At 35.8% G+C, this 72,089-nt stretch overlaps 5 protein-coding genes across 6 annotated transcripts; 3 read left to right on the top strand and 2 right to left on the bottom strand.

Annotated features, from left to right (window-relative positions):
• Nucleotides 1-6,938: 6,938 nt before the first annotated feature.
• On the top strand, nucleotides 6,939-9,082 carry LOC107825781 (universal stress protein A-like protein). Its single transcript, XM_016652692.2, has 3 exons — nucleotides 6,939-7,198; nucleotides 7,962-8,178; nucleotides 8,917-9,082. Exons 1-3 carry the CDS (start codon nucleotides 7,021-7,023, stop codon nucleotides 9,005-9,007), a joined length of 486 nt encoding a protein of 161 aa, XP_016508178.1. The 5' UTR covers nucleotides 6,939-7,020; the 3' UTR covers nucleotides 9,008-9,082.
• A 2,961-nt stretch (nucleotides 9,083-12,043) lies between these two features.
• Nucleotides 12,044-19,142, top strand: LOC107825772 (condensin-2 complex subunit CAP-D3-like). Of its 2 annotated transcripts, none has more exons than XM_016652682.2 (9): nucleotides 12,044-13,628; nucleotides 14,303-15,019; nucleotides 15,709-16,206; nucleotides 16,762-16,853; nucleotides 16,946-17,033; nucleotides 17,130-17,244; nucleotides 17,328-17,454; nucleotides 17,526-17,700; nucleotides 18,251-18,387. In XM_016652682.2, the coding sequence occupies exons 1-9, from the start codon at nucleotides 12,138-12,140 to the stop codon at nucleotides 18,266-18,268; spliced, it is 3,321 nt and encodes a 1,106-aa protein (XP_016508168.1). In that variant the 5' UTR covers nucleotides 12,044-12,137; the 3' UTR covers nucleotides 18,269-18,387. The 2 variants fall into 2 exon arrangements, with proteins under 2 accessions (XP_016508168.1, XP_016508167.1); XM_016652681.2 differs by having other exon boundaries at nucleotides 12,046-13,628; nucleotides 18,273-19,142.
• Nucleotides 19,143-31,067: 11,925 nt separating this feature from the next.
• On the top strand, nucleotides 31,068-35,399 carry LOC107825773 (chaperone protein dnaJ 49-like). Its single transcript, XM_016652683.2, has 3 exons — nucleotides 31,068-31,213; nucleotides 32,501-33,686; nucleotides 34,907-35,399. The coding sequence occupies exon 2, from the start codon at nucleotides 32,636-32,638 to the stop codon at nucleotides 33,683-33,685; it is 1,050 nt and encodes a 349-aa protein (XP_016508169.1). The 5' UTR covers nucleotides 31,068-31,213; nucleotides 32,501-32,635; the 3' UTR covers nucleotide 33,686; nucleotides 34,907-35,399.
• Nucleotides 35,400-52,333: 16,934 nt separating this feature from the next.
• On the bottom strand, nucleotides 52,334-56,947 carry LOC107825775 (uncharacterized). Its single transcript, XM_016652687.2, has 3 exons — nucleotides 56,790-56,947; nucleotides 53,566-53,718; nucleotides 52,334-53,042 (listed from the first exon to the last, which is right to left on the bottom strand). The coding sequence occupies exons 2-3, from the start codon at nucleotides 53,714-53,716 to the stop codon at nucleotides 52,780-52,782; spliced, it is 414 nt and encodes a 137-aa protein (XP_016508173.1). The 5' UTR covers nucleotides 53,717-53,718; nucleotides 56,790-56,947; the 3' UTR covers nucleotides 52,334-52,779.
• Nucleotides 56,948-58,240: 1,293 nt separating this feature from the next.
• LOC107825774 (UDP-glucuronic acid decarboxylase 4-like) lies at nucleotides 58,241-65,387 on the bottom strand. Its single transcript, XM_016652685.2, has 8 exons — nucleotides 64,973-65,387; nucleotides 63,357-63,655; nucleotides 61,795-61,942; nucleotides 61,543-61,622; nucleotides 60,444-60,527; nucleotides 60,263-60,337; nucleotides 59,632-59,724; nucleotides 58,241-58,731 (listed from the first exon to the last, which is right to left on the bottom strand). The coding sequence occupies exons 1-8, from the start codon at nucleotides 65,262-65,264 to the stop codon at nucleotides 58,510-58,512; spliced, it is 1,293 nt and encodes a 430-aa protein (XP_016508171.1). The 5' UTR covers nucleotides 65,265-65,387; the 3' UTR covers nucleotides 58,241-58,509.
• Between the last annotated feature and the right edge of the window lie 6,702 nt (nucleotides 65,388-72,089).

Raw genomic sequence — 72,089 nt, 5'->3', positions numbered from 1 at the left:
AGTAAACAAGAATATGAGTAATGTTTTCTTGAATCATGTGAGTGAAAAAGGAAGAATAATCGATAAATTCAATCACTATGGAAAGGTAAACTTTGTATTTTCTCTCAATAGTCAACTTCTTATAATAGTTTTCTCCGATTCAATCTCACGTGCCCCCTTTTCTTCTCCATATTTTTCTATTTATATGGAATATTCTCCAAAAAACCTAAAAAGTACAACAAGGGGAATATCCCTGTCACTAGTTCCAAGATTACACTAGCCGTTATTCCTACTCTTTGTTGCTCGACCTTGACCTCTACGACTCACTCAGCGATTGCTCGTTATTGGGATTTGGTCGACCTCGGCATGTCCGTCCAAATCGGAACACAGTCTTTTCACCTTACAATCTTCTCACGCACAATTTTCTCAGCAAGATTTTGACCCATACAATATTGTCGGGTAAGCTTAGACCCGCACGAAAGTCGTAATGATCGGTCTCGAAGAGATCAGATTTGGTGAAATAGATATGTCTGTGAAGATGTAAATTACCTGCACCTGAATAGAAAGTAGGGTTATACATTTGGATCAGATATCCGAAAATCCGAACCGATCTACTATATTTGGATTTTCGGGTTTTGGATTTCGAATTTCAGATTTTTGGATCGGATATGGGTTAGTTTTTTTAGAAGTTTGGATATTCGGATCAGATTCAGATTGGTATAATTTTAAACCAATTCAATCCGAAATCCGAAATGGACATATATAAATTTTAGACTTGCATTTTAGGTTAAGTCTTCTCATTTCATTCGCCTCTCTATAGACTCTTTTCTTAATTTATATCGAAGTCTCTCTCTAACCTCTTTTCAGATTGCTCTGTTTGCTTCTCTTATATAAGTCTTATACCTTTGTATCTCTCATTCTCAGTCTCTCTTTCCTATCGGTGGTCAACGACACCTCTCCCTTATTAGACATTTATTTGAAATTTCAGTTTATTTTACTTTGCTATGAAACTTTTATTTTGTCTATTGCTATAAAAGACATTTGTTGCCTTTTGATTTAATAGAATGGTGCATAACAATAGCCTTAAAAGTGCAGTAGCCAATTAGATTGTTAGTAGCCTTAATAAGGCGTACAATCCGATCCGAAAGCCCGAAATATTGATTCGATCCAAATTTTATATTCGATGCAATCCAATTTAATTGGATTCGGATTGTATTTTATAAAATCCGAAATCTGAATTTACAATCTGAAATATGCTAAATTCGATCGGATTCGACCGATGCGCAACCCTAATAGAAAGACCTTATGAAAGCTTTATTATTTTCTGGGATTGGCTTTGAGCCTTTCGAATGAAGCTTAGATAGAAGGCGAAGTAGACCTCTCCAGCTTAAAGAATGCCACGTGCAATCTCAACATGACTTTTTGTTTTATACCTTAGGTAGGTTATTTTATCATTTGTATAACTATGCTCTCTTCATCAATATTTACCTCTTCATCTTGAATCATTCCAAAGTAATAACCTTTTAGTATTTTAAGGTAAAAAAGGAAAATACATAAATTTACCTCCTAAACTTGTCTCGAAAAATAACTTATACACCTAAATTTGTCCTCCAAAAATATTGAATATTTACTGCACAAACTCAAATAATAGAGTTTCTCTTTAGGGATCGTTTGTAGGATACATTAGAGAAAATAATGTATGTATTAGTTTTTAGTATTACTAATTTCTTGTTTGGTACACCTTTTCAACCTATGTATTACTAATATAAGTATTAGTTATACAACTCATTTGATATTATCCTATGTATAACTCGTACATAGCAAACCATGGTATTAACAATACCAAGCCTATTAATGCATACATTATGTCATGGGCTGCTTTCCAGACATGCCCCATGACCCCTTGGCCGCGCCCCATGGCGGCCTAGCAAGCCTCACAATGCCTAGCGCCATGGTCGGCCCCGTGGTCTTGGCTGCGCCAAGTGACAAGCGCGCATGTGCCTCTGTCGCCCCACCGATGCCTCTCGCCAGCGCCCAAGGGCTGGCCAATGACAACAGCGCCGCGCGCCCTGACAATGCCGCGCGCGCAGATCCTGATGCCTCGCCAGCGCCCAGCTGCAGGCCCATTCCAGCAGCGCCTCGCGCACAGACCCTGATGCCAAGCACCAGTGCCCAGCCTCAGGCCAGCACATCAAGTGTCACGCGCGCCCACAGCAACGCGCGCGCAGACCCGCAAGACAAAGATGCTGCCATCGGACTTAGTTTTTCCTTGTAATAATCTAAGTCCTTTTCATTGTAATCATAGACTAGTTTTCATCATTTTCATTTCAGTGTGCTTCTACAGCTTTATTAGGACTAGTCTTGTCATGTTGGTTTATTTTTTTTAAGCATTATTAAGGGGGACCAAACAATCAAACATTTCAATCAGCATTTTCTGGTGTCTCTCCCCCTCGACACCACATCATTGTAATCATCATTTTCAGTCATCAATAAAATCATCATCAGCATTCAAAACCCAATTCTCTCTCAAGCTTCCGCAATTGCCCACGACATTGGTTTTCCCGCACGGCACTGACAATCTAGTCTAGCGTGCGGCGAGGACCTCATTGGCGGACAGCAACCGCACTGACATCGGTTGCTTAGCCTTACGTTGCCCTTCCAAAGATCATCAGGAAGGCGTTGCGTAACAGTTGGTATCAGAGCCTAGGCTCGACATCGGACGAGGGAACATTTGCCATCATCACCATTTCTGACCATGGTGAATCATGGGGAGCGTCTAGCATCCCTAGAAGAGACGGTTGACCGATTACGACCCATCGTAGAAACGGTGCCTAATCAAAGCAACAACCTAGTGCAAAGGTTGGACGACCTGGACCGCCGAATGCGGCAGGCCGAAAATGACATTGCAAACATCAGTCGTGACTCCGACGAGGACCGACAAACGGCAGCCATTGAAACTGCCAATATTCATGGCAAATTTGAGGACCTCCAACAGGAGCGTGCCGACGATTTAGCCCATCAGCAACATGAGGCAGACAGACTAACTGCCATGCAGCAAACCATAAACGACTTGACTGACAAGCTCAACGTTGTCAAGGCTGCCTTACAGAGCCTACTTCGAGAAGGCGACCATCACATCAGGGGTGCAGCAAACCTCACCCCCATTCCACAAAAGCTTAAGATACCGGAGCCAAAGCCATACGACGGATCCCGGGATGCTAAAGAAGTGGAAAACTTCATCTTCGACATCGAACAATACTTCGATGCCGTGGGCCATTTGGAGGAATCCAAAAAGGTAGCGACTGTTGCCATGTATCTTCAGGGCGATGCCAAACTTTGGTGGCGGGTCAAATACGAAGCCATCAAGGCCGGTGAAGATACTCTTCAGACATGGGACGAATTGAAGGTAGCCATACGCCTGCAGTTCTTTCCCGAAAACGTGGAATACAATGCAAGGAGAAAGCTACGGGACCTCCGCCACACCAGATCAGTGAGGGAGTACGTGCGCGAATTCTCCGCACTCATGCTAAACATACGCGACATGGGGGATAAAGACAAACTCTTCGCATTCATAGAAGGTTTGAAACCTCATGCCCGTATGGAACTACAGCGACAACGGGTAGACACCCTGCCCAAGGCCATTCAAGCTGCAGAATGCCTTGGCGACTATCATTTGGGAACTCAGAATGACAGGCCCCAGCCGTCTGTCCGAGGGGGATCCAACGGGCACCATCCCAGCAATGGTGGCCCAAGCAAAAGTGGGGGAGATCGGAGTGCATCAAAAACTAAGACTCCTCCCTCCAACAGCAACAGTGCTGCATCCATCAACAACAATCAGGGGAGAAAGCCTCCCTCAGAATGCCGTCATTGCGGCGGGGCACATTGGAACAATGAATGCCCAAACATCAAGGTCAATGCTCATCAGACGGTCGAGGATGAGTTAGACACATCAGACTCATCAGACGACGACCAGGTAGGCGCCTTCAATGCAATTGTTGGCTCTATCCCTCATGCCTTAGCCGGGACCAGTGCATCTCCTCCTAAGAAAACATCAGTCCCGATCACCAGGAAAGGGAAAGAAAAGATGGACGAAGGACCTCCTAAACAAGCGAGGACCCTAATGTTCGTCGAATTGAAAGTGAACGGCAAGCCCCTTCACGCCTTGATAGACACGGGTGCCACCCACAACTACTTGTCATCAACACAAGTAGAGCACCTAGGTCTTGTTGTACAAAAGAGCAAAGGCCGTATCAAGGCTATAAACTCACCACCTCAGGCATTGGGTGGAACAGCTACAAATGTCCCAGTGAAACTTGGCCCATACAAAGGAAGCATCGACCTGCGCATCGCAATCATAGATGACTTCGACATCATAGTGGGTTTGGATTTCATGAGGCAAACCAACACCATTCCAGTACCATTTGCCAACATGCTCCTGATGATGGGAGAAAACGGGGCCAAGCCCTGCACCATACCATGCTTTCCCATAAAGATGGCCGCTGAAAACATCTCGGCCATGCAGTTGGAGAAGGTAGTCAACAAACATGAACCCCAGGTTCAGGCTACTCTTCGCAGCAACAATCAGCCATCATGTCATCGGCCTCAAAAGACTGGTGACGCTCATCATCGTGTGAAGACTTGTCAGCCATGCCACAAGGACAAGTCGGATCACTCATCACAGCCGGGACCCTCGCAGCCATTACATGTCCCTCAGAGACCATGGGAAAGTGTTTCCCTCAGATTCATTACGGGATTGCCCCAAGTCGGCAATCTTGCATCCATCATGGTTGTCATAGATCAGTTCTCAGACTATGCAACTTTCATAGCAGCCCCGCAAAACATCTCAGCAGAAGATACAGCTCGACTCTTCTTCTCGCACATTGTCAAACATTGGGGCCTGCCCAAAAACATTGTTAGTAGGCGCGACTCACGCTTCACTAGCAACTTCTGGACCCATCTCTTCAGGTGCTTTGGGTCAACATTGAGTCACAACACAGACATCCATCCACCATCGGATGGCCAGACAGACCGGTTCGATGATATGCTGGAGGAATATCTCCGCAACTTTGCAACCGGATCCCAGAAGCATTGGGTGAAGCTCCTGGATGCTGCTCAACTGTGTTTCAATTCTCAAAAGAGACATCATACAAACAAGAGCCCTTTTGAAATTGTTACCGGACAGCAACCGCTTCTCCCGCAAACGGTGAATGCATCAACCATGCCGAAATCTCCTCGAGCTGCCAACTTCTCGAGCGAATGGGAGCGCAACATGGAGATAGTGCGGAGCTATCTCATCAGGGCCCAAGAGCGGGCAAAAAGGTTCACCGAACAAAAGCGTTGCTTTTCCCAACATCAACCAGGGGATAAAGTAATGCTACGCATCCCAAAGCAGTACTTGTTTGCAGAAAGGACCCATGACCCTCGCCTGCAACAAAAATACATCGGGCCCCTGTCCATTGAAAAACGCATTGGGAAGTCCACATACCAGGTCAAAACTCCATCCTGGTGGAAGATCCATCCAGTCTTCCATGTCAGCCGCATGAAATCATTGCTTCGCTACAACAGCAAGCTCAAACAACAGAGGGGCGCAGACCTCCCATCCAACAACCATCAGAAACATCATCATCATCATCATCATCATCATAAGGCTCCGAGGACGGCGCCAACTCAGGTGGGGGAGAATGTCATGGGCTGCTTTCCAGACATGCCCCATGACCCCTTGGCCGCGCCCCATGGCGGCCTAGCAAGCCTCACAATGCCTAGCGCCATGGTCGGCCCCGTGGTCTTGGCTGCGCCAAGTGACAAGCGCGCATGTGCCTCTGTCGCCCCACCGATGCCTCTCGCCAGCGCCCAAGGGCTGGCCAATGACAACAGCGCCGCGCGCCCTGACAATGCCGCGCGCGCAGATCCTGATGCCTCGCCAGCGCCCAGCTGCAGGCCCATTCCAGCAGCGCCTCGCGCACAGACCCTGATGCCAAGCACCAGTGCCCAGCCTCAGGCCAGCACATCAAGTGTCGCGCGCGCCCACAGCAACGCGCGCGCAGACCCGCAAGACAAAGATGCTGCCATCGGACTTAGTTTTTCCTTGTAATAATCTAAGTCCTTTTCATTGTAATCATAGACTAGTTTTCATCATTTTCATTTCAGTGTGCTTCTACAGCTTTATTAGGACTAGTCTTGTCATGTTGGTTTATTTTTTTTAAGCATTATTAAGGGGGACCAAACAATCAAACATTTCAATCAGCATTTTCTGGTGTCTCTCCCCCTCGACACCACATCATTGTAATCATCATTTTCAGTCATCAATAAAATCATCATCAGCATTCAAAACCCAATTCTCTCTCAAGCTTCCGCAATTGCCCACGACATTGGTTTTCCCGCACGGCACTGACAATCTAGTCTAGCGTGCGGCGAGGACCTCATTGGCGGACAGCAACCGCACTGACATCGGTTGCTTAGCCTTACGTTGCCCTTCCAAAGATCATCAGGAAGGCGTTGCGTAACAATTAGCATGTTTAAAGATAAATTATTCTTAAAGTCCTTTAATGCTAAAAAATATGGAGGACATTTTTGTAAATAACTAATTTTATTAAAATTATGTAATGCATTTTAATTTTTAATACACTACACTAAACAATGAATAAACAATAATCTTTGCATTACTAACTCATGCATTACTAATTTTTAAATTATTAATACACTTTATTCAATACTATTTTTATACACCATACCAAACGACCCCTATGTAATATAATCATGCCTAACAAAACTGTACTCCCAATGAGGCCACAAATCTACAAATAAGACCAAGTCCTTTGCCTTAACTACCTCATTTGAATATTTTTTTTGTTGTCCACAAAATTTAGTGAGATCCATTCTTAACGGGTCATAGTAGAAAAATAACCATAAACTCCATTAATTCCCATTTGAATAATTACATTAACTTTTTATAGATCAAACAAACACAAATAAAGCTTTTCTTGCATGTTTAGCAAAATAAAATAAAGAGAAGGTAAAAGGAAAAAAAAGTATAAAATTAAAATGAGTGGAAAACCAGTGTTGATATTTGCAGTTGATGATAGTGAGCATAGTTTCTATGCCCTTGAATGGACACTTGATCATTACTTTGCTTCTCTTTCAACTTCCCCTTTTAAGCTTGTGATTATTCATGCAAAATCTAATGCATATGCTGCTTGTGCCGTAGGAATGGCCGGACCAGGTATAATTTTAGAGTCAGTGAGTTCAGAATAAGTACGTTCTTACGTTACATATATAAATCGAGTAAAAAAGTGTATATGGGTTCAAAAGTATATATGGGTTCAATGAACCGACAAAGTCTGCCCTAGATCCGCCTCTATGTTGAACCTCATGTTGCTATTAAAAATATATCTATTATTCCTTTTTTATTTATCGTTTAAGGTTTTGACATACTTATTCAAAACAACATCAACAATATACCATGTAAAATTTTACAAGTGGGTATGAGGAGGGTAGTGTGTACACATACCTTACTTCTATCTTTCTGAAAGTATATTTTCGATAGATTCTCGACGCAAAGTATGGCAGCTTGGTGCACAAAGAATCTTGCGCTCACACAGAGCCCGAGGAATGGTCATACCCCAAGAGGTGTAATATACACAATCTAACCTAATGCAAGCATTATAATTAGTGGTTGCATATATTTATTTAATAAAAGGGTTATTTGACTAAATTACTCCTTATCTTTCCTCGTACTTTTTCAAAAATTATATAGATCATTTTTTGAATGAAGGGTAAATTTGAAGAAAAAAAATTAATCCCTTCTTGGTTTCTTCAAACGACACTTATTTTGGACCAAATTAATTTGATTAAAACGACAATTATTTTGGACCTGATAGAGTATTAACTCCTAATATTGAACCTAATAGACTGCATTATTGTACATAGAGGATTGTTATTGCAAATCCTTTAGATATTTGATATATGTTTATTTATTGTGGCAGGAAGAATTGATGTGCTTACACTCTTAGAAACAGATATTAAAAGAGGAGCATATAAAGTTATTGAAAAAGCAAAAGAATTATGCAAGAGTAAAGGACTAAAAGATGTATCATGTGAAGTAAATGAAGGTGATGCTAGAAATGTTATTTGTGATGCTGTTGACAAATACCATGCTTCTCTCTTGGTCATGGGTAGCCATGGTTATGGTGCTTTCAAAAGGTACCTATAATTTACTATTTTGTTTTATTAAGTTTAAGTTATATACAATGATGATATAATTTAAGTAGTTTTTAGTTTTTACACTATCAGTGTAATTTAATCGGTTGAAAGGGAGTTTTAGAATGATGGTAAAGTTGTTTTCGTGCGACATAGGCCACGAGTAGTTGGGTTTAAGCTTATAATAAAATAGAGTAAATGAGAAATGGAGAGAAAAATGAAAATTTTGAATTTCCCTCTTTGACAAAAGGACATTGTCCTATATTGGAGGAGGAAAAGAGTTTTGATGAGTACATATACAATTGCACTTCTTTTTGCTCTTAAAGATTTAAGAAGAAGGCAAGCCTCGCGCTGTCGTCATCGCCCGGTTCGGCTTCGGTTAAATGATCTGATTAATGTAATCAAGCATTTGGTTTGCGTAAATGGTCGTTTTATAAACAACCACTTTGAGTTCGTTGGTCATTAGGGTTTGAAGTACCGCTACACCAGTGACAGTAATCCGTTCTATCTTGGAAGGAAATAATCCTAAAGCTCGGGTACTAATTAAGAGGAGATTAAGTTTCTTAAGAAATCACTGTGAATTCAGTATGCTCAAATTAATTTTCTGTTGTCTGTTGTTATAGGTCAACTTAACTAATATGGTAGTATAAAAATTCTTTATAATGATTGTGCATATAACATATGCTTTTGTTTGCTAATTTTTTGAGAATATTGATTTGAAATTCATTTTAAATTTTGCAGGGCTGTATTGGGCAGTGTAAGTGACTACTGCTCACACCATGCAAATTGCTCTGTGATGATTGTGAAGAATGATACAAAGCCAAAGCAATAAACAACTTTAAATCACTCTGTCTTATTCAGTTAGTTGATTTTTCTGGTCTATATATAATTGGTTCCAGTTTTAGTACATTAGCGAGTTATTTTAAAAAAATAAAGAAGTTTCGTTATAGGGTGTAATTACTGTATTTATTTTGTATTCTTTGTACAACAACAACAACAACAACAACAACAACAACAACAACAACAACAACGACCCAGTATAATTCCACAAGTGGGGTCTGGGGTCTGGGGAGGCTATTTCCAGGAGACCCTCGGCTCAAAAAAGCAATAGGAGATGATATATTAGTACCATAAAAATGCGTAATAAAAATAACAACAATATATAAGAGATATGAAATATGAAATACAGAATACGAAATACGAAATATGAAATAGATGGCTGGTATAGTACAACTAGAAGGTAAAGCCCTGCATCAATAGACGACCAATGACATTCCTAGTCTAACTCATAACTGGATAGTCTCACTCTATTGTGCTGTAGAAATATTCACACTCTCCCCTAACCTACAACCTTAATGCTCGACCTCCATAATTCCCTATCAAGGGCCATGTCCTCAGTAATCCTAAGTCGCGCCATGTCCTGTCTGATAACTTCTCCCCAATACTTCTTAGGTCTTCCTCTACCTCTCCGCGTGCCCACTACAGCCAGTCGCTCACACTTCCTCACCGGTGCATCAGTGCTCCTCCTCTGAATGTGCCCGAACCATCTGAGTCTTACTTCCCGCATCTTGTTCTCCATGGGGGCCACACCCACCTTCTTTGTACTTGTGAATTAAATGACATTAATTAAAATCCTCCATTCAGGCGGCCAGTTTAATTTGCAAATTCTCTACCCTGTGTAAGTCAATTTTTTTTTAATTATTATTTTTTTAATTTTTTTTTGGTTTTTGGTTTTTGGTTTTTGGGTGAAGTTTCATTGATAAAATTGGAGTACGTGAATCTGATATTCTAAATACAGGTGGTTGACCGTATGTTGATTATTGTCTTTTGAATTACAAAAAAATTATGTTCTTTGTCCAACCATATAATTACATTACAACTCATACTCAATGCAATCGTTCAAATCAAATAACAGAAGTTAAAAGAAAAGGTAAAATAATTAACTACAAAGGTTGCTAATATAATGTACTAAATTAGCAGAAATGTTTAAACTATCTACAGAGCTTTCGTGATAAAAATGTACATTAATACACATACATATCTGTCTTACTATTATTATAAATCCAAATAAGTATATAGATAGAAATGTTATGCGTGACCAATATATTTAAACTTTTAAATTAGTCGATACATATAGTTCAATCCAATATTAGAGTATGAAAAGGTCACCTCGACTTCATGCCTTAGCACTCTTGTCATTACATGATAAGAGTGGTGTATACGATAAAATCGGAGGGTCCAATTTTCCGTCGTTACGACGCCTTATAAGCACATCTCGAAGGCTCGAGACTACGATCGAGTTTCATCCCTCGAGGGCCATCGGCGCTCGACCTCGAGGTAGTATAGATTGGCGGCTGTGATGAAAAGTGGGGAGTTCCCAAGGCGCGTAGCTAGAGCCGACAAGGTCTGTCAGGCTAGCCTGAGCCCGTATCATAGCATTGATTAGTTGTACCAACTCCATATCTTTGTAATAAATATATTTGTACTATATTTAAATTTTCTCTCTCTTATATAAAGGGGATCCTTGTCATTTTGTAAACATTTGTTGCTCAATGCTCAATACACAAGAACATTCTCTCTGCCCTCTAACATATTCTCTTGATCTCATTACTTCCATTTATTGCTTATTATTGGCCATAAAGAGCCGTCATTGATTTTATTATAGTTGTTAGTCGTCCATCGACCACCCTCGGCGTGACATCAGACTCGATCCCGAGGCCCCAATCTCCAGCTGTTCGGTTCGATCATCATATCGCCTATAAACTATAATCTTGTTTTATCTTGCTTTCTAATCTCTTACTTTAGCTTCCATTGCCTAACAACTAGCGTAAAAATAGATCACGTATTTTTAGAACCACAAAATTAAATTTAATGTAATTACCATTTTCACGGTAAACAAGTGGGTTGCTCTAGTGGTGAGCATCCTCTACTTCTAACCAAGAGGTTGTGAGTTCGAGTCACCCTAAGAGTAAGGTGGGGAGTTCTTGGAGGGAGGGATGCTGAGGGTCTATCGAAAATAGTCTTTCTACCCTAGGATAGAGCTCTACCCCAAGTAGGGGTAAGGTTTGCGTACACACTACACTCCTCAGACACCACTGACCATTCATATTGTAAGACTCTCGCTAATAGGATTATACTATAAGCCTTAAAACTGCAAATCATATTACAACGTTTACTAATAAAACTCCCCTAAAGAACAGTACTATTGATAATTGGATCCAGGATGCCCTCCAAAAAATCAATAGAGCAAGAAAGTTATATGAAAATATTGCGGATGTAGAAGATATGTTTAGATAGTTATATGCTTTTTAATTTTTTTCTTAAAAAATTGTGAATAGAAGTTGAATATTTGAATAGTTTTCACTTCAAATACACGAGTTCGGAATCAAAGCAAGGCAAAATACAACTTGAAGAATCAAAGTAACGTGAAAAGAAATGTAGAACCAAACTACATATAGTACAAGCTTAGAATGCGCTATACCCTCCTGGCCGGGACGTTCCGCGAGGAGGATATAGCGCATGCTAGGCATACATTATATGTAATTTAATTTGGTTCTACATTTTTTTCCATATTACTTTAGTTCTTCAAGTTGCAATTTGCCTTACTTTGATTCCGAACTCTGAAATACACATACAAACTACAATTTCAAACTTAAAAAATATTCGTCATGTTCAAGTTAAATTTTATTCTCAATTTCAAAAAATTAACACCAACTCTGTAAGCTGAAAGACTGTATTTACAAGTCTCAAAAAAGTTGGTGAAAAAAAAAATAGAAAAAGGTTTCATATTCTCAATATCTTTCCACTCATTTTTGTAATTTAAAAATAAAAAAATTTGGATACCCCTTTGAAACATTACGACAGATTCAATTGAGCGGGAAAACCAAAAATTCAAAGACGACAAGCTCTTAACAGATTAGAACACAGTTGAAGAAAAGTCAAAGCTTCAGAAGGCCACAACAATGGCTTCCAAATTCTCCATGGAAGACACCATACAAAGAATAGTAAACGACCTCGAAATGACTCAAACTTCGATTTCAGAATCAACCCTAATTGACCTACAAACCCTATTAGATCACACTCTCAAAACCAAAGACCCATTAGATATTGAAGATTTTTACGATGAATTATCTTCAAGAAAAATCTCACCCACTTCATTAATCAACTCAATTTCTTCAACCATGGACTCAGCACCTCTAAATACTTCACTTTTAGCTTCAAAAGTTTACTTATCTCTACTTCTCACCCCTAATTCCCCCGTTTTCACACTCTTCACTCCCATGGCTTTTCTCTCGCTGCTTCGTTCAATTCGTAAGGGTTTTAAGCCACCCTCTTCGATTTCCTCAAATGGGTCGGGCTCGAATAGTCAAGGGAAGAAGAAGAAAGGGAGGTCCCGGTCCGGTCCGGGTCGAAAAGGAGGAGGGAGAAATGGTGAGGATAGTGAATATGAGAGTGAGTTTGATGTTAGGGTTTTGTTCATTGTGCTTGAGAGGTTGATATTGGTGTTAGGTTTGGTGCATTTGGGTAGGTTTCCGGATTGTTTGAGGAGTTTGGTACAAACTATGGCTGAAATTGCAGTTACAGCAGTTGACTTATGTGGGGGTTATTATGGGAGATTTTGTGATATATGCAATCAGATTATGAGTGAAGTGCTAAAAAATGAACATGGGGATCAAAAGAATTCAGCTGTTGAGGTATTAAAGTCAGTAACACCTTTGATTTTATTGGTTAAATCACCAGCAAAGACTTTAGCTTTGGAATTTGTGGTGAATAGAATGATCATGGGGTTGGCGAAAGAATCCGATGATATAAAAGAAGCAGTTCTGAATTTGCCAAGGTACATTGTGCAAAAGGCACCCGAAAAGGCTGAGGCAAGGGCTGCAGCTGTTGAAGCCATTGTGGAAATGGTTAAAGTTATAGACTTTGAGGATCAAGACAGGTTTGCTAGTTATGTAGTGAAGATGAGCCAAGGGAAACCACAGCTGAGGTTATTAGCTGTGGACCTTATTCCAGCTTTAATGATGTCGTTAAATGATCCGTTCGGGTGGGATTTGGATGTTGAGGTTGAGAATCCTTGGGGTTTGAGTTGTTTGGAGGCGTTGATTCAGCGTTGCTCTGATGTAACTGCTGGAACAAGGGCTCGGGCTTTGACGAATTTGGCTCAACTGGTTGGGTTCTTTTCGGGGAATGATAAGGGAAGAGCATTGTTGAAGAAGTTTCTGGGGTTTGACTCAGTTGGAAACGAAATGCCCGAAAGTTTAATGAATGGTATTTTGAAGAAACGGTGTATGGACGAGAAGGCTGCAGTCAGAAAGGCTGCTCTTCTTGTAATATCTAAGTTGACATCCTTTTCGGACAGTGCTCCAGATGAAGATTTTCTTAAGACATTGGGCATGTCATGTTCTGATCCACTTGTTAGCATAAGGAAAGCTGCAATTTCAGCTCTTTCAGAGGTTAAGTGATTTATGTGCAATTTATATTGTTACTATACTGACTTATTCTGATTAAGCAATCTAGCTAAATAGGTGATGGGCAATATTTCTATAATGGAGAGATTTGACTTCAGAATTTAGTGCCAGAGAAGTTGAAACTGTTCTACTTTGGCAAGACACATTGGTTCATAGCAAGTTATACATGTTAAAAATTTCCAGTCGTATTAATAACGATTAGTTTGAAATTCAGGCTCAGTTAATTTATTGGTGTTGACGTTGATAACAGTTAAAATACCTCCATTTAGTTTCTTGTGTTCCCTGGATCATCGCTCAGATATGTTGAGTACAAATTAGGGGTGATATTATTATGCAGCTTGTGATTAGTTCTGGTTACACTTCCCTAGACATGCTTAATTCTAATTTCTAACTTCCACTTCTTTAACTGGGAGTGGAGATGCCGTTGATCCAGAGAAAGAAAAAAATACATTACACTACCATTATCTCTACATGGTCATGTAGCAAACTGCTGAGTGATATGAACTTCTCCGCTTATTTGAGGAAAGAAATACCAGTGTCAATTAATGTATTTGTTCTTCTGCATTTATCAGATTATTCACTATGCTCTGCATTCATTTTTGTGGTATAGCATCTATTACTTAGTTTGATCTCAATTGACGTCTACATTTGCTTTACAGGCATTTAGGATATTCACAGAAAGAAATGTAGTTAAGGAGTGGCTACATTCCATTCCTCGTCTAATAGCTGATAATGAATCTAGCATACAAGAAGAGTGCGAGAATCTGTTCCTAGAATTGGTTCTTGATCGGATTTCTAGAGTTGGATCCAGCAATTCCGTGAAGCATGCATCTGACAGTAGTTCAAATGGCAAGGCAGCAACTATAGAGATGGAAAAGGAGTTGTTGTATCCTCAAGGAGTCCTAGGTATATTGAGAGAGATATGCGATGGAGAGGTGACACCATGGGTGAAGAAGATCTGCACAAGTTTAGGAAAGAAGAAAAAACTCAAACCTAAGATTGTAATTACACTTCAAAAGATCATAAGGTCATCTGAATCTCTGTGGTTGAGCAATTCCATGCCAATAGATAAGTGGACAGCTCCTCCAGGTGCTTGGTTTCTACTCTCAGAGGTGTCAGCATACCTTTCCCGAGCTACGGATTGGGAATTCCTCCATCATCATTGGCAGATCCTTGACAAGTATAAAGCCACTGGTGATCATGATAGCGAGGAAGGGCTAAATACAACATCAAACACTTTTTCATGGGCTGCAGATCGTGTATATCTTTTGCAAACAATCGCTAATGTTTCGTTGGATCTGCCTCCTGAGCCTGCGGCAGATCTGGCTCATAACCTTCTTCAACGTCTAGAGGAGTTTAACATGCATCCGACAGAGGTATCTGCTATCAGTAGTATCTCACATTATACTTTCATGTGCCCTGCCCTCCTTGCCATTGATAAGGGATTATATGTAATTTGCATGTGAGTTCCTTCAGCGGACTTCAAACAAGGTTGACAAATGTCTTAATAATCTAAGTGCTTCATTTAGCTTAATTGGTTGCCTGCACTTTGATTTCAGTTAGCTTTTTTCTTGAAAGGAAGCATTGATACGAAAGTGCTTGAATATGTTTCTGTTTTCTGCTTTCCTGAACTTTCAACTTTTAAATGCCTTACCTCTAGCAATCGATATGTTGCTCAGTATTTTGGAAATTCCACTTGCTACTATGGTATACTAGCGAGGGAAATGCCTAGAAACTTTTGATTTACAGAGGACAATTGATGTGCATATGAATTTGTTTTATTACTTGGTGTAGAAACTTTGCAAAATAAGATATGTTGTTTACTACACTCTGAAACTTCAAAGGAGTAGAACCGAGCTTTTATTATTAGTAAGCCTACTTCAACTGTGAAACAATAGGACATCAAATGCAGTTCACAAATGGGAGAGAACTTGGTTGATTGTGTGCATTATATCAACTTCCAACAATGATTATTGTAGTTTGACAGCACAATTAGCAGTTTTGGTGGATAGAAAACAATCAAATTGCAAATGCAAACATGTGAATGTTGGCTTGACTGTGGCAGGTTAGTGCTCACCTGAACGCACTCAAAACTTTGTGCAAGAGGAAGGCTCTTAACCCTCAAGAGGCTGATTGCCTTGTTATGAAATGGGTAAATCAGCTATTATCCAAAGCTTCTAGAATTCTTGATGCGTACATGTCAAAGAGTATGGAAGAACAGGGAAATGATATCTTTCTCACACCATTTGGGGGTACGACTGGCAAGGGAAAAAGAACAGTGGCATCACACTCTAAAACACTACAACAAACAATGACTGCAGTTCATACTATTGGATCTTTAGTTATTATTTGTCCTTCAGCTAATGTATCAACCGTTGTTCCCATTTTACACACGATCATTACTTCCGGTACCAGTAGCACTAGACCTAAGAAACCAGCAGAGCCTTCCATTTCCATAAAGCAGACTGCTCCTTCCTTATATGTTCAAGCTTGGCTAACCATGGCCAAGATCTGCCTCGCTGATGGAAAACTTGCAAAGCGCTATATTCCTCTGTTTGTCCAGGTATGGCTTGTTCTGACAGTGCTCTATATTCAAGGTCTCTAAATGACTCAAAAAAGAAAAAAACTACTATTGCAGATTGTTGACCATTTGCACGTGAATGGAAATGAAAATATGTCACTGTGATTGATTTTCTAGGTATTTATTGAAGGTGAATATACAATTACATTTACATGTGATCACTGTTACTAAGTTCTTTTAGCTACAAAGAGGGAGAAATGTGTTCGATGAAACTGGGATCTTTGGTTCATACGGATTAGGATTCTGCCCATGCAAAAAAGTTGCTTTAGGGCTCGGTTGGTACGAGAGATAAGGGATAGTTAATCCCGGGATTAATTTTGAGATGAGTTTGTCCCACGTTTGGTTGGGATAAAATCGTGTTATAACTAATCCTGGGATTAGTTATCCCGGGATTGGAGTATTTTTTTTATCCCTATGGGAGGGTGGGATAACTAATCCTGGGATAATTAATCATGGGATAGCTTGTTTCCCAACCAAACGACCTCTTACAGTATAATTTCTGCTACTGACATTTTCCCCTATTATTGTGTTTTCCAGGAGCTTGAAAAGGGTGATTGTGCTGCCCTCCGCAACAACATAGTTGTAGTCATGGCAGATTTCTGGGTACGGTACACTGCTCTAGTTGACTGGTGAGTCCATTGGCATTCATAAGCATGTCTATATCAGCTTAGCGAATATAGCTTCCCCTGACATAATTTGTGTACAATTGTTAATCAAAAAGTTACCTACCAAAGATCACCAAAAGTCTACGTGATTCATCTGAAGTTGTTAGAAGGCAGACATTTATACTTCTATCCAGACTTTGCCAGGTACGTCCTTATCTTCTCAAGTCATTCTCTTTCTAAGTTTTAGGCAAGCTCTGGATTATCTTTTGCTAACTGTGATCTGTCGTCTCTTGTACTCAGAGAGACTATGTCAAGGTGAAAGGAGTACTTTTCTTTCGGTTCCTGTTATCTCTTGTTGATGAATCAGAGAAGATAAGACAATTGGCTGATTATCTATTTGGAAATATATTAAAAGGTTGAATCTCTGTAAAGTTTTGCAATTAAAAATATATCTGACTGCTAAACTAATTATTCCCCTTTTTTGCAATTTCGCTGCAGGTAAAGAACCACTTTTAGCCTATAATAGTTTTGTAGAAGCCATGTTTGTGCTGAATGACTGCAACCCTCATACCGGATGTAGCAATCCTCAGAATTCACGAAATGAAACACGGCTTTTTTCTATACGGTAAGCATGTTGTCTTTTGTTATAATCTGGTCATTAACAAGAAACTCCTCTAACTTTTACTTTTGTGCCAGAGGAAATGATGAGAAGTCGAGGTCTTCAAGAATGCACATTTATGTGACATTGTTAAAACAAATGGCTCCAGCACACGTACTAGCCACATTTGCCAAAATATGTGCCGAGATCCTTGCTGCTGCATCTGATGGTTTGCTTAGTATTGACGATGTGACTGGACAGTCTGTTTTGCAGGTATCAATTCCTAACCAATGACCTCAGCCCCCATAAATAGAAAAAATGAAAAGGACTTCTGGCCTTTAGATATAGTGCATATCACCTTAGGTGCGGGTATATAGAAAAAAAGAGAATGCAAATAGAATATCATTACTATATTCTTGCTGTTGCTACTATATATATATATATATATATATATATACACACACACACACACACATACATACATATAAAACTTATTTTCACTACTACTTTACTATTATCTTATTTTGGCATTGATGATGATATGAGTTGAGCTCAAAGAAATAAATGAGGATTCATATCACTGACCCCAGCTTTGTTTGGGATTGAGGCATAGTAGTAGTAGTAGTAGTTGCTGCTGTTGTATATCACCTAAAACCATAGTCCATGGTCTTTCCTTAATTTTGGAGTTTGACTACAATAGAAGATTTTATCTTGTGCTCCGTACTACTGAGCTTAAATCTCATGTTGTTTGTGAGAGGATTATGAGGATTCCTTCACCAATTGGAGAAATTTTGTTGGTAAATAAACTTGTTTTGATACTCAGGTGCAAATTTTGTTGTGATCAGGACGCTTTCCAAGTTCTTTCTAGTAAGGAGATACGAATTTCCTCTAGCCGCGGGTCAACCTCAGAATCAGCGGACGTGGAAGAAGAAGGGGCAGATGGAGGAGCATCCTCAGCAGCAAACGGAAAAGCAATAACACAAGCAGTCAAGAAAAGCTTAATCCAGAATACAATCCCCATCTTTATAGAGTTAAAACGTCTACTCGAGAGCAAAAACAGTCCTCTTACTGGTTCTCTCATGGAATGCCTTAGGAACCTTCTCAAGGATTACAAGAATGAGATTGATGACATGTTGGTTGCTGATAAACAACTCCAGAAAGAGCTCATTTACGACATGCAAAGATATGAAACAATGAAGGCAAAATCAGCTGCTGCCGAAGCAGTTGCAACCATGCAAAGATCAGAGCTTTATCGCTCGCCAAGTAATCCTAAAGCAAATTCAAGCTTCAGAAACAAGAAATCTGATGAGGGAAATACAAAAATAGCTTCAGCCGTGGCAGATGCAGTGGCGGCTGTCGCAGCTCGGTCAGTGCTCAGGGAAGTGAATAAAGGAACATTAACTCCTCCACTTAGTGCAATGAAGACACCTAGGCTCAAGTCTAACTCAGGTGGAACATTTAGTAGAAGAGACATGCCTGCTGAAGTGATTGAGTCTTTAAGGAGAAGGCCAACTTTTGATTCTGATGAAGAAAACTGATTTCTCATTCCATATACATTAATGGAAATTAGTAGCTCAAATCCTTTTGCAATGTAACTGTAGCTAACTTTTTGCCTTTCTTTTCCAAGAGGAAGAAGGCATTGTAAATAGTTTTGTAGCTCAGTATATGATGCTGAAACAGTCCTTATTAACAAAAAAACATCTCCACGGCTAAAATGGTCATATGGTATTTCTTTTCTTGATTTAAATTATTCAAATACTCTTAATAACAAGGTGAAGAGCACTTGAAATAAGGTTAAAAATTAGAAATAAAATCTTAAGGCTTCATAAAGAATTTATCAACTACACAACTTAGAGGTTGTTTGGTTGGGAAATAAATTATCTTAGGATAATTAATCCTGGGTTTGTCATCCTACCTCCCAATCTCCCACAGGGATAAGAAAAACAGTACAATCCTGGGATAAGGAATCCTCAGATTAGTAATACTGCAATTTTATTCCCACCAAATGGGATAAACTCATTTCAAATTTAATCCTGGAGTTAATTATCCCTTATCACTTGTACCAAATAAGCCTTTACTTTAAAATAAACACTAGTCAGTTGGAATTATTTAATTATAAATGTAATTAACCATGTGTAAGCTATTCTATTAGGAAAAAAAGTTAAAATAATGTTTATTTATATAAATCTTTTGTTGTACTTCTATATTCTGGAATGCAAGGTAAGACTTCATATAATAGATTCGATGTGATCACACTTTTTTCAAAATTATGCATAACAGAAGCTTAGTGCAACAAGTTATTTTTTAAAATAAAATCTTCAAATATAGTACACATACAAATATCTATCTATATTATTTATTTAAAAAGATAAACAAAAATAAATATCATCAAATGTATATATTATTAACAAGAGAGAAAAAAGCCCTCTCCTTAAGCCAAGTGACATCCTTAAAATTAGTCACATGTAACATATTAAGAGCCCGTTTGACTTAGCTGATAAGCATTAAGTGCTGAAAAACACTTTTAAGTGTTAAAACTGATTTAAAAAATAAGCAGTTATGTGTTTGGATAAAAGTGCTGAAATTAATAATATGCACTTGAAGAACTGGGTATACGAAGAGTTTTGTTTTAAAAGGAAATATTTTAGGGATAGAATAGTAATTATTTTGGTCAAACTTAAAGTGCTTATAAGCTGAAATTTGATATGTTGGTGGAGACCAACTTACGGCTTTTGACTTATTTTTGGCTTATAAGCACTTAACTTATAAGCACTTTTGATTTTACCAAACGCGTTGATAAGCCAAAAAGTGCTTATAAGCCAGTTTGACCAGCTTATAAGCTTTTAGCCAAACACCCTCTAACTAATTAACTATTACTCCCTCCGGTCCAAAATAAGTGATTTTTTTGGTTGTTTTCACACATATTAAGAAATTCACCTTTTAACATTAATTAGCAATGAAATTACCATATTAACCTTGATTGTCTCTTCACATAAACACTCCTAACACATACTCCAACATTAATTACTCCAAGGGCAATGTAGGAAAAAAATAATTAATTCATTCTTGAAATCTGGAAAAATCACTTATTTTGGACCACAAGAAAAAAGCCAAAAAATCACTTATTTTGGACGAGAGGGAGTAACTAATAACTAATTCAACCATGTGGCATAACCAGAAAAAACCACATATAAATTATTTCTTAATTAATTAATACTAAATAACTAAATCCAAATATTGGAAATTTTACTATATAATGGATAAAAATATTATTGATAAATTTAAACAATTTAATAAATTCGAATATTAATTTCAAATAATATAAATATTTATTTCAAGATTAAAAAATCACACATTGAGCTATATTACATTAAAGGATATAAATGGATAACGGTATTAAATAAAGAGGAAAGTTAATGAAGGTCACATAAAAGCATGACATACTATATATTAGGTAATGTAATAGCAATAATCTATATCTATATATAATAAAAGGAGAAGTAAAGCTACCATATTAAGCCACGTCTATATATGATAAAAGGAGAAACAAAGTTACCATATTAAGCTAAATGGCATAACCATAAGATGACAAATGTAAATTTTTGGGACAAAGCTCCAAAAAAAAGTTGAGGTATTAAAATTATTTTATAATAAAAAACGAAAAAAAACTACCCATTCAAATTGGGGAGTAGTTTCAAATTGGAGTTTTAAAATTATTTTAAATTAAACAAAAACGAAAATAAGAGAAAATAAAAAATTACCAATTCAAATTGGAGAATAGTTTCAAGTTGGAATTTTAATATTATTTTAAAATAAAAAAAACGAAAATAAGAGCAAATAAAAAACTACCAATTTAAATTGGGGAATAGTTTCTTCTAATAGTAGTGTGTGTGTATTCATAAAAAGATAAATAAAATAATTATATGATACCAAGTGACATATCCATAAGATGACAATGTAGAGTTTTAGGACAAAACTAAAAAAAAGTTGAAGCTTTAAAAATATTTAATTATAAAAACGAAAATATTAAATAAAAAAATACTATTTATTCAAATTGGAGAGTAGTTTCAAGTTGGGGTTTAAAATTATTTTTAAATATATATATATATATATATATATATATATATATATATATATATATATATTATAAAACTACCAATTTAAATTAGGGAATAGTTTCTTCCTAATATAGTACCCACTCCCCCCCCCCCTCTCTCTATATATATGTGTGTGTGTGATTCCAAGTGGCATAACCATAAAATGGCAAGTATAGATTTTTAGGACAAAAATAAAGTTGAAGTTTTAAAATTATTTTAAAAAAAAAAACAATTTAATTTGTGTTCTAGATCGCTTTGATGGAACTAAAAGGAAAGTTTTTACCGAGACACCGGTCATGTTAAGCGAATAGTCCTGTCAAGCAAACCCAAAACCCGAATACTCGGCTACAACTTCTTTCAACGGGACGTCCGATTATGAAATCATAACCCGGGCTTTTTGTCTGGACTACTGTATTGCCTGGATTCTGTAGTCTCAAACTTAGAATCGTTGGGTGATACAATTGTTAACGATAACAAAATATGTTCACAGTAGCGTATTGTGCTTTAAGTTCAACACAAAATTATTTAGCCTATCATTTAGGCTAAATGAATCCTAATATAAGAGGAATTAACAAAAATTAGCAATACCTGGATAAGTCGAGGTTGTGGATAGATCTTTTTTGAATTTTATTCAAAAATTTTATAAATAAAAACTGTGTACGTTGTTTCCAAAAGAGAAAACTTATGAAATTAAATTTCTAAAAAGAAAAGCCCGTTCCTAACTGAATCCGATAGGATCCTTATATAATGGATCCTTATTCTAACAACTTTAAATAATGTGCCCGAACGTTATAAGGCGGGCCTCTGTCTCGCGACCCATTTTCTGAACAACCCGTGACCGTCACCTGATCACTAAACTTGACTGAGAGAAGCATGTACGCTTATCAAATATATTATAACTTTAAACTTTATATGCAACAAGACAATACTTTAATCAAATAGTTTCAATTAATTTAAATATCTACAATAAACTAACTCCAAAACTTTATCATAGTAACCACTAAATATTGCTAAGTTATTATAAAAACATCTGAATCTTAACTCATCTACTGTCTATGAAGCCTCTATTTGATAAACTGATACACTGTTCAGGACATGAGATTGTCTAGCTAGTTTTCCAAGTAAACAAAGAAATAACTAAATAAATATGACTCAAAGGAATACTCTACGAACAAAAGCAGAGCTCACCAATAGCACTGGAAGAGAACGAAGTTCCCAAAAGAGAACGTCAGTACCATCCATTGTACTTAGTGAGTCTCAACGATAGGGGAGGAAACTTTAATAAAATATACATTACGAGTAAGGATTCTAAATGCATGAAAAACATAAAGCTTCTAAGAACAATTCTAAAATAATTTCATAATAGTAGTTTATGAATATTCTAAAAGAAATTCTTTTAGTTTTCTTTCTTATGAAAAAAATACTTCACTCTATACTTCGGGTGTTCCAACTATCTTGACTTAATTTTATCTCGGTCACCGTATGATCGGCACGGGTTCGATCCCAACATGATCGAATAGTCCCAATCCACGAGGTGCCACTCGCTTCATGGTTCTCAGCGCTCATGTGTCATACCTTAGATGGCTAGGTAAATTCTCAGCAACGAGACCCTCGGTTCGTGTGCTCCCTACTTTGGCACAAGTAGTTTCAGGAAGTCAACGCCTTGATCAGGACTATCGGCCTGGACGATGACCCCTTCTCAAAATAGATGATACTCCTAAAATCTTCTCTTTCTAAAACTTATTCTTGTGACTTTTCAAGTCTAAATCTTTTCTGGAACATCCTATACATACTCATACTGGTATCCTTAAATGTAAAGCATGAAATAAACATTCAAAAGTATTTCTAAAGATTCTTGCTTCTTCACGAATTTTCAATATGAAAATGGCATGTAAGAATAACAAAAAAAACTTAAAATTTATGCACATATATCATAATAAATTATCTAAACTTTAGCTAGAACAATTCTAAGTTGATACGTACTCACTCATTCCAATTAAGTACATATTAACTCTTTTAAGAAATTTATCAAATACTGTGTATGCGTGCTTTTGTGAGTTAAACTACTTTAGTAAAGAGTTATATTAACTCACCTCAAAACTCCTCGAGCCAATACATAGGCCCAGTCCAATTTATACCCGTCAAATAATCGATTCTACAATAACCAGCGCATTTTAATCAATTTTAAAGTTTCACACCTAGATATGAAATTTAATATTGATACAGAGAAAGAAGGGAATTAACTACTCAATTTTTACCTACTACTACTTTAGGATAATTGATAATAGAGAATTTTATATACCTGAGTTCAAGAATTAGTTATTCGTAAAGAACCATAGAATTTTTGTTGCCTGCGTGAATAGTCTACTGCCTCTGTTTTTTTAGCAAACAGAATGTTAATTCTGTTTTGTTCTTATAAGGCTATTACGCCTCTTGACTTCCAACAACCCTTAATGGGCTTAGGCTTGGCACGTACTTCTATTATTGTGTTTCTCTTTTCTATTTTTTTGACTTAACTATTATTTAGTTATACCTACTTTTTTAAAATTATTAATATTTCCCTAATTGTATATTCAATTATTTATAAATATAGAAGTAACTCAAAAATCAATCACAAGAGTTTAAATCCGTAATAGAAGTATAATTTAAAATTAAAAAAATTAAATTCTATATTTCGCGTGTGTTGAAACTTCTATATATTTGAGGAGTGTTACAATCTTCCCTCCTTAAAAACATTCGTCCTCGGATGTTGCTAGGACCTTATTCATAAGCTAACAATCATTCCATAGGTCCTTGAACTTCTTAAGTTTTCTTAGCATTACTCACTTTCCCAAAGGACTCAAAATTTTGGCTAACTCCCTAAATTTTCAAAAATTTCGGCAGAGTTTTCCTTGTAAATTGGACTATCCAAAAAACTATCCCTGTCACAAATACCAAAACTACACCAACCACAACCAAATATACCATAACAAGCCATTTATAGGCACCATACATAGATCATAAACTAATTACTCACACTCCGGCAAGGAGGTACCACAATAACCAACCAAAATCTATAGCACAACACTTCAACAAAAAGTAAATAACTTTAATAATTAAAAATACTCTGGCACGGTGCTAAATTATTTAATAACTAAATATACTCTGACAGAAACTAAATTTATTCAATAACTATGTATAATCTAGCAAGGACATAAACACATGCTAATTTTTATTTAATAAATGAAATATAAATGTCAAGCCAAACCTAGGTTCACATACCTTGTTCCTCAAATAAATAAGAATACTTCTTCTTCATATCCTCCTCGAGCTCCCACATAGCCTCTTTTAAATCATGATTACTCCACCAAACTTTTACTGATGCTATATATTTTGTTCTCAACTTTCTTACTTGCCTATCGAGAATTTCTATAGGTACCTCTTCATAAGTCAAGCCTTCTTTTCGGCATGCATTATATGTGACTTATCATGAATGTACTTTCTAAGCATAGACACATGAAAGACAGGATGAACAAAGGACAATTCAACGGGCATCGCTGGTTCATAAGCCATTTTCTTCTTCTTTTCTATAATCTCATAAAGTCCGATAAACCTAGGACTAAGTTTTCCTTTCTTACGGAACCTCGTAACTCCTTTCATTGGTGAAACTTTCAAAATGCCCTGTCACCAACCATGAACTCCAAGTCACGATGCCTCTTGTCAGAATAGGACTTTTGACGACTCTGAGCCGCTTTCAGCCTTTCTCTGATTAGCTGTACTTTCTCTAAGGCCTCACAAACAAATTCTGGACCAATCAATGGCACCTCTGCTGGTTCAAACCAACCCACTAGAGATCTACATCTTCGCCCATACAACACTTCATAAGGAGCCATATCAATGATGGCTTGATAGTTGTTACTGTAAGCAAATTCTATAAGTGGCAAGTGATCATCCCAATAACCTCCAAAATCTATAACACATACTCGCAACATATCTTCGAGAGCCTGAATGGTCCTTTTTGCCCGACCATCGGTATTTGGATGGAAAGCGGTGCTCAAATTGACCTTGGTACCTAATCTTTTCTGAAATGCCTGCCAAAAATGCGCCGTGAACTGAGGGTCTTTGTTAGATATGATTGAAACTGGAGTACCATATAATCAAACTATTTCTTTGATGTACAATTATGCATACTGCTCTGCGGAATCTGTCGTCTTTACTGGTAGGAAATGCGCGTAATTTGTCAGTCGGTCCGCAATAACCCAAATTGAATCATGCTTACGGTATGTGCGAGGCAGACCTACTACGAAATCCATATTAATCATCTTCCATTTCCATTGTGATATCTCTATATATTGTGCTAGACCACCAGGCCTCTGATGCTCGGTTTTGATTTGCTGGCAATTCAAACATTTGGCCACATGATCTACTACCTACTTCTTTATGCCTTTCCACCAATACAACTCTTTCAAGTCCAGATACATTTGATAGTACCTGGGTGGATAGAGTACCTCGAACTGTGAGATTCTTCCATTATGGCCTTCCTAAGACCATCTACATTAGGCACACATAACCGATCATTCAACTTCAAAAATTCATCACTTCCTAGAGTGAAAGCAGTGGTTTCTTTCAATTAATTTAAATATCTAAACTAAACCAACTCCAAAACTTTATCGTAGTAACCATTAAAATACTGCTAATTTATTATCAAAAACATCTCAATCTTAACCCATCTATTGTGTCTATGAAACCTCTATTGATAAACTGACGTACTGCTTAGGACATGAGATTGCCTGGCTAGTTCTCCAAGTAAAAAAAGAAATAACTAAATAAAGGTGACTCAAAGGAATACTCCACGAACAAAAGCGGAGCTCACCAATAGCACTGGAAGAGAGGGAAGTCCTAACCAGTAGCCTGCTCGCCTGCAAAACCAGTTCCTACATTGTACCGTAAACCAACGTAGGTACCAAAAAAAAAACGTCAGTACCATCCATTGTACTCAGTGAGTCTCAACGACAAGAGACGAAACTTTAATAAAATATAAATTATGAGCAAAGATTCTAAATGCATGGAAAACATAAAGCTTTTAAGAACAATTCTGAAATAATTTCATAATAGCAGTTTATGAATATTCTAAAAAAAATTCTTTTCTTTTTCTTTCTTATGAAAAAAAATATTTCACTTTATACTTCGGGAGTTCCAACTATCCTGACTTAATTCTGTCTCAGTCACCGTGTGATCGACATGGGTTCGATCCCAACCTGATCGAATAGGCTCAATCCACGAGGTGCCACTCGCTTCATGGTTCTCAGCGTTCATGTGTCATACCTTAGATGGCTAGGTAAATTCTCAGCAACGAAACCCTAGACTCATGTGCTCCCTACTTTGGCACAAGTAGTTTCAGGAAGTCAATGTCTTGATCAGGACCCTCAGCTTGGACGATGACCCCTTATCAAAATAGAGGATACTCCCAAAAATCTTTTCTTTCTAAAACTTCTTCTTGTGATTTTTCAAGTCTAAATCTTTTCTAGAATATCCTATACATACTCATACTGGTATAAATATATAAAGTAAGACGGAACAAAAATATCACAGTAATGTATAGACTGAATTTAAACAGAAGAAAATCACAGAAAGGATAACAGTACATTACACAAAGATAACAACAGGGGATCTCCCGAGATACCGTCTCGTAGTCCCAAATGTACATGTACTTGGGGATCTCCCGGAATACCATTCCGTAGTGCCAAAATAAATACGTAGGGGGGTCTACTGGGATACCGTCCCATAGTCCTAAAGTAAATGTGCAGGGGATCTCCCAGAATGCCGTTCTGTAGTCCCAAAGTAAATATGCAGCTCAAACAATGGAAATAACGACTACAATACGAAATCCTACAATTTAGACCAATTACAAGTCAAGGAAGAAGCATGGAATTCACTAAGCATGTTGTACAAAGTTCAGATAAGCAATTAAGGCACATAGACATGCTATTCTAAACTAAACAGGAAAACTACATATGCTAGTATAACTCAATTAAAGCGAAACAGATTATTACTCAGTGAAAAACGGAGTTTTACAATAAATAGCCCGAGTACGCACTCGTCACTTCACGTACATGATGCTCACATATCAAAACAGTACCAAATCTTAAGGGGAGTTCCCCCATACAAGGTTAGGCAAACCACTTACCTCGAACCAAGCTTAAATCAATCCGGTAACAATACTTTTTCCACTAATATCTGACTCCAAATGGCCCAAATCTAGCCAAAATCAATTACATACCATAAATATAACTATAAGAAACTAATCTAATTAATGAAATCAAAGCTATGGCAAGAAATTAGAAAATCACCCCAAAAAGTCTCTTCGGGACCACGTCTCGAAATCGGGTAAAATTTATAAAGTACGAACACCCATTTACTCATGAGTCTAACCATACAAGATTTACTCGAATCCAACCTCAAATTACCTTCCAAAACTCAAAATTTTAGTCTATGAAGTTTCTACCATTTCCCCCCCAAATTTCCAACTCAAATCCCTAATTAGATGATTAAAATAGCAATAGATTGATGAAATATAGCCCAATTCGAGTTAGAATCACTTAACCCAACAATCTTCTCGAAGAAACCTCGAAAAATCGCCTCACACCGAGCTCTCAAAGTCCCAAAATTAAAATGGGAATCAAACCCTCGAATTTTTTTTTTCTGCCTAGTTATTCCGCATCTGCGGCTGCGGACCTACCACCACATTTGCGTCACTGCACCTGCAAAATTCCCGTTGCAGGTGCGGATTCCACTTAAAAACTCAACGTCCGCTTCTGTGATCAAAGGATCGCACCTGCGTGTGCGCACCTGCGGAGGCTTGTCTACTTCTGCGGTCCTTCACCGCTTCTGCGATCACTCTAACACATCTGCGGGCATCGCAGATGCGGAATCCACCTCGCACCTGCGACCCCTGGCCACTCCTCCATTTTTCACTTCTGCACTTGACTCTCCGCACGTGCGGTCCCGCACCTGCTATCTCCCTACCGTAGGTGCGAAAAAACCAGATGCCTGAAGACTTCAGCAACAACACAAATCCAACTTTTGATCCGTTAAGTACCTGAAACTCACCCGATGTCCCCGGGACCTCAATCAAATATACCAAGAAGTCTTAAACACCATACAAACTTACTCGAGTTCTCAAGTCACATCAAACAATGCTAAATCACGAATCACTCTCCAATTTAAACTTAAGGAACTTAAAACTTTAAATTTCTACAACCGATGCCGAAACCTATCAAACCACATCCGAATTATCTCAAATTTTGCACACAAGTCATATTTAATATTACATACCTACTCCAACTTCCGAAATCGGAATCTGATCCCGATATCAAAAAGTCCACTGCCGGTCAAAATCTCCAAAAATTCAACTTTCGCCATTTCAAGCCTAACTAAGCTACAGACGTCCAAAATACGATCCGTACACGCCCTTAAGCCCAACATCACCCAACAGAGCTAAGGAGTCAACGATATTTCATTCCTAAGTCATCTTCACATAGTTCTGGCTACGATCCAAATCCTAAGACTTAAGCCTCCGTTTAAGGACTAAGTGTCCCAAAACACTCCAAAAACCAAAACAAAACCTCCCGACAAGTCATTACACATGCTTTTATGAGTTAAACCACTTTAGTAAAGAGTTATATCAGCTCACTTCAAAACTCATCGAGCCAATACGTAGGCCCCAGTCCAATTTATACCCGTCAAACAATTAATTCTACAACAACCGGTGCATTTTAATTAATTTTAAAGTTGCACACCTAGACATGAAATTTAATGTTGATACAAAGAAAGAAGAGAATTAACTATTCAATTCTTACCTACTACTACTTCAGGATAATTAATAATTGGGAATTTTATATACCTGAGTTCAAGAATTAGTGATTTGTAAAGAACCCTAGAAATTTTGTTGCCTGCGTGAATAGTTAGTTGCCTCTATTTATTGAGCAAACAAAATGTTAATTCTGTTTTGTTCTTATAAGGCTATTATGCATCTTGACTTCCAACAACCCTTTATGGGCTTAAGCTTGACACGTGCTTTTATTATTGTGTTTCTCTTTTATTTTATTTTTTTGACTTAACTATTATTTAGTTATACCTACTTTTAATAATTAATAGTATTAAAATTATTAGTATTCCCTTAATTATATATCCAATTATTTATAAATATAGAAGTAACTCAAAAATCAATCATAAGAGTTTAAATATGTAATAAAAGTATAATTTTAGAGTTAAAAAATAAAATTCTATATTTAGCGTATGTTGAAACTTCTCTAGATTTGAGGAGTGTTACACTCTGCTTTATTAAAGAATCTCTTTATAAAAGTTGTCTGTCTTCACTACCCTAATAATACACAAGGTGCGACTTCTCATTCTTTTTCTTTACCTTCATTATTTTTTGGTATTGGTGGAAGATTCTTCCACAATTGTCTTGAAGTGTTATTGCAAATAAGCTTCAATATCAATTTCTTAAAGTGTTGTTACAGAACACAAATGGTATCAGAGCCATATGAAGGAGTAGTAATAGTTACTAAGTTCAACACATAGTTTTATAATGAATATCATTAGGAAACATGCTACTATTAAAAATAGTAGGAAAGAGGAATATGATATATGCCACAACAATTAGATTGTCTTAATAAATGGATGATTTCAAAGATTCAACATAAGGTCTTATATATATATATAAATAAATAAAGTTAAGTAAAATAATTATATGATGCCAAGTAGCACAACCATAGATAATGTAGATTTTTAGGACAAAATTATGGAAAAGTTGGAGTTTTAAAATTATTTGATAATAAAAAATAAAAATATATATAAAGAAATTACCTATTTAAATTTGGCAGTCTTTATAAATTGAAGTTTTAAAATAAAAAAATAAAAAATAAAAATCTACCAATTCGGTGCAACTTTGTAGGTAATTTTCACGCGGATCTAAAATTTTAAAGGATAGGCACAATTTTTATTTAAATAAAAAAAGAAAATGAAAAATAAAAAAAAAGACACAAAGAAATTAACTTACCTAGAATTAACTAGGGATGGTTTAGGTTAATTAATTTCTTAGTTTTTTTTAAAATCATATTATTTTTTCTTTTTAAAATAAAAAGTCTATTTATTTATTAAAATTCAGACAATATTATTAACAGAATAAAATTTAAAATAAAATATATTTCAAGTATAACAAAATATATATCTTTTATTATATTAAAAGGAGAGTATCACATAAAAATAATAAATAAAATAATATGCTAATAAAAATTTGTATTAATAATATTGCTAAATATTAGATAATATAATACGGAAAAATACAGAACAAAAAAGTTATTCACGATTATATAAGTCTCCTTTAATTTAATAGATATTTTATTATTGGATATATCATATTGATAAATAGGAGGCGTATTGAAATTTATTAAAGCAATACGATTTAATATGTTTAAACTCATAATTTTACTTAATTATTATTTTTTAATATTGATCGGGCACTGGTTGAGTGATGTGGCGCGTGTGAATTGGTTCGACTATAAAGACCTCAAATCTGCTCACAACTCTTCACATAGTTATCATTTTTACCTCTTGGCGACTCTCCAAAGAAGAAGAAACACCAGTTTTCTTTTCTCCGTCTGCCCGTCGGTCGGTCGTTCTTCAGACATCATTTCCGATAGAAGGTGAGTTTTATTAATTTCCTAGTCGATATTCATTTGCAATTCAATTTCATACAATTCAAGCCCTAATTTTCAATATCTCATCGATTTTTTTTGCTTCATTACTTTTTTTATATTTGAATTTGAGCAATTGGATAGGTATTTTCGTAATTAGGAAAATTGAATTTGCGATCGCGACTTTCTGTGTGTATTGTGATCCATAATAGAATAAGCAATTTTCAGTGGATTTAATTCATTTATTGACAATTCAAGCTCTAATTTTCTGTATCTCTTCGATTTTTTATGCTTCATTACATGCTTGCGTGTGATTTTGAGTAATTGTTGGTATTTTGGTAATTAGGAGAATTGAATTGCAATAGTTGCTTGTCTGTGTTTTCTGATAGAATGTGTATTTTCAGCGGATTTAGTTCATCTGTAGTAAAGTTATAAACAATTCAAGCCCTAATATTTAATATCTAGTTGATTTTTTGCTTCATTACACATTCGTCTGTGATAACTTTGAGTAAGTATTATTTATTTTAGCAATCAGGTGTATTGAATTGCAATCTCTGCTTCCGTGAGTATCACGATTTCTGTTTGAATGTTTATTTTTCAGTGAATATGCATATTTGCAAGCCAATTCTAAGCTATTCAAGCCTCTATGTGTCAATATTCCATCAATATTTTGCTTTATTACATGTTTTTTGGTGTGAATTTTCGGCGTTTTAGTAATTAGACAAATTGAATTGAGCTCATTGCTTTTCTATGAGTATTGTGATTTATAATAAACTGTCTATTTTTCGTGGACGTTCGTTCATTTGCAGTGCAATTTTAGACAACTCAAGCTCTAATCTAAGTTTTTTTTTTCAATTTTAATGATGTGATGTTGGTGCCAAATTGCTTAATTTTGATTTGTTAGGTGTCTTGTTAATTAGGTAAATTGAATTGCGGTTGCTTCTCTGTGAATATTGTGATGTGATTGTATAATGTCTATTTTTCAGTGGTTATTTGTTCATTTGTAATACGATTCCATGTGTTTCAAGTTCTAATTGTAACTTCTAGTAATATTTTCAGATTTTATGTTATTGATCAACACTATTGTGCTTCCTTGCTTGTCTGTTAATTTTGGAGCAGTTTGTTATGTTTTTTTGGTAGTCAGGTGAATTTTTCATCAGTTCTCTGTGTGTCTCATGATCTCTAGTAGATTGCGTCTTGTTTGTCTTGATTGATAGATATTAACCTATACTGTAAAATGCTCATTGCATGTTTATGTGTGATAATTCTGAGTTTGTTTGGTATTTTGGTAATCAGGTGAATCGAAATTGCGATTGCTTGTTTCTCTGGGTGTATTGTGATCCGTAGAAGATAGTGTTTCTGTTTCAGAGCCGAAATTCAGATTAAGGTTTCTTGTCGAGTTGAGTTGAAGTTGTTGATTTGAACGATAGAATGGATAGTAACAAGGATGAGGCTTTAAAATGCATTGGTATTGCGAAGGATGCAATTGCATCTGGCAATAAGCAGAGAGCGCTCAAGTTTATTAGAATTGCACGGCGCCTTAACAGTAATTTATCTGTAGAAGATCTTTTGTCTGCTTGTGAAAATCTGGAGTCGTCAACTGCTGGGTCCTCAAGTGAGGTTAGAAATGTTGAAAATGTGAATAATGTCACGAGTCGTGTCAAGTCTGATGATGTATCTGACGGGGAGAGGAACTATACAGAAGAACACGTGCAGTTGATTAGGCAAATTAAGACTAAGAAGGACTATTATGCTATTCTTGGTCTAGAGAAGGGTAGTTCAGTTGAGGAGATCCGGAAAGCATACAGAAAACTGTCATTGAAAGTTCATCCTGACAAAAATAAGGCTCCGGGCTCTGAAGAGGCGTTTAAGAAAGTCTCTAAGGCATTTAAGTGTTTGAGTGATGATGATTCGAGGAGGCAGTATGACCAGACTGGTTTGGCTGAGGAATTTGAGTATAATCAGCAGCATAATGTTAGACGCAGGAGGAGAACTGGGCACAGCTATTATGATGATGATTTTGATCCTGACGAGATTTTCAGGGCATTTTTTGGTCGTTCTGATATGTTTAGGACATCTCATGTTTACAGGACAAGAACAAATGCTGCTCCACAGAGAGAGGATTTAGGTTCCACTGGGCCTAACTTGCTTCTCCTCCTTCAGTTATTACCATTTTTGCTTATCATCTTACTTGCTTATCTTCCTTTCTCGGAGCCTGAGTATTCTTTGCAGAAGAACTACCAATATCAGTTTAGGAAGATTACAGAAGAACATGGAGTAGAATATTTTGTTAAATCGCCTGAATTTGATCAGAAATATCCTCTTGATAGTCCTGCTCGAGAAAACATTGAAGACCATGTTATCAGGGATTACAAAAATATGCTTGGTCGTTACTGTCATATAGAACTCCAAAGGCGACAATGGAACAGGAAGTACCCAACTCCTCACTGTGACAGGCTTCAAACGTTTGGAGTAGCATGAGGTTAGCTAAGTTATATTTCATTTCTTATGTAGTACTTTTCTGATGCAAAAACCTTTGCTGCTGTACTGAGTTTTAGTGACTTCACAAAATATGTGTTATTTCTGGGAAGCTTTATGTCATCAATAGGACTAAGATAAGTTTATGTGTATGTCATCTAAAAGGAAGACATGTTGGAGGGATACTCTGGGAAGCTACAATTTTAGTCGTTCGTCTTTATCTTTCTATCCTGAATGCTTGAAATATATGAAACATTGAGGTTTTGATGTATTACTTAGTGTTTCTAAGGCTTGCCGTCTTGCTAAAGATGCATCTTTTGCAATTCTAGCACAAATGCTCAACAACCTTGTTTCCGACGCATCTCTGAATTATATCCGCAAGTATACATGAATATAAATAAAGGCCCTTCCTAATTTAACCTATTTCAGATTATTTTAGTGTGAAAATTAGCCAAAAATGGTGTGATTCCCTTATTTGAGATATTGTTGCAATCTAAGTTGCTCAGACTCTTTACTTTTGGTGCCGCACCCGTGTCGACACGACGTGGGTGTGGGATCCATACGGGATCTGATCAACCGATTTTAGGTACTTTGACCAAAATCAACGGAGAAATCTCGGGACAAATGCATTGATTTTTGAAATCAAAACAAATGTTATGGTGAAATTGAAGAAAATGGAATACTTTGTATACGAAGTTTCTATTGTCATTTTCCTTTTTATCTCCTCGGATTCTCCTCTTGATTAAAATTTCTCCTTCTCGGAATACCTTATATGTTTTCCACATAATGTTTCATAATTTAGGCATATTTTTATTACTCTGTTTTTAGATATTTGAATTACTTTTAGCCGAATCCCCGCACCCATATCCGTACTTGGATTCGTATCCTGAATCTTAGAATTTAGATCATGAAGAATCCGACTTCTAGATCCGCACCCGTATCCGACACGTGCACCCGAGTTGAGCAACTTAGGTGGCAATTACTGTAATGCACATAGCTTGTTAAATTTTTTCCACTCTGAAGGTTTTCCCCAATACTTAGTAGCAACCTAGCAGCAGTTATCTGGATGGATAGAATTGTAGTTCAACTATTTTCCTGTGTAAATTGAAAGTCAAAGCATGATAGTAATTCATGTAAACATGTCTGGTATACACAAGATCTAATGCTCGAATTTTGTCGTAGACTGTCGTAATGTTGATGCTTTTTGCTCTTTTGATCTTCAAGGTCTGTTGATTTGATGGATGGAGCTTTCAGGTGCTAGTTGAGCATTTTTGTATACCCTGAAAAAAGAGGCTTGGCTTGGCAGATAATGCAAGTATTGAAGCTTCATTTCCGCAAGTTATGACCAGCCATCGTTCTCATCTTGCTATGGATGTCCATTCGCTTGACAACAGAGAAAGACTTGAGGCTGCTTCACACCTTATTTAAACTTTTCATTTAGCAGTATTGTTATTTTTGCAGTGGTTGGGTACTTCATCTATTAATAGCTTCCACAACCTGCTAACACAGCTGGTAGTCATAGGAAAGTGAAGGAATGCAATATATAATGAAATAAGCCTGGAAAGTTTTCCGGGGCTTGGATTACCTTGCTTCTGGAGAGAAACCTTGTTATTTTATATACTCGCTACTCATGCATATCCAGGTTGTTAAACTGTATGATGAGCGAAATACATGCAAAGCTTTCCTGGAGCTTGATTTATTTAGTTGTTGTAGAAGCTAGCCAATGCCCCTCCTTGTTTGTGTTCAAAAATATGAACTTTATTACCCAAATAAGAGTGTAGGAATCATGCGCCTTGCCATTTATGAGGAAGATTATGACCTGGTATTAGCTCTGTAACGGACCTAATTGATATTGTTGAAACTCATGCTGTACTGGATGTGTTTCTAATTGTTCCTAAATTATTCAGAGTCAGACAAAGGTTTTGGTCACAAGACCATGGAGCATGTTGAAGGCAACTTTAACTGCTTGCGGTCTGCAGAAATATCAAAGTTTAGCTTCTAGCTCGAGGTATGTGCTGAAAGATCATTGAATCTGTACAATATCTTAGGTACTATGAGCCTCGGAAAAGTGCGAGTACGCATATACGTGCTTGTGTATATTCGGTAAAACCACCTGGCTACAACCTTGAAATCTAGGTGGGATATTATATTGGATTCAAATGAACAACACTTTTAAAAGTTGAGTTTGCCTCCTAATTCTAAATGAGAGGTTTCCAGACGTTTACTGTTCCAAGCAGTGCAATGAAACACTAGACGCAAGGCTTTAGATGGAATGAATCTTGCTTCTCACCAAGTGAAGGGTTTACCCTCTAAAAGATGGGGAAATTGTCTGAGGTTTCCAGACGTCAGGTAAAAAATAGAGAATATTCTCCAGTATATCTCAGTTTTTTTGCTTAGATCTAGGCTAGAATATCGAAGTTCTTTTCCCCCCTTTTTGTCCTTGTGTTTACTTAAGTGGGAATTTGAAACTTCGAATATTTTTCTTAGAAGTTGATGAACTACATGCACGATTGGAATTAAGAGCGTTGTCATCCAATCGTTAGCGAGCATCTAATAAATAAAGATTTTGGATATTGTTTTGTACGTTCTAAGGGTGTGAGCTAATCATGGAATACCAATTTGGACGTTGTTTTGTCGAATTCAAAGGTGTGGCTTAATGATCTATGAAGTAGGTAAAGAATAAAAATCATGGAAGATCAGCGTTCAAATTCAAGTTGGCGCGTACTACCATTGAAAATTCTAGTCAATTGGTTGCAATGATGGAATCATAGTGTTAGTCAAGTTCATGTCAGCCCAATAGTTTTTTATTCAGATCCCCTCTCTCTCTATATATTAAAAATTTATTAAATATTTATAAATATTGACGGGGAATAAACTTATTATTATGATATTAACTTGAGCTCGTTTTACGTACCCTAAACCCTAAATTCTAGATTTGCTTCTGGTTGTTTCTTGTCAATATGCTTCCGAAGTTAGTATGAACCTTTGAAACTAATAATGAAAGCAGAAGAATATATGGGGTTAATTATATTTTGATTTCTTTAATCTCAGTAACTTTCTTGGTTGCTGCATCGGATCTGAAATCTGATATTTATAATGGGAGAATAGCTTTGGTTTTCACATGGCTTGTCGCCTAGATCTGATGAACAGATCGGACTTTAGAATCTTGAGACCTGTCAGTCATAGCATGGAAATAGTCGAAAATTCACACTTGTCTCCTTAGCAACTCTAGTGTGACTCTTCACCTATTTTGACAATGCTACAGTTCCCTCCAAACATATATAATCGCAGTGTTTAGGTCAGTTTGCGTGCATCTCAGGTACTTTATAGAGTATGTGTTATTTTCACTAAGTATAAATATTACTCCCTCCGTTTCAGTTTACGTGAACCCATTTGACTGTGCACGGTAAGAAAAGAGAGAAGACTTTTGAACTTGTAGTGTAAAATGAAGCACATATATTTTGTGTGGCTATAAATCATTGCATAGAGGTAAATTGTTTCCAAATAGGGAAAGAGGTCATTCTTTTTGGCACGGACTAAAAAGGAAATAAGTTCACATAAATTGAAACGGAGGGAGTATATAACTCTATCTACAAATACTTGAATATATGAGAAGAAATCATCTAATGTTACTCAGTCGTAGTATTAAGTCTGATAATTTTTTGTGATAAACACCATGTGCGGGTAAATTATTCGAAGTTTTGTATATTCAATGTTTCTTGTAATACACCAAAAGAAGACGAGGGTCTTATGTAACCTAGAAGTTTCTTTGCTTTTCACCTGTATTTTTCCCCAAAAAGGACAAAACAATAACAACAACACCCTAATAATAATTTTACTAGTGGGGTCTGGGAAGAATAGAGTGTACGCATATTTTACCTCTAATTGGAGATAGAGAGGTTTCCGGGAGACCCTTCGCTCATAGACAAAAGGACAAAAAATAAGTGGAAAAAAACTTTTGCCGCAAGTGTGCAAGTAAGACAATATTATAAAGAGTGGAGTCTCTATGTTATACCACAGATCTGGTATCCCTAACTAGTATTTTATTAAATATTTAAAATATAGCTAACAAGGGTCGTGAGTGCACAAAGCATCCTGCAGGATTCAGTGAAGGACCACGTGTGATGTAGATAGACTAGCCTAATGCAAGTATGTATTAGTAATTGCTTCCGCAGCTCAAACATATACGAGTTAGAAGTAATACGAAGATAACTTTACCGTTGCTCAAAGGCTCACCCTCATTTAAAAATAACCTATGAATGTTTAAATTGATTCATTTACTTTAGTACATGGAGTGGGACAATTGTACAAGTATTTTAATTTGAAATGTAAAAAGAAAAAAACTAAAAACTGTATCTTTCAACTGACTTTAAAAAATGTTTCGTCTGATTCATCTTTTTTTGTTTTTTACAAATTAGTCTTGAAGTCTTGAAAAGGACTAGTTGTTAAATGTTATTCCGCTTTCTTTGGTTGAAAAGGACATTTATTTATTATTTATTTTAAATGATCTGTAAAAATTCTATACAAAAATCACCATCCCCAACAAAGTAGGTAAATTTAACCAATGTTTTTTTTTTGTCATAGAAATGAATAAACTCAGCATTAAACTGAATTCAATATTAATACAACCTGTCACAACTTATAGTTAGAGGCGGATGCAAATAAATTCTATATTTTCAACACAGAATGAGAAAAAATAACTATAATTTCAATTAAAAACTAAATTTTGAAACGACAATTTCAAATATACAATGTGTTTAGTGTTAAGAACTTAGATATTGAACCAGGGGCCGATGTAATATATTCCAGTAGCTTTGGCTCGGACACTGAAATCCACAAAAGATGTACAAATAATAGATTTCGAATCCATTAAATCACATAAGCTATGATAGAATCTCCCACTCGAAATCATGATGTTAAAATCTTGTATCCGCCTCTGAACTTGAACTCGTCAAATTTAAATTTTAAATCCACTTCTTACACCAGTAAAAGCAAAACCTTGACTCTTATTACTTCAATCATCTCCCTCATCATCACCACCAAAAATGGAAAATTTATTATAGAGAAGAAACAAAACAAGAACAAGAACAAGAGCAACACCAAAAGGTGAACCACTAACTCTATGTATAGAGTTAGGTTCACCAGTTGAAAAAATACTTGAAACAAAAGAGCCACTATCAGAAGACAAAAATTGTATAATAAGAAGTAAAATTATTGGCAAAAGAAGTAAACCAACTGGACTAAGAAGTTCAGATATGAATTCAGTAATGGCTTCACCATTTTCACCAATCATTGATGGAACTATCATTATTACCACCACAACCACCGCTAATAGGACGGCGTGCGGCGGTCCGCGGCGTTGCTCTTCGATCATGTTCATGTTCATATTCATGTTGTAATATGGATTGGATTTTGACAGAAATATGAGTGAATGTGAAAAGAGTTTGCAGATTTCTGGAGAGTGGAATGTGTGTTTAGCTTTTGGTTTTTCTTGCTTGGCTTTGTATTCTGTCTTTTGGTAAGAGGAAATGAGTAGATGTGGGACTTTTTGGTCTTATAATATTGAGTTACGCGTTTAGTGTGTGTGTGTGTGAGTTTTGTGTGTGGGTGGTGACCATTTTGAATTTAACTAATCATATATCATGATTACGTGGTGTTTATATCATATTATACTAATTTACCATAGTTAAGTTATAAAGTAAGGTAAACATACGTATTAATTAACTATACTTTAGTGATAACTATGTTTATAAATACATGTGTTTTGTATTTGTTGGATTATATATCGCAGCGGAAGCAAACACAGTGTCTTATTCACGTGTGAATTAAATAATTAGCACATACGGAGATTATTCGAGTTACCTCTTGAACCGTGAACAAAGCAAATCGATATCTTTCTCCAGTTCCAGAATTGTAAGACCTCAACAAACTTCCACAGTCTTCTACTGTACTTCAGGTGAGCGAAATTCAAGAAAGAAAAACGTGTGGTTTTTTTTCCAGTGTAAAAAACGGCCAGCTATATACCATGTATATATAGCTACGTTTTTTTTAGGTTAAAGCCCTTTTTCCAAAACCTGTTAGGTTTTACTTCTTCCACTAAGGAAATGTTTCCTTTATTTCCTATTATTTAGGCACAGTAGGGACCACCAAATTTAATTAACAAGACTTCATATTACTATAATAAATTACGAATTATTCCTCTAAAAATTCGTAATTGCACTCCTTAGTTCAATTTCGAAATTCTTCCATAAAACCTTATATAACTCCACATGTTAAGATTCAGATACTAACCAATCAAATTAAATTACTGATAATTTAATTTATTAATTACTTTCTTTAGACTTTCACTTAACTTATTTCATGTGTCGGATACAAAATCCACCGCCCGGGTTTACACATGAAAACTTATAAGCTTTCATAAAGGAGTATCATCAATCTCAAAAATCGAGACATGGATTCTATCAACTAATTATTACTTCACCAATGTATATCATTATTGTCGAACTTACCAGGCTTATTGACCCACGAAAGAATCTCGCCTTTTAATAAATCAAAACAATAAATGATATACACAACTAATAATAATTATATCAAGATTAAGAGTATAAGTACATTGAATGGATTTAGAGAAATTATTTATTAAGTCAGTATAAAATACCTATCTCTAATTAAACCATTCCCATAATCAAGATAAATTATATTTAATCTTGTGCTACAATCATTCCGATGATTTGTCCAATTCCATCATTAGATTGTGAACATTAACTTTTATGTCTTACAAGAACCGATGATTTAATCTTCCGTGTATAAGCTAAACTCTATACACTAAATCATCTACTATGTAAGCAATGAACGCACAAACCAACACATGATCTATTTAAAATGAAACTTTATTGAATTTAAACAAGTAAATAAATAATTGTTTATAAAGAATACTATAACAATACGCATAGCTTATAGTATATTCTAACAGAAAGATCATAACATATTACTGGAATTGTTCAGGTCCAAGAGCAAGAAGCATAAGAAAATGCATAATTAACTAAATGAAATCATAAATTTGAGTATAAAAATTTACTAAAATTACAATAAATAGTAGATATGAATAACCACAAAAATATAATGAGTTTAATATTAAGAACCTTAAATGTTGAACCCATAAAATTTAATTCCCTGATCCGCCTCTGTTGATAAGTATTTACCTCATGATAGCCATAGGCGGACGGAGGGGTTAGTTACAGTTCATCCTAACCCAGTACGTAGTTTGTTAAAATTCTGTATATGTATTAAAATCTTTATTAAATAAATACAAAAATTAATTTCGAATTAAGTAAATCAAATTAATCGCGGTAAAATTCCAAAACTCAAACGAATATCTTTTATGGACGTTATTTGTATTATTTATTTTAATGTGACATGACACTGTAGAAGTTCTTTTTCATTTTTCGTTTCTCATCTTGAGATTTCTATGAAGTTGGAGATAGAGATTTCTTGACTTTTCTGGTTGGCCTTCCCTTTCTTTCTTTTTTTTTGGTAGGAGGGATATAAGTAGAGGGGACCTTTAATTTGGTCTTATAACATCAAGTTATATGGCTGTGAGAGAGAGAGACATCTCACACACAAATCTCACTATGTATATACACACAAATCTAGTAGTATAAAATTTCTCAAATTACATAGTTAGTTAGGGTCGCCGATGCATGAAGCATTCTGCGTTTACGCAGGTTTTGAGGAAATCGCATTCTAAAAGGGTGTGATGTAAACGGTCTACCCTGATGCAAACATTATTGACTAATTCCACAACTTAAACCCGTGACTTGGACGTCACACAAAAATAACTTTATCGTTGCTCCACGCTCTACTTCTGGACAATAACTAGACAATATTTTTGTTGCTAACTCAATCTCATACGTCTTTGTACTGTTGTTTTAATGAAATTGAAAGATCAAATATTAAAATTATATTAGCTTTAAAATATGTCACAATATATAAGCATAAGATTATGAAATTATATATACATATGCCGGCATGCGTAGTGCATAATATATAATGTTAAAGATTATAGATTATTGTATTTACTTTTGAGGCATTAAAAAGATGAACCACTTTTTAACGCGTTTGTTTGAATATGATATTATTCATATAAAAGAACCTTAACGTCAATATGCATGACCTAAAAAACCTTTCAGCCTTTGGACTATATATAGAAATCTTTCCCTTAACATTTCCTTTTCTCTTCCTAAAGAAAGCTCTATTTTCTTTCTTAGAGATGATATTTTCACATTCAAGAATGACTCATCAATATGAATTAATTTGTTACATTGTAGGTTAATTATCATTTTTACACTATCAATATTTTTATGTTATTAATCCGCCCGCTAAGATCGACTGAGTTGGTTGGGTGCGTGATTTTCCACATGGGAGACCTGTGATCGATTCTCCTCACCAGCAACCTCCTCAGTCAGAACTCATCGCACCGGGCTTGCCTAGTGCGATTTACATCTTGATATTTTACACTTCAATTCAATACCACACAAGAGAGGGAGAGGGTGATTTGTGTGGTGACCAATTTTTCACTTAAACTGATTATGGAAGGACCTGGTTCTTCTAAGTGTTCCTTAACCTACTACTGCAGAAATAGTAAATACGAAAAGTAAAGAACACAAGTATTTTACGTGTAAAACACCTGGCTCAAAAAGTGAAAAAACCACGACCTATTTCCCAGTAGGATTTTCCAAAACTCTTCACTAAATCACTGAGCCAAAAACTGCATTTACAAAACACTTTTGTAAACCTAGGATTAACTCTAATCCCGTTGTGGCAACCAACCTCTAACTGCTGCGACAACTTCAAGTTAACTCTAACTTGAATACTCTGAGTACCTATTACAATTGCCTCTAGATAAAGCTGAAAGGTACAATATGAAAACACCTACTACAATTGAACTAGAATAAAAGACAGACACTTGGAACTGGTTCTTCTATCTGGTTCATGTAGCTTCAGGTTCGCACACTTGAATCACACACAAACTGCTTGCAAAATTATCTTGCTATTTTGCTCTCAATTCACGTTTTACTTCTGCTTATGTGAGTACCTGTAAAATGAGAACATTCTGCCATATATAGAGTTAGTAGATGAAGAAATAATTAGAGTTCTAATGCTACTCTTCCTTGGTGGAAGAGTTCTAATTAATCTCAACTACTAAACCCTTTCTTATCTTGGATAATGTTCTTTTTGAGTAAGGAGTCCTTCTCCTTATGATTTATGCAATCTTTTCGATCAGGGAATATCCATTATACCATAATACGTTTATCCCCTACATGTGCATCTCACATGCCTTGAGTCTACATGTGTCTATGTCTACTAGTGATGGACCTGGTTCATTTCTGAGTTCCTTTGTCATTCTTCAAAACTATCATTTTTCTTGGGCCAACAAATTCTCCCTTTTTGATGATGACAAACTGTGTGCTTCCATAAGTTTAGGCCTGTTTTAACTTAGCTCAATACCAAACTCTGTTAGAAACATTTTTCCTTTTTATCACTTATCATCATGGACCAGATTCATTAGGTTATAAACATCACTTTTCAGAGTATAAAGCACAACTTCTTTTCCCCCTTTTGGTATCATCTAAAAGTTGCATAAAAAATATATGATTCCAGATGTTAAAAATTACTCATGGCCACTGGGAAAACTGCAAATGCATTCATGGATTAATCATTAATAATCAACTACTAATTCAAACTATCAAGGAAATATAGACAGATAATAAGAGCAAAAGCAGCAAACTTCATTGATAGAGAATATGATTCTGCCACAATCCACAAAAAGGAACAAAAACATTTAAAACATGAGCAACAAAAAGAAACATCCTGAATCTGGGTCACTGAAAGGTCTAGGCAAGGTCTAGGAAATTAAAGCTTGGAAGAACTAAGGGCTTGGGTTTTATCTTGGAGAAGATGCAACATGTCTTGAAGAATTCCATCGTTCTTCTCCCTTTCCTTTGTGAGCTCAGTTCTGAGAGCATCTCTCTCAGATTCTACCTCAGCCAAACGAGTCTTCAGCCTTGCTATCTCAGCATCCTTTGCCCCACTCTCCTGCACCAGGGCTCTGAACTTGCTGTTGACATGTGTCTTTTTAGATGAACCAGGTTAATTGGGAATAACATCGATCTCATAATCACAAGCAAGAAGAGTATTGATTCCAAAATGGTCTTTGCTTGTGGCCATCTCACACTTCTTCAGTGACACCTTACAATGAGCAAGAACAGTAGTGAGAATGAAGCCATAAGAAATGACATGGGCCTTGGAGCCATTGATAACCCGATCTAGAAGCTTAATTATAAACCCAGGCCAGTTGATCTGTCGTCCACTATCCAGACATTCCATCAAAATCAAATCCATATAGTTGGCAATGTGCCTTCTTTCCTGCCTAGGCAGCATGCATTTGTTGACGAATTCAAACAACACCTTGTGGGGTGGATTCATTTCACTCTTATAAACAGCCCTGGGCTCACTTTCTTCTTCATTATCACAGAATTTCCTAGTTATGGCCAAGGCAGTAGGAAGAGAGTCCATACTTATCCATTTCTGCCTTGTGTAATCATCATAACCTTCAGAGGGTATACCAAGGACTTCACCCAGCTCTTTTGCATCAAAGAAAATTTGAACCTCTTTCACCAGGCTGGTGACTCTTCCATCCTTTACCTCAGCATTAGCCATGAATTCAACCATCTCATTCCTTGCCAGTCTTCCATCTAACTGAAGGACCATGTCCTTCCACCCTTGTACCTCTAGATTTTCAAGCAGTAGAACTATCCCTTCTTCTTCCAAGTTCTTCAAGAGTCTGCACTTCAAGAGAGTTCGTTTGCCAAACTTGGCCAACTTGTCCGTTTCATTATCAGACTCATCCTCCTCTTCACTACTCCATTCTTCTTATTCAGTAATTTTTACTTGCTTGGCTTTCACTGCAGACCTGGGCCGTTTAGCCAAGGTAGAGGGTTCAACATATTTAGATACAGATGAAGACTTCTTTGAGGAAGTCTTGGCTTTCTTGGGCTTAGAGGTTTGAGCCTCCACCTGAACAGTTACCTGTTCACCTTGATGGACCGGGTCCATCTCATCCACTTCAACAGGATCAATAGGCTCAACCAATTTTTCTTTCCCCTTTTCCACTCTTTTCTTCTTATTCTCCGCTAAAGCTCTCTGCAACTCCTCCTCACTTTGCCTTAACTTGATCCTTGTAGTTCTTCCTCTTGGGAGAGGAATTTCAGAAGTTTCAGAAAAAGCTGCCTTACCTTTCTTGTTGTCTCTAGTTGTGCCAGGGGTCGTTGCTCTAGGGGTTCTTGTCTTTTTGGGTTTGTAACTGTCACCTATCTTTTTCAATAGATCAGCCAGTGTTTCCTCAACATATGAACTAGGTTCATCTACTTGATTTCCAAGATTCACTAGCCCTTCAGCGGCTTCTCCCGATCCACTTCCCCCTGCATTCTTGCTACTTTCTTCCACCTTTTCTGGTTCAGCTCCACAGATAGCCATTTTAACAGTTTTAGAGGTGGGTGAAGAATCAGCCACTTCTTTCCCCTTTCCCCTCTCATCACCCTGTACTCCCTTACTCTTCTTTTCTTTTTCTATTTTATTTTTACCTCATCTCCTTCTTGTCTCGGGCATTTTCACATCCACCACATACCCAACCAATATAAATCTATTTTCTAAATTTTCGGCCAAATCAGAGATGACCTCAGTAGAAGGGTTTTGCACAGATATTACCTGCTCAGAATCGGAAAACTCAGTTCCTTCCCCTACAGTTGCAGACTTGAAAGAGTCGTCAGAATTTTGGGGTTCTTGGGCTTGACTAGCCTGTAACTGTGCATTTAATTTCCTTGAAAGCACACCTGTAGCCACAATTTTTTGAGTAAGCATTTTTACTAGCCTTGTTAGTTTGTATGAGTCCACCAAATAGTAGAGTACCTAGTCCTCTATGAGGTTATACTGAGAATGCTAATAAAGCTGTAAGTAAATGAGACACAGGATTTTTACGTGGAAAAATCCCAACTCAAGGGGACAAAAACCACGACCTACACCTGTAGGCTTTTAACTTCACTAACTTGTAAACACCTATTACAAGCAACTTTATAATCACTGTATTACAAAGAATTCAACTCAACTAACTTGTGGTACTCTCACCACAAGCCACTTTATCATTCTCTAGTTACAAAGACTTTAACTAACTTGTGATACTCTCATCACAAGCCATTTTGTCACTCTTTAGTTACAAAGACTTTAACTTATGACTAAACCTAGTCACAACATAAACTCAGAGAGTTTACTGATTTTACAAGAGGATTCCTAATCAACGCTTCTGGCTAAGCAATTTAGGAGATACAATAAGAACAATTACAAAGTTACAACTCAACTAGGGACAACAAAATACTAACTTTAGGAACTGATCCGTAGTAGCGTTTAACTTAGTTCTACAAGCTCGTGAGAATTAATTTCTCTGTTTTGCAAAAAGGCTTGAAAATGAGAAACGGAAGTGTTCAAGTGATGTTTTGATATAAACTCATTGTCGATACACCTTGATGACATCACTTGAAATGATGTAAGCACTTTAGTTGGTCAAGGAATAAGTGGGAACTGGAAATGGTGCAGTGCAGGCAGAAATAGTATAGGCAGTCACGTTGCTTCCAACTGTGTCCCATTGACTTCGTACTGCTATGAGGGAACAACAAGGGTATCAGGTCCTTGTTTGGTTCTCTATCCCCTGAAGCTATAGTAGTTCAAATTGAGCTGGAATCTCCATTAACTTGCAGTGTATCCCGAGTGTGTCAGGTTCCCTATCTGGTTCTTGACAAAGTTTGTTAGATCATAATAACATAAGTCAAAGACATTAAAAACCTATCACGCCTTCTCCTAGGTAGAGGGGTAGTGCTAGGTTGAGGGGTAGTGAAGAAGATGAAGGGGTAGGTGGAGGAGGTGTACCAGGATTATCTTGAGGGTTAGTCATTTTTCTTGATTTTGTAAGGTAGGGGATGACTTGATTTAATTTTGAAGGTGAAGATAAGTGAGAAAGGTTCGACGGTTATCAGAAATTATAAGAGAGTAGTAGGGATGATGATGAGGGATTTAAAAGAGGAGGGCAATTAATACACAACGTCAGCTTTTAGCAGTCAAATAGAAGTCTAATCATCCTGAAATTTCAGTTTGAATAGTCCGTTAGGCTGCTCTAGAATCTAGGTATTTTGACACAATGAGGATTCTTGTTGAAAACGGAACTGGTTCAAACTTAATTGGATAGGCTTTTTAAGATTTTGAACTTGGGCAAGACTTTGCTCATGATTTAAATATTAATATTTCAAATTATGTAGAGTTCAGAAAATATACCTCGTTATTCAGATGAACCAGGTTCTTCACTGAGAATCCTCTTGATCATGTCTCAATTTGCCAAATTAGAGAAAATTCCATTAGAGACCAGTGAGTCATATTAACACATGGCACAAGAGTATACTTTTTACAGTATGAGACTGAGCAAAAATTAATCTAGTTATTTACACAAGTTCTAGATTTTCTAACCAATATTTTTTCATTTTTCATTTTCCCTTTTTTCAATTGTGCATTCTAAACTGGTTCCATTAGGTGATCTTAATCATCCCTAATTCTAACATGTTCCTTTCAAAGTACTCTCTACCCAGTGCTTTTGTAAAGATGTCAGCAATCTGCTTATCAGTAGTACAAAACTCTACAGTGATCAAGCCTTTCTCATAGTTTTCCCTAAAAAAAATAGTGCCTAACATCTATGTGCTTAGCTCTCTTATGATGAACCGGGTTCTTTGTCATACTAATGGAACTAGTATTATCACAAAAATTAGGGATGCAACCAACATCAATTCCAAAATCCATCAATTGTTGTTTGATCCAAAATACTCAGCCTCAGAAGTAGATAAGGCCACTGAATTTTGCTTTTTAGTAGCCCATGACACAAGACATGAACCAAGAAAGTATGTCATACCTGAGGTGCTCTTCCTGTCTACAAGGAAACATGCATAATTAGCATCGACATATCTCACTAGGTTAAAATTACTACCTTTTAGATACCAAAGGCAAAGGTCAGTGGTGCCTTTCAAGTATCTCATTATTCTCTTGACAACAGTCAAGTGGGATTACTTTGGATTTGCTTCGAGCACAAATACCTACACTGAAAACAATATAAGGTCTGCTAGCAGTAAGATATAAAAGTGAACCAATCATCCCCATACAACTTCTGATCAACAGATGAACCAGGTTCATCCATATCCAATTTTGTGGATGTTGTAATAGGAGTATCGATTTCTTTTGATTCTTCCATTTTAAACTTTTTAAGCAACTCATTCGCATATTTTTACTGATGGATCATAGTTCCATTTGAGTTTTGTTTAATTTGTAAACCTAAAAAGAAATTAAGCTCACCCATCATACTCATTTCAAATTCACTCCTCATTAGTTTAGCAAATTTCTTACATAGTTTTTCAGTGGTTGCTCCAAATATTATGTCATCAACATATATCTATACTTTTAGAAGATCTTTACCTTTTTTCTTTAAGAAAAGAGTGTTATCGATTTTACCTCTCTTGTAACCATGTTCAAGCAGAAATTTTGATAATCTTTCATACCATGCTCTAGGAGCCTGCTTGAGTCCATAGAGTGCCTTATCAAGTCTGTATACATGATCAGGACACTCCTTGCTTTCAAACCCTGGAGGTTGCTTAACAAACACTTCTTCTGAGGAAGGCACTCTTGACGTCCATCTAGTGAAGAGTAAATTCCATGTAAACAACAAACGCTATGAGGAGTCTTATTGCTTCCAACCTTGCAACTGAAGCAAAGGTCTCATCATAGTCTATGCCCTCCTCTTGGCTATATCCTTGAACCACCAATCTTGCCTTGTTCCTTGTAACAGTTCCATCTTCATCGAGTTTGTTTCTAAAGACCCATTTTGTGCCAATTACTGATCTATCTTTGGGTCTTGGAACTAGATACCAAACTTGACTCCTTTCAAACTGGTTGAGTTCATCTTGCATTGCATTTACCCAGTCTGCATCCTGCAAGGCCTCAACAATATTTTTAGGTTCAATAAAAGATAAGAAAGCGTCAAAAGCACAAAGATTCTTTAATGAAGCTCTAGTTTTAATTTCAAAAGTTAGATCGGTAATTATGTTCTTAATGGGATAAGAACGTTGATACTTGTAAGGTTTCACAACCAACTGGTTTCCTCTTGATGTTTCTCCAATGTTTTATTGCTGAGGAACAGGCTCATGGACAGGTTCCATTAAGGTATTAGATTCAGTTCCTCTTTGTTCAGTTCCCCTTGTCAGGTTGCCCTGTATAGGAGAACCCGTTCCGTCACCTATTCCTTCTTCTGGTGCAGCTTCAGCCTGGATTGTGATTTCATTTAACCTTCTTACCAGCCCAATAGCTTCCTCTTCATGCTCCTGTCTCTCAGAAATAATGTTAGTTTCATCAAAAATCACGTGTACACTTTCTTCTACTCATATAGTTCTTTTGTTGTACACTTTATAAGCTTTGCTATGTGAAGAATATTCCCTCATTACTTCTGGGATCAAACTTACCTAGGGAGTCTTTACCATTGTTGTCCACAAAACACTTACATCCAAATGACCTAAGATGGGATATATTTGATTTTTTCCCTTTAAGTAACTCATAAGGAGTCTTCTCTAAAAGAAGGTCTAGTCATGCACCTAAGGATGATGTAGCATGCAGTATTTACAGCTTTTGCCCAGAAACTATATGGCAGTTTACTAGAAAGAAGTATAGTCCTAGTCATATCTTCAAGTGTCATATTCTTTCTTTCAACTACCCCATTTTTTTGTGGAGTCCTAGGAACAGAAAAATTATTATCTATGTCATGCACATCATAAAATTCCAATATGTGATAGTCATAGTCTCCGTTTATTTTTTGTGTGTGGGTGCAAGTGTGTCAGTGTGAGAGGAGGGAGAATTAAGACTTTAGATAAATAACCAATCACATTCATTGTTCACTTTTCCTAACCGGTATATATAAATTATGCATTATTTATATACGGTTATATATATACTATACATGAATACATATATTATACGTTCATATGTTATTTTTAGTTTAAACGGTTAAATGAACGATTATTTAGGTTAATTATTCAATTAAGAATTTTCTACTCTAATGAATGTGGGACAATGTGATCCCATCAGCCATGTAATAAGTCTGGTTTTGTTTATTTCTAAGTAGTTCGTATATAAAAATATGTGCATTGATTAATATTCAGTAATCGACACATCTGATCTCCTTGGATTACACGATTAGATCTAAATTCTAAAATCAACATCTAATGACCCTCTTTGAATTTAACTAATTATATATCATGATTACATGGTATTTATGCTAATTATATTAATTTACTGCGCTTAAGTCATAAACTAAGGTAAGAATATATATTAATTAATTATGCTTTGGTGATAGCAATGTTTGTGAATACATATGTTATGCATTTACTAGGTTGGTATAAACAGCCAGTGTTGATACGCATTTATCTCATAGCCACGGGCGGACAAAGGGATTAGTTACGGTTTCATCCTAACCCAGTATATAGCTTGTTAGGATTCTGTATATATATATTAAAATTTTCATTAAATAAATATATACAATTGATTTCGAATCCAGTAAATCTATTTATGTATATTAAAATTTTCACTAAATAAATATATACAATTGATTTCGAATCCAGTAAATCAAAAATATTGCGGTTAAATTCCAAAACGCAAACCAATAAAGTTTAAATTATAAATTTGCCACTATAATTGGTGTTGATAACAATAACCTATTGTAAGTTTGTAACAAATGTAACTTGCTTAATTTTCCATGTTGCTGATCCTATCTTTTATGGACGTTATTTGTAGTATTCTTTTTACGTGACATGATAATATTGTAGAAGTTTTTTTTTTTTTCGTTTCACATCTTGAGATTTCTATGAAGTTGGAGATGAGATTTCTTGACTTTTGTGATTGTCCTTCTATTTGCTTTTGGTAGGAGGGATATAAGTAGGGGGGGACCTTTAATTTGGTCTTATAATATCAAGTTATACGGCTGTGTGTGAGAGAGACATACAAAGATGTGTCTGTGCATATACACAAATATGATATGTTTTGACATCTCACTATGTATATACACACAAATCTAGTATAGTACAATTTTTTCTCAAATTATACAACTAGACAGGGCCGTTCGGTACATAAAGTATCCCGTGATTACATAGAGTTTGGGGAAGAGCCGTACCCTGATGCAAGTATTAGTGGCTGATTTCGCGACCTGAACTTGTGACCTATAAGATAATTTTACTGTTACTCCAAGCCTCTATATAGCTAGACAATATTTTTCGTCTCATACGTCGTTGCACCGTTGTTTCGTCTCATACGTCTCAAATATTAAAATTATATTAGCTTTAAAATATGTCACGCACTATATATAAAAACATAAGATTATGAAATTATACATACGCATGCCGGCATGCGTAGTGCATAATATATAATGTTAAAGATTATAGATTATGGTATTTACTTTTGAGGCATTAAAAAGATGAATCACTTTTTAACGCGTTTGTTTGAGTATAATATTCATACGTATAAAAGAATCTTCACGTCAATATGCATGAGTTAGACCTTTCAGCCTTTGGACTATATATAGAAATTTTTGCCTTAACAACTCCTTTTATTTTCCTAAAAAAAGCTCTATTTTCTTTCTTAGAGAGGACATGTTCACATTCAAGAATGACTCATCAATATGTTTTATTCAGTTACATAGTAGGTTAATTATATTTTTACACTATTAGCACTTGTCAATTTATTATATAACATGTTAATTACCATTTTTATCAAATTAAATTTATTTATTATTACCTTATAAGAAATCGGATGGTGTAAACTTAAACAAATTACAAATATGGGATAATCACAGTCTTCGTTTATTTTTTTAAATTTTTTTTGGTGTGTGTGAGAGTGTGAGAATGGGGAGGGGAGATTAAGGGATCATGAGACAAATAGCCAATCGTATTTATTGTTTACTTTTCTTAGCCGATATACATAATTGATTATACAGGGACACATATTATACATGAACTATATAAATATTATATATGTGTCTGCTATTTTTAGTTTAAGGGTTGAATAGGCGGCTATTCGGGTTAATTTTTCAATTAAAATTTTTCTGCTCTAATGAATGTGGGACCGTCTGATCCCATCAGCCATGTAAGGGAATTGTTAATTGCTAAGTAGTTCGTATATAAATATATGTGCATTGATTAATATTCAGTAATCAACACATCTGATCTCCTTGGATTATTACATGATTAGATCTATTAATTCAATAAGTAATTATAGCAGCTTATTGCTCTATTTTTCAAGTTACACTTGATATTGCAGAGTTATCTTATTGTTGCAGGTCAACCTTAACTTCAACACAATATAACACTCAAGAAAAATAGAAATCTGGCACAATTCATGAATACTTTTTCACAATCTTCATAATAGAATAGAAACATTCAAAAAATAGCCATTTCAACCACAAAATCACACACATAATTACCACATGCCAGTCTTCAGAAGGTACAGGAGAAACAAAGACAGGCATTAGAGGAGAATTCTCCACCTTCTGAAATGTTTTACTAAATTGAAACTGGTTCAGGCATTTCATTTTAAGTACATACAATCTGTGAACTTTTGAGCAACACTATTGCTAGGCTCAACCTCAAAAGTCTAACATGCCATGCAGCGACCATCTAGCAAAGGATAGGGCAGCTACGTAGGGTCCGGGGAAAGGTCACACCCCAAGGGATGTGATTTAAACAGCATACCCTAATGCAAGCATTAGTGGCTGCTTCCACGGCTCAAACCCGTAACCTATAGGTCACACGGAGAAAACTTTACCATTACTCCAAGGCTCCCCTTCACCATCTAGCAAAGGAAACTGCTAAATTACATAATACAAATTGCGAAAAAGTAGCTATTGAAGATGCTAAAACAAAACAACCATAAACAAGATATAGAGATGGAGCAAATTTCTGATTTGTTCTTAGTTAACCAGGACCAACTTTGGGAATGTCATAGTGCTCGCTCATGTTTGCCAAGTACTGATTGAAATCTTCGATTCGGTCACGATGTGATTTATTAGCAGTCTTGGCCATCTTATGCATGTCAATCCTCTCCCTTTGTTCTATGTAGCGCCTCTCTGCAGGGGTTAGATTATCATCCCAGCGACCAGCATTTTCTTCACCAACAGATTTAGTGGCATCTGTACTCTCTTCCTTGGTGGGATCATCTAAAGATCCACTACCACCATCTACATCCAGTCAGAAACATTCAGTGAAGTGGGTAGACAAGAGAAACCATATATCATCTCTCAGAACATACAAGATGAAATGTATCTAGGCTGGAAAGTGGAATATGCCTCAGTTACTCATCCAATATTGTTTGGAAACAATGAAAACAGCATTTAGCCATTAAGGCATTAATTGAATTTCAAATTGCTGGAATGTGTCAAAAATTGTAGTTCCTCAATGTCCTAAGAAGGCTTAATGTGGTCAACAGTTGTTAAATTACTACTTCTAGCCCTACCTGTCGTATCACTAAACTCTACCATGCAAAAAACATATTTCCATTAGATGAGAGAAAATTGGGATTTTAGGACCATCAGTTTGAATCACAACAATAAACTGTTCAACCATTATGGACTAGCTATCATCTATCAGTTTCACTGTACTCCAACCAAGTTGAATGTAGAGGGAGGGTGGGAGGAACCAGTAAACAGGAACAGTAATACCAAAAGCACAAGACTTTATGCACTTGGAGATATCACCACTCACCTGTTAAAAGCTCCTTTCCTGTAACCTGGGAGATTTGATCATAATCCTTCTTTTCTTTCTTTTTCTTTTTCTTTATTCCAGCGGCTTTTACATCCAATGCCTTTCCCTTTAGTTTCAACTTCCCGCCAACCACATTATCATATGCAGACATTTCTGTCAGGAAAGTCAAAAACATTGAGCTTTGGCCACAATAACAAAAACTGTAAGAAGGAAACTATTGGATTGATAAGCTTAATATGTAGGCATTCACATGTCATATTTTCAAACTAAAAATCTGTGTCTGTGGTTCAGCAGTAGTTATGGTGCTCACCTAACTATCTATTGTTCATGCCAGTGTTATAAAAAGCGGTCGCTTCCTTGCTTAAAGCGAGAAGCGAAGCGAAGCGGCTCTTTAACCGCTTCTGCCATGTGAAGCGACTTAGGTAGAAAAAAGCGACCGCTTCCCACTAAAAAGCGAGAAGCGACCAATCGAAGCGACACGATGCAAGGGAGCGCTTCTTCTTCAACGCGACAGCTGCCAGGCTTTTTAATTAAAAAAGAAGGGTTTCAGTGTTTTTTTATTAAATACGACCAGCAGATATTCAACTAAAGAGGCGACTAGGGTTCTTCAACTTCAAGTCTTCACAGGTATGTGATGATTTTCCTCCTCCTCCTCCTCCTTCTTCTTTTTCTTCTTTTTCTTTTTCTTTTTTGTTTTTGTTTTTGTTTTTGTTTTTCTTTTTCTTTTTCTTTCACTGTTTCAACGTCCAAATAGCAGCGAAATGCTAGCGAATTTTTTTTTTTCCTTCGGTTCTTCTTTCTCATTCTTCTCCTCTTCGTTGAAATGCTGCCCAATTTTTTTTTAATTGTTTTTATGCTGCCCAGTTTTTAACAGAACTTATGCAGTATTTTTTTAATTTTTTTTTTTAACTTCCGCTTTACTTCAAAAAAGCGAGCGCTTCGCTTCTCGCTTTAAGCGAAATGGGGGTTGTCGCTTTTTCTCGCTTCACGCTCTTCACAACACTGGTTCATGCATATGCCTACTTTTATCCATTTTACTATAATCAACATCCTGACAAGCTACAAATATTTTCTTCATTATTCACACACTTTTCTTAAATTTCAATATAAACAGTATATATGCATTTGACATGATTCACCTATTTCTCCTGCTGCCAGTCGGCCACACCCCATCAGTAAAAGAGGAGAACTAACACTAGGTTTTGAAACCTAACACTTCAGGTATATGCCACAAAAATAAGAATAGCTTGTAGAAAACATTGCATTGTGAATTTCGTGAAATTCAAATGAGAATCGATAAAATATCATCCCCATGTTTGAATGCAAACATGGGGATGATCCAGAGAAATGGGGAGATCGACGAGGATGCCACACACAGTATTGGGGTGGGGTGGATGAAATGGAGGTTAGCATCTAGAGTTCCGTGTGACAAGAATGTGCCAATGAAACTTAAAGGTAAGTTCTATAGAGCGGTGGTTAGACTGGCTATGTTGTATGGGGCTGAGTGTTGGCCAGTCAAGAATGCACATATCCAGAAGATGAAAGTAGTCGAGATGAGGATGTTAAGGTGGATGTGCGGGCACACGAGGCTGGATAAGATTAGGAATGAAAATATTTGGGAGAAGGTGGGTGTTGCTTCCATGACAAGATGCGGGAAGCGAGGCATAGATGGTTCGGGCACGTGAGGAGGAGGCGCTCAGATGCCCCGGTTAGGAAGTATGAGTGGTTGGTTTTGGCAGGTACAGAAGACGTAAAGGGCAGCCTAAGAAGTATTGGGACGAGGTAATCAGGCATGACATGGCGCGGCTTCAGATTTCCGAGGACATGGCTCTTGATAGGAAGGTTTGGAGTTCGAGCATTAGGGTTCTAGGTTAGGGGGTAGTCGAACATTTTTTCTCTTTGTACCGGTTAGTCTAATAGAGTTTTGTTTAGGACTGCTAGCGGGTTATGTTGTGTGTACACTATTTTTCTCTTTTTGCATAGTATTGGGTTATTACCCTTCCACATATTTACTGTCTTGTTCGATTGCTGAGTATTATTTTTCTGGGTTTTTTTGTTGTTACCGGTTTATTCTTTTGTTCTTTTCTGATATTATCATCTCGTCTATTGAGCCAAGGGTTTTCCGGAAATACCTTCCTTACCCCCGGGTATGGGTAAGGTCTGCATACACTCTACCCTCCCCAGACCTCACTAGTGAGATTCTACTGGGTGGTTGTTGTACGTTTGAATGCAAAATCACAAGGGCTCAAGTGTCTGGTCAATGCTCCAACATGACCTCAATAGTTCCAAACTTCCAAGTTTCTCATTTTACTAGCTGACCTGCCCAGCCAAGAAGTTAAACCAGCTATATCAACCTCCTCATCACATTTGTTGGGCCAAGAGTATGCGGATTACTGAACCAGGAATGTTCTTTAAATTTCTAGAGAATATGTGTCTAGATTCATTACACTTGAATAACGAAAATCTTATAGAGTGTTGTATAAGAGATCGTATGATATTGTGCATTTGCTTTTAATTATATACTTCCATTAGCCTAGAGAATGATTACCAACCATATTGTCCGTAGCCTAAGACTCGTATATAAGGAGCACCGCTTGTACATTGTTACTTAATCAAGCGAAAAAGATTTTTTTAATGTTAGTGGAGACTCAAATAGCCTCTGTGATCTTAGTAGAAACAAGTGTCAATAAACATTAGCCGATAAAATGCTACCAATAAAAAAAAATAGGATAAAGGCATAGTTGATTGTTAGGTCATCCATTAGAGTTTCTTCACTTTCCAAAAATCCTTTAACTAGGCAATTTCAGGGATGCTGCAATTACTTCCCAATTTGCACGCCAAAAACAATGCGATTCACAAACAGATAAAAGTATAATCACATATGCTTCAATAAATCAACACAACAGATTTCATGAGCTTAAAATTCACATACTTTCGATTACATACCAGTAAAAAACCCTAATTCCTAAATCTCACATCACCATATATTTTAGCTCCGAAAGAATTAGACTTTTCACGATTCATAACAGGAATAAAAACTGAACTAAATATAAATTAACCAAATATATTCAAATAGATTTAAAAAAATTCACAATTAAAAAAAATAAAGCAATTAATTAATTTGAAGGTTTTATATTATAAACCAAATATGAGAAAGAGATACAGATGAAACCATGGTGGAGGTGATGCCGCCATCGACGGATGTCGGAGGGCGGAGGACTCACCGGAGGAGAGTTAATACGGCAGCGTCAGAACTGCACCGGAGCTTCCAAAAGCAGCAACAGAGAGAAAGTGAAATAAAAATCGGAATTTTAGCTTTGGATGAAAACGATGATATTTACGTTCGAGACCCGATAGTTTATTTAATTACATAAAGACTCCTAACTTTTCTAGGATTCTTGGAAGCATTAAATGTTTTTCCTAGTGTGAGCCTTAAAAGTCCCCGAAGTTAGGCAATCAACATAAATTCCTTTAAAAATAGATTCGTCTTTCTTAATGACTCTTCTTATAAAATAGAATATGTTTCTTAGGAGCTTGCTCCAGTTGTTAATCTCCTTCGTTACCTTGAGTTTTCTGACCGCTAATATCGAGAAATTCTAAATATATTTGATATTCTTATCAATCATCCAAATTTACGTTGTATGACGATCGATGTATTATGGTATTTCGATATTTCCCGAACTATTATTCAATTTCTAAGCTTTAAATCAATCTTCAATAGCAGAATTTTAGAGTCGACGGAAAAAATTAAAACATCATAAAGAGTTTTAAGTGTCTACACCAAAACAAGTTGTTGGTTAAAGCAATGATTCTTCAAAGTGTCCTGTTTATAGTATTAATCCCAATGTTTATGTGGTGTCTGTTGCTATTAACTCAAAACTTGTGAGCCTAAGTAGAAATTTGAAAAGTTCTTAGTTGTCTTTTTTTATAAATCATGGGTAGTTAAACTTCTTACAAAATGTATTTGTTTATTTTCTTGGAAATGATATTGATATTTTCTAAGCAATTCACACACAGTTTAGTTATATTAATATGACAAAAAATAATTTTGTGAGAGTAACATTACTGTCATAGTAGATCTTTAATGTGCCAAAAATAATTTTTAAAATTTTTATGATTATAGTGTGTAAAACGATTAACCATACATGAATTAACCCCAAAAGATAAGCACGAATATGCAAAATTCTTTTATAATAGTACGAGCTAGCCAATTTTTGGATTGATAATTGAAAAATGGACAACATTTGCAAAGTCATTAAAAAATAGCCAGCGTTTGCAAATTCATTGAAAAATAGCCATTATTTTGCTGAAACACAGAAAGTTCTAGCATAATATGCGGGATTATGGAGCTCATGCGTATAAACTTTCAGTATATTATGTTGGAACTCCATCACATTATGCTGGAAGCTCATATGTAAAAAAAAATTGAACTCCAATATATTATGCTGGAAGCTCATATGAAAACAAAAATCGAACTCCAGTATATTATGCTGGAATATTTCTGGATTTTTAAGGGTACTGTTATTCAGATTTTATCTTTACATAAAAAAGTGACTAAAATTTGATTACTTTTAAAATTGTGACTATTTTTCAATTGGCAGTCGTAAATCTGAGCACTTTTTTATTTTTTCCCCCATCTATTTAGCTATGTCAATTGCCAAGGGCCCAAGAGAAGTATCAAACATTAACTCATATATTGATCAAAAGCACAAGAGCAATCTTAACTTTACTAATGCATCAAAAACATTCTTTTATATTCTACCATCCTCTTTCAATAGAGGATATTATTCTGGAAATAGTTTAATAATTAAAAAAAAAAAAGGACAGTCCGATGCACTAACAAAAAAAAAAAACTCTGAAAGAGCCTCTCTTGTTATTATAATTTCTTTTCATTTTTCTCCACTTAACCATTTTCATGGCTCAAATGAATGGAGAAAACCTCAATTATATAGTCAACAGGCTACCAGAATCTCGCTTCTCGTCGCCGAAAATCCGTTGCCGGAAGTCATCAACCATCATCGGAAGTCCTTGCCGGAGGGAAACTGTTGGCTCCCACCCAAGAAGTTGTTTTGCTTTTGTAATGTCAGGTTTCCTCTTGTGAGGATCATCTTCTGTATTTGACCTAAATTCTATCTTTGCATTTGGATCTATTGTTTCTTGCACCACCTGCAAATATATTAGCTCAATACAAGTTTTAATAAGTAGTACCATTTATCTATATTGCTCGGATTTTTAAAAAATGTCTCTGAGTGCATGTCGGATCCTCCAAAAGTAATGTATTTTTGGAGAATCCGATACGGGTGCGGTAACATTTTAGAGAGTCCGCGTACCACAATAATTTATGTATCTAGAAACAAAGTAATGAATGTCAAGTCCAACGAAAGATATGATTTTCAGGCCTATTTTTCAAACTTTGTCATGTTTGCTTGTATAGTCAACTCTCTCTATTAACAGTTTTGTTTGTTCCGAATATTTTTGGTTGTTATAGCGAAATGCTGTCAGAGAACATAACAACATTATGTTTAGGACTCATTAAATGTATATGTCAAATGGTCGTAGTAAACTATCCAACTAGTCGCATAGATATACTTATTTCACCCAATAACAACATCAAGATGCATATTTTGGCTAAGGCACTATGCTTATCTAAAATGAAACTTAATCTGACAATATAAATAACGGTAAAAATGAATGAATGAAGTCGTGTTTACACCACATCAATAAATGCATAATATGTATTTGCACGTAAACTTATTCTATTTAATCATGGTTAATAAATATATATATATTCACATTATTAAATCACTTAACCATGGATAAGTTGATGGATGTGGTTTGGATATAAACATGGTATGTTGATGTGGTTTTGGTGTAAATATTGGATGCAGGTAAATATCTACCTATAAAACATATATTCACATTTTTTCTAGTTCTAGGAAATCTGAGTCAAAGATATACATGAACATGTAGATTTGGCTTGAAAATTGAGTTTTAAGATTCAATCTCTGGATGCAATAAAATTACTTGCTCATTTAAGATTAATTAAAGTAATTTTTTGTGTAATACCTTAGCTAATTCAAGCATGGTGAATTCCCCAGGATTCCCAAGATTGAAAGGACCTACATGATCTCCTTCCATCAACCTCATCAAACCTTCTACCTGTATAATTCCATACATAAAATATTTACACGATCGGGTCATTTACTAAGTACATAATTACAGGTAATTTCTTAATAAATATTAATTGGTTCTGGCAAAAACGATATCTATAACATCAGAGACGAAAACAAAATTTGAAATTTATGGGTTCTGGGTTCTGAATTTGCCACAAAACTCATAGCTCGTCTTAGTTATTGGATTAACAATTAAATATTTATACATATTTAATGAGTTTCCATATATAAATATAATGCTTAACCAAATGTGACTGGGTTCGGCCGAAACCGCACACAATAGACTAGCTCCACCTATATATAACATTCTATATCACATGTTAAAGTTTACTAGTAGTATAAAAAAAATATTTACATCATCGGTGTATATAACTTAAATTCAAGTAGATAGAGGTTTTTTTTTTTTAAAACCACAATTAGTTTTTCATAATAACTCAGTAACAATCCTAATAGAATTAGAAGCACTGCATTTTATTTTATTTTTTTGACTGAGTTGAAAAAGTGAATAGGAAATAAAAATTTACCAAATCAGAAACAAACTGAAAGCTCCTGGTTTGTTTCCCATCTCCATAAACTGTCATTGGCTCCTTTCTCAAGGCCTACATATTTTTATATATTCAAATGAAAGTAATGAATATTAAATCAAATCAAATACAAAGAATACACTATTTGGGATTTTCTTTAATTTGATAAAATAACACAAACCTGTGCAACAAAATTGCTCACAACACGACCATCATCTATGCACATACGTGGTCCATATGTGTTGAAAATCCTAGCAATCCTAACCTACCAAAAATTTAAAAAAAAAAAAAAAAAACTTTAAATTGAAAACTATTCATCGAAAAATTCAACATATTGAGAATATTTTTTTATTTGACATAGGAAAATGTTCAAAATTTGTCATGTACTATTTGGAATTGCTCAATTTTATCATTTATTACATTTTTGGTCCATTCATACTCTTGTTGTTAACAAATCGTCTCGTATTTGTCCTCTATTATTAATTGAGTTACAATTTGAAATGGGTCGACTTCATATGTCCAAACCCATAGGAAAATAAGTTCAAATTTACTTCTTAGCTTCTTATTATTGTTTAAAATTACGTTAAGATGGAGCTCCGTTAGGGGGTCAAGGCAAAACAATTTTTTTTCTCTTAATGGCAGGGATAATATCAGAACAAAAATTTAATAGAGACCGAAAATTGTGTAATTTCGAACAGTGGCAGCCCGGTGCACTAAGCTCCCGCTATGCGCAGGGTCCGGGGAAGGGTCGGACCACAAGGGTCCATTGTACGCAGCCTTACTTTACATTTCTATAAGAGGTTGTTTCCACAGCTTGAACTCGGGACCTCCTGGTTACATGATAATAACATTACCAGTTACGCCAAGGCTCTCCTTGAACATATATATATGATTCCGAACTTCGAAAAATCATATGAATTTCCTAAAACTGTTACGCATCTTTTCTAAGGACCCGTTTGGCCATAGATTTTGCCAAAATAAATTTGGGTTTTATTTGGCAAACACATGTTTGGTCATAGATTTTGCTTATATTTTGGTAAAATCCCAAATTCCAAATTCCAAATCCCAAAACCAGCTCAATAGCTAGTTTCGAGCCAAAATATTTACAAACACTAATAATATACATGTTTTTCCAAAATAAATTTGGGAAATATGTGTTTGAAAACGTACGTCCAAACACAGTTTTATCTTCAAACCAAACTTCAACCAAATCAGATTTTTTAAAACAAATTTAGAAATCTATGACCAAACGCTAGCTAAGTATCAAGTAGAAAATAAACCTCAATGTTGAGTCCTCTATGGTAGTCCATGGTCAAAGTTTCAGCTGTACGTTTTCCTTCATCATAACAACTACGAACACCTGCTCAATGCTCATTTGAAAGGTAAAGCAAAACATTAGTTTTTTTGGGTTTGTAATTAACTAACCTGCTATCACATGTTAAAATATACGAATAATTTAAAAACTCTTTAGACTGACAGTATATATAACTTAAATCCATTATCAAAACTACGAGTAGAATGAAGTGATTTACCAATGGGATTAACATTGCCCCAATAAGTTTCAGCCTGAGGATGTTGCAATGGATCACCATACACTTCACTTGTGCTTGTAAGCAAAAATCGAGCACCTATTCTTTTTGCTAATCCCAACATGTTCAATGTTCCCATCACATTTGTTTTGTGATATCTATCCAATTTATAGTCAAGGAATCTTGCCCCAAAAATACCTCCAAAATACCAACATGTATTTACATAGTATAATTGTATACATGCAGTAAACTACTACAACAACAACCCAGTAAAATCCGACAAAGCAGAGATGTTATTTTCAATAGACCATCGGCTCAAGAAGACGGAAAGAGATAATACATCAGTACTATCAATAAAAACCATAGAAATAATAACAGCATCATAAGAACAAAAAAATAGATGAAATAAAGCAATAACAATAACCAGTAAATAAGGCCCGACACTATGAAAAACGGAAGAGTAGTTGAACACAACATTAACCACTAGCAGTCTAAGACAAAATCCTAACTGACTAGCCTCTTACCGGTACGAAGTAGAAATATGCTCAACTACCTCCTAACCTACAACCCTGATGCTCGACCTCCACACATTTGCAGCGAACTACTTAGTTATATACTTCACAATTACAATTTAAATAGAAGAGAATAATCCTAAAAAGGTTTAATTTTACTTATTAATCTTTCTCATTTTAATACAATGATCATATAACTAAGAACATTTGTAATAAGACATAAAACCGACTTGATTGCATATATGGACATAAAAGGTGCAATGTATCAAATTCTCATTAAGAAATACGGATTATACGGCAAAAACCTACTCGCACTGGATATTTACACCAAATCAATAGATACATGGCATGTGTTTTGCATATGGACTTCAATTATTTAACCATGATAAATTATACACATTCTTATCTAATTAAATTAGTTAACCATAGTAAGTTAATGTAGTTTGGTGTAAACACCCGGTATGGATAAGTATTTACCCGGATTATACCATCTTGAGTACCTGTAATGCTAAAAATGATTTTATTTATGTGCACAGACGGTAAAGATTTTTACACTATCAATATATCTTAATTCAGCTATAGCAAATAACTTATCTTATTCACCATATTACTAATATCTTGTTATAAACAGTTATTTATAGTTTTTTTAGATGACAAAAAAATCTGTTACTGTCTATCCAAAATCTCTCCCCTCTATCCCTTTTCAACCACGCCATCAATCCCATTTTTCACTCGATTAAAGCCAAATATTTAAAAATAACATCCGATGCACAAGGTATTTCGTGTTCATATAGGGTTCGAGGAAGGAGCGTATCCCAAGGGGTGTGATGTAGACAATCTACCCTAATGCAAGCATTAATGGTTGCTTCTAACGCTCGAACCCGTGATCTATAGGTCATACAAAAATAATTTTACCGATACTCCAATGCTCCCTTTAAAGCCTGAATATAAAGAAAGGAGATCAAAAAGATAGTCGAACGACTTAGTATTTATGTTTTAAGGTCATGCTAAAAACATAAATTAAAAAAAAAATTCCAAAATGTGAAAGGATATGATGGTCTTGACTGGATTATACTTGTAAGAAACAGGAGAAGCTGGACATGCCAAATGATAAATCTGATCAACTTCCAACAATATTGGCTCAACGACGTCGTGTCGAATGAGTTCAAATCTAGGGTTCTTGAAATGGTGTAATAAATTCTCTTTTCGACCTGTGAAAAAATTATCAACCACAATTACACTATCTCCTTGTGCTATTAATCTGTCCACCAAATGGCTCCCAACAAATCCAGCTCCTCCTGTTACTAATATTCTCAAACTCTTGCTCTTCAATCCCAATGGAACCTTTCCACCTACAACAAATTCTTGTTCATTCTCAAATCAAGAGTAAAATAAGTTCAAAGATGTGTTGCTCGGACTTTTCAAAGTTGACGCCGAGTGTGCAGTGACGGAAACAGGATTGGTTTTTGATATTTAATATATATATATATATATATATATATATATATATATATATATATATATATATATATATATATATGAAGAAGTGACTGATTCAACATTTAATTTATATACATGAAAAAAATTAAGTTTTATCTGCACAATATAATTTTCGGCGAAGGGATTCGGGTGAAACCTCCACCATCCACTTAGCTTTACATCTTCTAAAAATTAGTGTATTTTTGAAAGATTTTAGACGATCTAACTTGGGTATGATAATATTTTTTAGAGGGTTTGAGCAAGATAGGTTAGAAAGGAACAAATTCACTTTTTGTATAGTCAATCAACTACGCCATAATTTTAAGAGAGTTAAAATTGGTTATATAAATTCTTTATATGTATTCCATATTATTTGAGTCCATTTTATACTACGTAATATTATTCAATAATTTGTCCTTTAAGAACATTTAAAATTACAGAAATTCTCTGAATCTCATACTCCTTTGTTTCTACTACCAGAGTTAGATAGAACACAGATTCAACTAATTAAACCTATCATTTTCCAAACTGGACATAAATATATATTTTAAAAATTAACAAAATTTAAGTAAATTAAATTCTAAACTCATAATTCTAAAGTGCAATACGTATTATAATAGCAAAAACTTTATTAGAAATCATATAAAATTTAAATCTTAAATCTGCTTTGCGTATGATAACATATACATCCTAGCCAATATAAAAACACTTATCTAGACACACAACTTAAAATTTGCAATGATTTTCTACGGAAACAATTCAAGTAGCATTCTTGATTTGCCATTTCCATCCGAGAGGTTGTGAGTTCGAGTCTCCCCAAGAGCAAGGTGAGAAGTTCTTGGAGAGAAGGATGTCGGGGGTTTATTTGGAAACAGTCTCTCTACCCTAGGGTAGGGGTAAGGTCTGCGTACACACTACCCTCCCCAGACCCCCACTAAGTGGGATTATACTGGGTTGTTGTTGTTGTTGTATTCTTGATTTGCCATTTAAGAATGGTATAAGTTCAAAATTCAAGATTTGGGTTACGCGAGGCTGATCTAGAGCTAGCAATTACCTCGAGTCAAACTAATTATTTTCGACTCAAATTATGTATACATAAGAAAACAATAAAAACACACTATACATATATTAAGATTACATTTATCCCGCACTCACTAACTTTAAAACCTGAATTCGCCATAACCATATACCTGCATTAATGTTGTGGTCAGCTTCATCAACCAACTCGTATGCTATTCTTCTTGGAATTGGATTCGACACAAATGTATTTGTATCTTGAATATCAATCTTAAACTCGGACCTCAGAGGAGAAGAAGATACAGAAACCAGAGAAAAAATAACAACAGACATGCCAATTCCAATCAAAAGACATACAAGTCTTTGCTTTTCAAGCACATATTGAATTGGATATTTCAATGAAAATCTCTTCATATTGTTTTTCTTTACGTAATTTTTCTGAAACACCTCATTATCAACTCCCATGTTGGCTTTTTGTAAATAAAATTCTCTCTTTTTTTTTCTCCCTTTTTTTAAGATCTAAATGAAAGAAAAAAAGGAAAATGTTGTTTGTTTAGTTTGTGTGAGAAAGAGAATTAAGAAGAGAAATCGAAGATGACGGTGAATGAAGAAAGTGGAAGCATTTGCATGAATTTTCGCCGTAATAAGATGGATGTCTGAGGAGACTAGTGGCTTTCTTCACTTTGCTTTTTTAGCAAATTAAGCTATTCCACGTGTAATTATATTATCTTACCTCCAATTTTCTAATTCTCCAACACAAAGTGAGTAATTAATTTGGAATTTTCAAGCTTATATTAGTAAGCAATATGGAGCAATATTCTCTTTATATATATAAATATATTTGTGAGTTTTTCTTCCGCTGATTTATTTGGGATAGTAACATAGTTTGTTATTGTTATTATTGTAGATAACTTCTAGTGCGTTTTATTCTTCTCTTTATTTTGTATAATAATAACCCACACTACCAAAAAAATAAGAATTAACGATGAAAAAATTCTGTAACTAAACAATAGAATTCGTTGGTAATCCTATTTAGCGATAGATTATCAAAAAGTTTTGTTAACTACGAGCAATCTAGTGACAAAGTTCGTAGCCAGTTCTAAATTTTTTTAATGATGCTGAGATGAGCATAAGTAAAACAACATAGTAACATAGTCAGTGAACATTCATATATTCATTTGAAATTGAGGCGTACAATTTTTCTTGCTTTTGCAAATATTTTCACTATACACGTGGGATGTCATACTTTTTGTATTCATCATAATCAAATGTCATTTTGTCATTTGGAGTAAAATGAAATTCTTAACTGGCTTTGGTGCAAAATAAGTAACTAATTTTGTCATTTCATGTCATGTGGAAAGTGCCACAGTAAAACTCAAGAGGAGATGGAGTAAATTTGTGCAGCCCACCGAAGTATAGCAGTCAATATGGGTCGGGTCGGATTAGTCCAATTTAGTCCATGTGAGCTTTAGCAATTGACGGGCTGGGTTGGACTAGCCCATCATTTTGATGGGCCTTATAATGAGGGAAGTGCATCGTTGGTCACTAATAACACAGGTATTTACTTTTAAGCCATCGTTTAAAATGTTTTTAGTCTTTAGCCACTGCTTTAATAAACTTTAACTGTTCGGACGAAAATACCCTTCTGCTCATGTCCTTAACTTCAAGACTTCAGGACTACATGTCCTTAACTTTTGAACTTGGAACTCTAAGTTCAGGACTTCAAGAGTACATGTCCTTAACTTTTGAACTTGTAACTCTAAGTTCAGGACTACATGTCCTTAACTTTTGAACTTGGAACTCTAAGTTCAGGACTTCAAGGCTACATGTCCTTAACTTTTGAACTTGGAACTCAAACTTCAAGACCAAGCGTCCTTAACTTTTGAACTTGTAAGTCAAAGTTAAGGACCTATTGTCCTTAACTTTTATTGTCCTTAACTTTTGAACTTGTAACTGTAAGTTAAGGACTGCTTGTCCTTTACTTTTGAACATGTAACTATAAGTTAAGGATTGTTTGTCCTTAACTTTTGAACTTGGAAATCAAAGTTAAGGACATATTGTCCTTAACTTTTGAACTTGTAACTGTAAGTTAAGGACCGTCTGTCCTTAACTTTAGAACTTGTAACTGTAAGTTAAGGACTGTCTGTCCTTAACTTTTGAACTTGTGTCCTTAACTATTGAACTTAATTTTAGGACTTCAAGACTACATTTTCTTAACTTTTGAACTTGTGTCTTAACTATTGAACTTAACTTTAGGACTTCAAGACTACATTTCCTTAACTTTTGAACTTGAAACTCTAAGTTCAGGACCATATTGTCCTTAACTTTTGAATTTAACTTTAGGACGTCAGGACTACATGTCCTTAACTTCTGAGAAGGAATTGCATTTCCTGTTTACTCATCACTCTTTTTCTTATTTTCACAACGTCATATCTTAATCTTTTTTTAAAATCTGGAACCTCTCCCCATTCTCATTTTGCTTTTGTAATCGTTCCCTTATGTTCTTCATGCTTGTTTAGCTTATCAACAAGAACTATAACCAAAGGCATTTAACATTCAGTAGCATTAATAGAAGTTCGTACCATTTGGTGCTCTCGTTGACCTTCCTTACCAATGGGTGAAGGTGAGGTTCCGTATACACGATTGCGCACCTTAGATGCGGAAATGAAACAGTATAAATACACTGCACTTCCGTTTGGGAAAAGAGAAAGAAGAAAGGGTAACACAGTCTTTTCATATTAATTTTAATAGACTAGTGGCTACTATTGCTAAACATTAAAAATGCTGGATAAAAAGTAAATACCAGCTTAAACAGTGGCTACCCCACGCCATTTCTACCCTTATAATGGCTAACCCACCCCAACCTTATGTGGTCTGCGGGCCCCCATGGGCTGGCCCATCATTTTTAAAAGTAAAATTTTATATTTTTTCTTTAAGTACTAAAACTTATGAAAAGATAAATTAAAAGTTAAAATTGGAAAAATTTCTTAAAACTTAATAACTTTTTATATTATTCTATTATATCACAATGAATACTAAAAAAGTAAAAGGCGAGATTATATTTCATTTACTAAAAGTCAAAACTCAAAACAAACTATTCAAGAGAATGTCCATGATCCTTATGGGATATCTAACACATCTTCATCAAACACATTTGAATCCACTTGTGACAAGGTTGTTTTAACATCTTTACTTTCATCTACATCTACAATTCATATGCAATATTAATTAGTTAAATAGTAAGAGTACTTAAATTTTTAAAAACTAATAATATTCAAATTTATATAAAAAATATTATCAGTTTGAGTTTGGGAAAGCCGTGCAACCAATTTCGAGTAGTAACAAGTTGTTTGGATATTTTCATGATGGATGCAACTTTGTGCTTGGTAAGAACACACACAACAATGCTAAATGCTACAGTATTATATACTGTTTAAATTTTAAATATTTTAAATAATTTTTTTATTAAGCCCATGGGCCAGCCCAGCCAAACCTCACGGGCCACGGGTTTATTCGAGCTGGGCTTAAAAGCCTCTTTTTAAATGGGCTCCAAAATTGATACGAATCTAAGTACGGAATTGAAGAAATTGTAGACAAGATAGAAATTAAGAATAAACCCAATAAAGAGGTAATTGTCAAACAATTGAAATAATCAATTACCCAACAAATTACAATAATTAGTAGACCTAAACTATAGGATTACCCTTGAGAGGAATGGAATTCCTCTTGTGAATACGTCTTGCAAGCGTTTGAATCAACAAGTTGGAAACACATGCTCCTCACATTCTTCAATATTCAAAGATAAGCTAAAGTAGAAATGACCTCATCATATGTTACTTATACTAGGTTCGAATAAGGTAAGAAAGACATAAGTACCCCTAATGGGACTAACTACTATGCCTACAAGGGAAATCTTATAACCCAGTCTCCAATCATTGGCAAGCATGGCCTAGGTCCACATGTTTGCTTCCAAGTCATCGAGGGGCTCACATGTGCGCCTATTACCATCCATGTATGCATGACGCGGTCACCATCCAAGTTTCCATGCTCCTCCAAGATCTCCACCCTCAAAACATTGTATACCTTCAAGGGTCTTCGACAATTGTCTTCCAATGCTTCCAAGATATCCCAATGCTTGGTGAAGAGGTGAAAATCCCTTATTTCCTTGGCTTGAGATCTTGTGAATGACCTAGATGCCATTGGTGTTCCTTGAGGTGTATCATTCTCCACTTCTTGAGAAGCATTTGTCCTCAAATGCAGATCATCATAATCACCTACAACACAATGAAGCAAGTCACTAATATTGAAAACATTATGAACTTGATACTCACTTGGCAAGTCTATCTTGTAGGCATTGTCATTGATTTTCTCTAACACTTGGTAAGGGTGTTCTCCTCTCGGCATAAGCTTTACTTTCCTTTTGCTTGGAAATCTATCATTCCTTAGGTGTAACCACACCCAATCATCGGGTTGAAGGATCACTTTCTTCCTTCCTTTGTTCCTTTTGCTAGTTACTTGTTGATATTTCTCCTCTAGTTGTGCCTTGACCCTTTGATGAATCATCTTCATGGCATCAACTCTCTTTTGTGCATCTAAATCAATAATAACATCTTTGGAAATAGGAGTAAAATCCAAAGGAGTCAAAGGGTTAAAACCGTATACAATCTCAAAAGGTGTCATGCAAGTAGAAGAATGCAAAGATCTATTATAAGCAAATTCAACCTAAGGCAATTGTTCTTCCCAAGATGTGTATTCCCTTTCATTATAGCCCTCAACACATTCCCTAACGATCTATTGACTACCTTGGTTTGACCATCCGTTTGAGAGTGACAAGAAGTAGAAAACAACAAATGAATACCCAATTTTTCCCACAAACTCCTCTAAAAGTGACTCAAGAATATACAATCTCTATCACTCACTATGGTTCTTGGTACATCATGCAACTTAAGCACATTCTCAACAAACAAAGTAGTAACATGACTAGCATCATCACTCTTGTGGCAAGGAATAAAATGAGCCATCTTAGAAAACCTATCTACCACCACAAAGATGCTATCTTTACCCTTTCTAGTCCTAAGCAACCCTAACACAAAATCCATAGAAATATATATCCAAGGTGCACTAGAGATGGGCAAAGGTGTATACAATCTATGGGGGTATGTCCTAGATTTAGCACTTACACACTCAAGGCATTGACTACAAATATTCTCTACATCATGCTTCATCTTAGGCCAATGTAAATTCTCCTTCAAAATGTCTAAGGTCTTTGCTACTCCAAAACGACCCATAAGACTTCCACTATGTGCATCCCTAACCAACAACTCTCTCCAAGATGACTTAGGCACACACAATCTATTTCCTCTAACCAAGAACCCATCAAACTTATGAAACCTCATCAATTTTTCATCATTTAATTCATTAGGTCTCCTAAATTGTTCTACTTGATCACATCTACCACAGGCTTCTTTAAAGTCATCATCTAGTGGGTACATTTCTTTCATACTCAAGCCCATCAACCTAGAGGTAAGGGTATTTATCAAAGAATATCTCCTAGACAAAGCATCGGCAATCGCATTATCCTTCCCTTGCTTATAGTGGATAACATATGGAAAGGTCTCTATGAATTCCACACACTTAGTATGCCTCTTATTCAACTTACCTTGGCTCTTAATATGTTTAAGAGACTCATGGTTGGTTCTAATCACAAACTCCTTATGCCAAAGATAGTGTTGCCAATTTCTCAAAGCTCTCACTAAAGAAAACAACTCCTTATCATATGTGTAATAGTTCAAGCTAGATCCCTTCAATTTCTCACTAAAGTATGCTATAGGTTTTTGGTCTTGCATGAGCACGGCTCCTATTCCTAACCCACTAGCATCACATTCAATCTCAAAGGTTTTGTCAAAATTAGGGAGTTGCAAAAGAGATGCGAAACTAGGTTTTTCCTTCAAAATCCTAAAAGATTCCTCTTGGTTCTCTCCCCAATAGAAGGGTTTGTCTTTCCTAATCACATCGGTCAATGGACTAGCTATGGCACTAAAACCTTTAACAAATCTCCTATAGAAACTAGCTAGACCATGAAAACTCCTAATATCACTATGCTCTTAGGTGTTGGCCAATTTCTAATTGCCTCAACTTTACTCTCATCTACTTCCACACCATGAGCACCACCACAAATCCCAATAAAATAACATTATCAACACAAAATGTACATTTCTTAAGATTAGCGTATAGTTGCTCACGTCTCTAACACATCAAAGAAATGAATCAAATGGTAGACATGATCATCAAAAGACTTGCTATAAACCAAAATATCATCAAAGTAGACAACAACAAACTTGTTAATGAATGGTTTAAGCACATGATTCATAAGTCTCATAAAAGTACTTGGGGCATTTGTCAAACCAAATGGCATAAAGAGCTATTCATATAGACCATACTTAGTCTAGAATGCCTTTTTCCACTCATCCTTCGATTTCATCCTAATTTGGTGATAACCACTCCACAAATCAGTTTTAGAAAATATGCATGCACCACTAAGCTCATCCAATATATCATCTAAGCGAGAAATAGGGTGGCGGTACTTTACCGTGATCTTGTTAATCGCACGACAATCTACACACATTCTCCAAGTACCATTCTTCTTTGGAACAAGAATTATCGAAACGACATAAGAACTCAAGCTTTCTTTTACCAATTCTTTGCCAAGAAATTCCTCCACTTGCCTTTTTAGCTCCTTTGTTTCTTCCGGGTTACTTCTATATGCCAGCTTGTTTGGAATTTGAGAACCCGAAATGAAGTCAATTTGATGCTCTATTCCCCTCAAAGTTGGCAATCCTTTCGGAATTTCTTCTGAGAGCACATCTTCATAATTTAGCAAAAGAGAAGAAACAACACTAGGCAAAGAAGATGTTAGAGTGTTAGTTGATAAGACATAATCTTTGTGAACAATACAAATAATAGGAATATCTTCCTATAGCTCTCTCATATACCCTTGACTTTTCATCATTATGCATACTTTCTCTTTTGTCTTAGCCCTTTTCCCATCATTTTTAGATGCAGTCTTTTCTTGTGTCAACTTGCTCATATCACTCAATTCTTGCTCTCATTTTTCTTCTCTAAAGTTTCCTTTAGACACTCCTTTACTTCTCTTATTATTCTCTCTCTCATTCTCTCGTTTCTTTCTCTCTCAATCTGCTCATAATTTTATAATCTTCATTCACTTAAGAAGGAGACAATAGAAGAAGAGTATGTTTCTTTCCCTTGTACAAGAATGAGTATTTATTTGTT

This window comes from Nicotiana tabacum, chromosome 20, assembly GCF_000715075.1.
Source record: "Nicotiana tabacum cultivar K326 chromosome 20, ASM71507v2, whole genome shotgun sequence".
NCBI lineage: Eukaryota > Viridiplantae > Streptophyta > Magnoliopsida > Solanales > Solanaceae > Nicotiana > Nicotiana tabacum.
This window is presented reverse-complemented; position numbering and strand designations above follow the sequence as displayed.

Coding starts and splice junctions, on each gene's coding strand:
- LOC107825775 (XM_016652687.2), bottom strand. CDS start 53,716: ATGTCTGCATATGATAATGTGGTTGGCGGGAAGTTGAAACTAAAGGGA. Junction 53,043..53,565: donor AGGAAAGGAGCTTTTAACAG/GTGAGTGGTGAT, acceptor GACTGGATGTAG/ATGGTGGTAGTGGATCTTTA.
- LOC107825773 (XM_016652683.2), top strand. CDS start 32,636: ATGGATAGTAACAAGGATGAGGCTTTAAAATGCATTGGTATTGCGAAG.
- LOC107825772 (XM_016652681.2), top strand. CDS start 12,138: ATGGCTTCCAAATTCTCCATGGAAGACACCATACAAAGAATAGTAAAC. Junction 16,854..16,945: donor TACACTGCTCTAGTTGACTG/GTGAGTCCATTG, acceptor TTAATCAAAAAG/TTACCTACCAAAGATCACCA. Junction 17,245..17,327: donor ATTTGGAAATATATTAAAAG/GTTGAATCTCTG, acceptor ATTTCGCTGCAG/GTAAAGAACCACTTTTAGCC.
- LOC107825781 (XM_016652692.2), top strand. CDS start 7,021: ATGAGTGGAAAACCAGTGTTGATATTTGCAGTTGATGATAGTGAGCAT. Junction 7,199..7,961: donor CGTAGGAATGGCCGGACCAG/GTATAATTTTAG, acceptor TTATTGTGGCAG/GAAGAATTGATGTGCTTACA. Junction 8,179..8,916: donor GGTTATGGTGCTTTCAAAAG/GTACCTATAATT, acceptor TAAATTTTGCAG/GGCTGTATTGGGCAGTGTAA.
- LOC107825774 (XM_016652685.2), bottom strand. CDS start 65,264: ATGGGAGTTGATAATGAGGTGTTTCAGAAAAATTACGTAAAGAAAAAC. Junction 61,623..61,794: donor GGGCAATGTTAATCCCATTG/GTAAATCACTTC, acceptor AGCATTGAGCAG/GTGTTCGTAGTTGTTATGAT. Junction 58,732..59,631: donor CCATGCTTGAATTAGCTAAG/GTATTACACAAA, acceptor ATATATTTGCAG/GTGGTGCAAGAAACAATAGA.